A 72,089-nucleotide genomic window follows, 5' to 3' on the forward strand; every position below is an offset into this window, starting at 1 on the left:
CCCACTTAGTCTGCTGTAATACTGTACAGTTTATGTTAACAGGTTAAGTAGTTGTTAATCACACTATGTGTGGTTCTACGCCACCCCACACCCTCTAAAGTGGAGGGCTGTGCCACCCACACCAGCACACCTTTGTTTACCAATTCCAGGATTGCACTACATTGGGGAAGAGGACATATACCCTGCCAGTACCATTGTCAATGACATTAAACTAGCAGACTGTTTATTTACTGATGTGATGTTTTGCCTATTTTGTCTTGATGGAATTACATAGGCCAAAATGAGTTCACTGAAAAATTAAGTACATCCATGTGTACAGTATTCTCTGTGTATTGCATCAACACCAACACCTCTGTTTCTGTGTGTTATTCACAAACATTTGGTGTGTGCCACCCCAGTACACTTACCATTGTCCACTGTAAAAGAGCTGCTGACATCAGCCACCATGCACTCACCTGTATACACCCCTCAGACCTATCAGATATGTAGCACATGCAGTAACTGTTATACAGACCTGTTACTTGTGTTCAACTGTACCCAGGATATGGCATAGTCAATGTGTCACCACAGTGCCATACCCCTTGTAGGAAACAACAGCAGACCAACATCCTGCTGACACATAGACACCTTGAATACATTACGGAAACCACAATCAGTCAGTGTTAATAACAGCTATAATGCATCATGGCTGGACAGCTACACATCCTGACATGAAAGCATTAAACTTTCCAGCTGAAAACATGTTAAACAGCATTACATTGCTAAACCTCAGTACATTCACCCTGTGCATCAGAACTATATTAGCATGTCCCTGCATTGATGGTATGGATGACAGGGATGTGGCACAGGTATCATCATATGCAAAGGGTGTGTTGTGGGTTTGCCAGACACCTAGGCTGAGCCATTTGGTTGACATCATGTGTGTGTGTTAGGGGGTTCTTTATCAATTGGATTGTGCAGATGTGGTGTGTGTAGGTATGGAGGTGCCCTAGCTGTGTTGGTGATATATGTGTGTATGTATACACGCAGTTCTGCCATGTGGCTGCCCTATACACGGTTTTGTTGGACAGCTGCAGATCATACATGGCAGGGTGCACAGTTCACCATGTCCAGCCATGGACATGAGAACTGTGTTTGCCAGGGGTTCCATGGACACTACCAGGTAGAAGCCCAGATATGGTACTCACCCCTAATGATGACAAATGTCCACTGGCTCCGCATCCCTGTTGGGACTGGCCAGGATCATGTGCACGTGGCCTGCTGTGTTGTGGTGTAGACAGCATTCCCTGCAGTGCTGGCACAGGTACTGCCATTACAGGATCGGCTGTGACTTGTTGCATGTCCACGTAGACCTCCACCTGTTGGTGTTGCTGACCTACGTCCACATGGCTGTTGCCCTACTCCCACCATATACTCTAACACAGACACTGCACAGTCAAGGATTCCCACCATCTCACCCAACCATCTATCCAGCACCTCTGCAAAATACCGGTGGGTACCTGCAAGATCAAGGATGTTGTCAAATACAGCAGAATGAGTATCCCTCTGGAGCCTCAGACTCTGTCTGGTGTAACGTTCCATACATGCCTGTGCCTCCATGACAGACCAAAACATGCGTCTGGTGACACCTGCTGTTGCACTTCTGCCAGGGACATGATGGCCAGCAGCCCTCCTACGAGCACCCCTGTACATCTGCCTGTGTGGTACCTTGCTGGTCATCTGGCTATGGCTGCTGTGTACACACACACTTGCCATAGTCATGACACTGCCCTGTCCAATGCCACCACCCACCAACTGTCCCTTATCTATGGCCACTGGTGATGGGGTATGTATAGGCATTGTGACTGTGTGTGGGGATGTGGTGGATAAAAGTGGGATGTCAACCAATGGCACAGCTTCAGCCCCTAACAGCCCTGCTTGTAGCTCACCATACCTATCGTTATTGTTAGAGTCTGTATGGACACTAACATCAGTTTACCTGCAGGAGGGACCCTGACTCACCTCGCCACCTGTGAGGGGAAAACAAAAAATGTGATTTAAGACCTGTACATCATTGCTTACCTCTACACACACTCACACACTCACACACACACACACACACACACACACACACACACACACACACACACACACACACACACACACACACACTTACAGGTGAGGTGGCACAAAGGTATTAAACAGACCTCTCATAACCCAACAGTCAACATGCATGACATATGTCACTCAACAGCATGCACTGCAGCTATACTCAATCCGTGTTACCAACATTATATATCTCTGTGATGCACGAGTTGTGTTAGTAGGTGATGCCCCTTCCCCTGGAACACACTGCACCCATGTACATAATATTGCTGTGCACCTGTTCAGCACCCTGGCATGTTTTGTGCACCATACTTCATGAGCATACACACCATTGCTGAATGTGTATATGTGTGGCAGTTATGTTTGCTCTGTTGCTCACAGCCCTTATGTGTTTGTCTGACACATACCTGGGATGATATGAGGACAGATGTCAATAGTGAATGCCTGACCTCTGATTTGCAGATATCATCATCAGTAGTGCATGTATGTGCAATAAAATCTGATTACACTGATGACAACCTTCAAAGCTTACTGTGCCTATGAGGAGTGTACACACCCTTGTTGACATGCCAGCTTCTTCCATGATATGCAATGGGTCCACAATACTGCATATGTTAACATTACACACACCTGATATGCGACATATGACCTGTGCATTCAAATGCAATATCAAACAAATGTGTTAGTTGTACAGATGCTGATTGAGATGCATACAATATGTGGGTTGCATAAGTGTGCATACCTTTAACATGACGGTTTGTTGCAGCACCTGTTAAGTGAACTATAGCAGTCACTATTCCTGGAAGGGGTATACTAGCATGGGCCATTTTCACTTGCCATTATTTGGCCACTCCACCATACAAATGTCCCCCAACTCTGCCGGATTGCAAGGTCAGCTCATGTGCACAGCCCTTGGAGGTCACACAGTGCCTTCACTATTGCTGTGGAGTCAGGGTTATGTCTGGGACAATTCATGACCTTGACTGTGTTCAGATACAGCCATTCTTAGCAAGGTTTGGATGTATGCTTCAGTTCACTGTTGTATTTTAGGATGACACCCCTCCCCATCCTCAGCCTTATTGCAGATGCTTGACAACTATGGGCCACATGAGTGTCATTTTGCAGTGTTGCAAATTCAGAACACCATGTCTACCAGCCTAGTTCCTGCTAATGAACAGCAAACCTAAAGGTGTACACTGGCACCAGCAAGGTACAGATGGGTATGGTGGGCCTGAGGTGGAGTGAGGTGTTACCTGTGCACCACATTTATCTTTATTAATACTGTCTGTAGGTTTCAGCCTTGGTCTCAGTACACTATTACACATTGCCACACATGCCTTTGGGAGACTTGATGTTATGCATATGCTACCTGTAGAGAGCCCTGGATGATGTTTCCTGTGGAACAACTCTTCCATCTGAGTACCCTAACCCATAGGCCACACTTATGCAGATTCCAGGCAATTGTCGACACAGGTACTGCACAGGCAGTACTTGCTAGACATTCCTGCAAGTCCCTCAGTGTTGCTGCATATGCCTGGGCAGGTCTATATTAGAACTTTGAAATCTTGAAACTTCGAATGTTCTAATATCGACCTCTATTCAGCAAATGCTGAAAATAGCGAAGTTGCAGAACACCAAATTTTTTCCTAGGGAAAGAATTTGGTTGGCCATTTCTGTCGCTTCGCTATTTTCAGCACTGTGGTGGAAGGTTATGGGTCGGGTTCAGGTAAGTGTGCAATTGTGTGGATGTATGGGTTAGGGCATGGGTTAGGTGAGTTAGGATTAGGGTGCGAGTCAGGTAAGTGCGGATTGTGATGAACGTTAGGGTTAGGGTGGGGTAGGTGAGTTAAGGTTAGGGTGCGGGTGAGGTGAGTGTGTAATAGTGATGGACCTTAGGGTTAGGGTTTGGGTTAAGGTAAGTTAATAGTAGTGTATGTACAGTTTAGTGTAGGGTTAGATGTAGGATTTTAAGTGTATGTGTGTGGATTGCTGTTTTTTTTGGTGTGCTTGTGTTGTGTGTATGTGGTTCAGAACAGCAAATTTTTTCCCTGGGAAAAAATTCGCTGCTCTGCATGTTAGATATTTTAAGCATTCGCTGAATAGGGGTCGATATTAGAACATTTGAAGTTTTAAGACTTCGGTGTTAAAATATAGACCCTTCTGGGCAGCTTCCGTGCCCAGTTTGCAATGTGTGTTGTCATCTGTCTTGGATGGGCATCTGTTTATTTTTTACATTAATGTTGTCCCATACTTTATAGTCACATACATGACTGTCTGCACTGTTTGACATGGTATATGCAATGGTGAGGTAAGGCTACTTCTCCCAATCCTGAGTGCTTCCTTTCGGATATGGGATCCATTCCATGGTTTGTAAGATGTGTGCAAGCCACGGCTGCCTCTGTTGCAGGTGAGTGGGCAAATGTCATCGACATACTTCTTGGACAGCAGACCATTACTTGGTGTGACATTGAGGCCCTGTACTTGATGGAAGGTGTGTACTCAAGAAGAGTGAATGCTGTCAGTACCTCAAAAGCTGCTTCCACAATATGTTATTTGGAGTGTGTGCACACATATGCTTCCAGTGTTTGTTCAGGTATGTGTTCCCCATATTTTATGTCCTAACATAGGATTCTATATTACACATTCATTGCTCATGTTAGGATCACATTACAGGTTGTAAAAGGTGTGGAATGTGGTATTGTGATATGCCATTGTGTAGATCTGTAACAGTTGCCATTGTAATAGTGGTGTATACACTGTTGTAGCCACTGTGTAAGAATAATGTTTCAGGCACGTCCCTACTGTAGTCCATTTGTCTCACCATTATGTTCATTTCTGTCCACATATCTTGCACTGACAGGTTGTTAGGTATATTGCAGGACTGTTACATACCCTTCAGATATTCCACCATGGTGACCACTGTGATGCAGTACAGTTAACAGCAACAATAAGTGAACATGTACACCATGTATTATGGGTAGGTGTGTTAAATGTGTGCATGGCAAATACCATGGGCATAACATGGCCGGTGGATTGGCAAACCTGAACAAAACAACTCCATACTCACCAGCTGCAGGCTGCTGCCCCAGTTGTATACCAGAGGGACCTACATAGTTGTGTGAGAGATGTAATGTCAGTAGCCACACCTGTGGCATTGGTACAGGGTGGGAGCAGCATTTCAGTACATCAACAGTACAAACCCACAATACTAGAGATTATGCACATCTGTTCATTACTACGCTGCAGCAACAGACTTTATCTGACATATGCATGAAGATACTTTACAGATGAAGATGGATAAGCAACAGCAGTCTACTAATGTGCCCTGGGGTCTTACCTGCATGCTCCTCATCCATTGTGTGGGTAGCACCCACCTCCACAATGCTATCTTCAAGTTCCTGGCTTGGCTGGTGGGTGCCCCAAGGCTGTCAAGGAGCTCCTCAGCATGTGTCAGTGGGGGCTGGATGGCATGACCCCCACCTGTGGCTAGCTGGTTCCTCCTAACTGCAGCAGTATGCTGACAGGAGTGGCAGATGAAAACATTGCAATGATGTCACACCTGCTCATAACTGCAACTATGCAGGCTGACATCATTTACCCTGTGGACGAGCTCATTCCACAAGGCAGTCCTCTCCTGCAGATCATGGTCCCTGCATCCAAAAAGGGTTCTGTGATGTAGTACAATAACGTTTATGATAATATCATTGTCCTGGGGAGTATACTCAGGGAGACATTCATGGGACATTGTACCTGGAAGACATTATCAGAAAAAAATGTCAGAGGACCTCATACTGCAGGATATAATAGTTGCTAATTGACATCTCCCCCCCCCCCCACAATATCTGCAACAATAATCTAAACACACAAATCAATGGGTATGTTTACACCAAACCTACTGTTGGGACATATATCCTATTGTTCAACAAATACTGAAATGTGTTTCTATTCATGTTCCATGTTGAAACACTATCATTGGTGGCCTGTTGCTATCAATGTAACCTGCATGCCATTGTAATGGCCACTATGGTTCCATATATGCATGTGATCTGTTTGCTATGCCACTGTTCCAAATTTGGTGTTTTAGGTTAATGGGAATATCTATGCATGCTGTTATAACTAATCCTGGATTGTTTTGACTATTACTAACCCATATATGTTTTAAAACTGCAACACAATAGCATGTTTGGGAAGGCCGTTCCCAGTGGACCCACCTCTCCCACCTCATCTGGCTATGGCACCAGGCCACATCACTTCTGGAACTCACCCCGGGACCTCCTCATCTGCTGGTCCTGCACTATCTTCAGGTGGAACCACCTCAGGGGATGGGGCTCGTCCCCCCGGGAGTGGACACAGACAGGATCCTGTCACCTGAAGTCAGATCCAGGGTCTGGTACATAGGGAGCTCCACAGAGAATTGGGAGATCTGGTACACCATCTTGAGGGCCTCATGGTACAATTAGAGGGTCAACCTGCCCCTCAGCCCCCAGCACAGCCACCTTCAGGGCCGTGAAGGTGCAGTGGTGACTGCCCATGGGTGGGGACCTCAGTCTCACTGTTTCCATTTGGGGGCTCATGGGCTTCCAATTTCCAAACACACCTCCCCATCCAAGGTGTTTACCCCCACATGTGTCACATACTGACCCTGTATGCTGTCTTGTCTTGTCTTGTCTGTCTTCTGACCCAACCTACCTCCTAAATATACTATCACCTGATCATGAGCTACTACTATCCTTCCCCAACATCCCACTCTCACCTTAACAAAAAAAGGGCAACCTGTTCCCAGAAGGAATTTCACACCATACATAACTGTCCATTTTGTACTGTGGTGGTGGTGCTGCGGTAGCGCTGTCGCCTGACAATAAGACATTGTCCCGTTCGATTCTCAGCTAGAGCATCTTCTGTCTGGAGACATGCATAAATGGGCATACCTTCGTTGAAGGTTGTGCGTCAGGGCTGGCAACTCGGTACGTAGAAATCTACTGCCAATCATTAGCGGACCGGAGTTCTGCTTATTTTGCACCTACTTACAACTGATTAAAAGTGCCTTAATCACTCCTTATCCAACAGCCCTTGTTCTGGCCAGCAAAAAAATTATCAGCCCTTGTAAGTGTCTAACACAAGACCCTGCACACCATAGCCACAGCAATTTACTACTAAGCCATCTGAGCTTCAGATATGTGTGATGTTTTCTCAAACATATCATGCAGCATATATATATATATTTGTGTATATGTAGACATACATGTATCTCTCTCTCTCTCTCTCTCTCTCTCTCTCTATATATATATATATATATATATATAGTGCATTCAGACAGCAGATCCACACTCTGAGCCTCCTTACTCCACAGCTGAACTGTTCTGCCTTGCTACAAAACAGAGCATCACATGTGGATACAGCCTAACATTAGGGGGGATAAATAGGGACATATGGTAGATATGCCTATTACAAACCTATGAAGTTTGTACATGATACATTTCACATTACCACAACTGTTCTGAAGGTGGTGGGGTCTGAAACTCATGTGTCTATCATGATTTCATTACTTCCACCTTCAGCTATTAGCCAGACTAATATAGATGTTTGGAGGAACAGAACAAATACTATGATGGCTTAAATCTTGACATTCTGTGCAGATCTGCACATTTGACAGGTATGGCCCACTGCCCACAGGGCCAGATGCTATGTCCATAGCAGTTGTTCAGCAGGACATCATTACAGGAAGTCTTGATGCCACACATAAATCTTTCAACATCATCTATCCCATTATTACAGACCAAGAACTACATATGTTTCACATACCTGTTTTATTATTGTGGTCTCTTCTGTGTACCAGTTGGATGTCTTCCTTGTTTGGTTTGTTTGTTTTTTAGTAGTATTTTTGTTTTTTAGTATTATTTTTGATTTTGCTTTTTTTATTTCTCTATCTATCTATCTATCTATCTATCTATCTATCTATCTATCTATCTATCTATCTATCTAATCTATCTCTCCACTACAGGGATTGAGCTGGTTTGAATAGGTTGCATCATGGCCTTTATAGGTGATGCTCATGATCAGGTGATGGCTTCTGTACCAATTGGTGTTCCCCACTTGCTAATTGCATGCAGCCAGCTGTGTAGTACTTCCAATAGGCAGTGTTATAGCAACCCACTACTATAAATGACTACATCATGTGGGTGTTGTCCCTTTACCTTTCCTGTATGGAAGACACCGTTTCTGTGTGTGGGCAGTGGTGTTACAGCAGCAGGTAGCAATATCTCTTACAACAGGACTTGTGGACAGTGGCAAACTACATGTTTGTATAAGGTTCCAGACCTAGGGACAGTATGTGAGTATTGCTGTTATATGCATTGAATGCTGCTAGTTTTACAGGGTTTGTGTGTACATGCTAGTTTTGCATGGAATGCAGTCTGTCTGCATAGCTCTCAACTGTGGGCCTATCCACATGATGGCCAGAGGATTGGCTGTTATGTTTTGTCTGTTCCTCACACAGGTATTGTCCCTGACATATCAGTGCCATTCCCTCCGTTGATTGCTATCAGTACATGGCAACATCCATTTGTGTTTCTGACTTCATATTCCTAAAGGCATGTTGCAACCAATCCTGTAACACCAGCAACTTTTACAGTGTACAACAGCAATATTTCAAATATGGCCCTGTGTTTCAGCCTCTGTCCTCCACCTATATACCAGGCTTTGTCCAGATGTCATGCAGTAAGAGGTGTTTAGGTAAAGGCCTATTGTTATTTACTGCTGCCATTCCTGGAATTATTCCAGTGATGTTGTGGACTCCCACACAAATTGTGTGGTAGGGTCCATATATATGAGGGCTACAGCTGTTCAAAACATGTGTGACCCTGTACAGTCCGGATGTCAGTGTATGAAGAACACTGTTATATGCCCTTGTAAGACATTTTATAGGGGAGGGGTATTAAATGTTTTTAACCTAGGCTGTTACAACATGTGAGGGATATCAGTAATAAGAAACATTAAGTTATATGGCTGTACATTTTCAAACGTTTTACCATGGGAACAGTGGTGGGCTAGAGCTTAGTGCCTTACACACAGTTCTGTTTGTCAGTGTGATAGTGATGTTTTAAGTTAAGCATTGTTATGTAACAGATACATTTACATTGTGACAACTAATACTTTTCTCCATAGGGGTTGAGTACAGAGTGTAATTGGAGGCTACTGAACTACATCTATAACTAAGTTTTGATTGATTTGATGGATATCAGTAATAAGAAACATTAAGTTATATGGCTGTACATTTTCAAACGTTTTACCATGGGAACAGTGGTGGGCTAGAGCTTAGTGCCTTACACACAGTTCTGTTTGTCAGTGTGATAGTGATGTTTTAAGTTAAGCATTGTTATGTAACAGATACATTTACATTGTGACAACTAATACTTTTCTCCATAGGGGTTGAGTACAGAGTGTAATTGGAGGCTACTGAACTACATCTATAACTAAGTTTTGATTGATTCTTATCTTCAAGGCAAGTGTGTTTTTTACTGTTGTACTACTTGAAGGCATTAGCCTAGACAGCAGAGTATGTTATGTTTTGCAGATTACTGTATCATTTGTTTTGTTTGAGAGTTGCATCAGTCAGTTATTTTGCATTTCAAACACCTAACTGCTATAAGAAATAGCATAAGCAACTGAAATAGTACACAAATAAACATTGCTATGTATGCAAACTTGTGTGTGGTGTTCTGTCCTTTGCATTGTGTGTGGGTATATGTTTCATGCAATAATTCTCATTTGTAGGAAAGAATCAGACACTGGCCATTTGAAAAAGTGGCAACTGTAGGAATAATGGCTGTTTGATATGCTATGCACCCTCTATATACACTCTTTTTATATATATCTTTAAGTATTTCCAAGGTGGTGCAGCTGTTAGCGGTGTCGCCTCACAGCAAGAAGCTTTCCAGTTCAGTTCTCGGCTGGTGTGCCTTTTGTGCAGAGTCTGCATGTTCTCCCCGCGGTCAAGTGAATTTAAAGACATACAGGTAGGTGTTAGCATGTGTGGGTGTGCCTTTTTTGAAGGTTGGGCGCTGGGCTGGCAACTCGACTCTGTAAAAATTCACTGCCAATCATTAGTGGACCGGAGTTCTGCTGTGGCGACCCCTAACCAGGAAAAGCCAAAAGATAGTTTTTTATTTATATGTGTGTGTATATATATATATATATATATATATATATATATATATATATATATATATATTTATATGTGTGTGTGTGTGTGTGTGTGTGTTTGTATGTATCATTGGAATGTTTAGTGCTCCCACATTGTACGTTCCCTATGGTAGACTGACTGTTCTGCATGATATGTTAGAGAAATCATCCTGACACCTTACAGCTGAGGTGGCTTACTGTTAACTTGTTGTGGCTATGTTGTGTAGGGTCCTAGGATCAAGTCTTGCAAGTGCTGGCTATTGTAGTCTAAGGCAGATCAGTTCAGCTGTGGAGGAAGGGATAATGGCAATAACTAGAGGAGATCCCTATTTTGGGTCCCTTCACCCCCATTAACAGTACCTTTGGTTAGATATTTTGCAGTGAGAGGTTCAGAGTGTGGATCCAATGTGCGAATGCAATACACCCACACACACACACACACACACACACACACACACACACACACATATATATATATATATATATTTATATATATATATATATATATATACACATATACATATATATATATATATATATATATATATATATATATGCATATATAGACGTATATTATATAATATATATATATATATATATATATATATATATATATATATATATATACAGATATATATATATCTATAGACATGTACACATACATACATACATCTACATATATAAATACATTTTCCCTACCGTTGAATGCCTATGCTGCATGATATGTTTGAGAAAACATCACACACAGCTCAAATGGCTTAGTGGTAAATTGCTGAATTGCTGTGGCTATGGTGTGCAAGACTTGCAAGGGCTGATTATTTTGTTGCTGGACAGAACAAGGGCTTTTGGATACAGAGTGATTAAGGCACTTTTAAGCAGTTGTAAGTGGGTTTGCATGGGTTTGTGTGGCAGTAAGCAATGCTAACATCTGGTTAAATAAGCTTACAGACAGCTTGACAGTCCTTAATCCCTTAATCTGTGTAACCATTGCTTGCTGCCACAGAAACAGGCTTAAACCGGCTTACTACTGCTTAAAAATGCTTACTCCCGCTTACCCTCACGCTAATTTCTTTAAAAGAAAAGAAAAAAAGGGGTGATAGGAAAGTGGTGAAAAAGGGGGCATGCAGAGGGAAAAACAATAGTGAAAGTAGGTGGTGATGTGCAGGACGGGTGTAGGGAAGGTCCATAGCTGTCCATTTCTTCTACAGCAACAGCTATGCATATATGCTGAATTTGGAGGTAGATTTGGACACTCAAACCCCTGAGAGAGGGGTGAGGACAACAATAATATGTTGTGAAGCCAATTATCCCAGATTACATGTGTCCAGTGGACACGTGTGCAAAATGGACAGCTATGTTTGTTTGTCTTTTTCGGCTTTTCCCGGTTAGGGGTCGCCACAGCGGAACTCCCATCCACTAATGATTGGCAGTCGATTTTTATGATGCTGAGTTGCCAGCCCAACGCCCAACCTTCAGCGAAGGCACGCCCATCCACGCATGTCATTCGGAGGCCACTCGACCGCAGGGAGGACATGCAGACTCCTATGTATGGAGTGAAATTTTTTTTGGGGAACAGATTGCCCTCTTTTTAAGGTGAAAGTGGGATGTTGGGGAAAGATGGTTGGTATATTTGGGGAAGCAGGTTGGGCCAGAAGACAGACAAAGACCAGACAGCATACAGGAGAAGTATATGACACATGTGTGGGGTAAACATCTTGGATAGGGAGGGGTGTTTGGAAATCGGAAGCCCATGAGCCCCCAAATATAAACGGTGGGACTGAGATTCCCATTCATGGGCAGTCACCACTTCCCCTTCACTGCCCCGAAGGTGGCTATGCTGGAGGCTGAGCAGGAGGGGAAGGCTGACCCTCTAAATGTACCACGCGGCCCTCAAGCTGGCATAGCAGATCTCTAAACTCCCTTCAGAGCTCGCTATGCACCAATCCCCAGATCTAACTTCGGGTGACATGATCCTGTCTGTGCCTGCTGTCAGTGGGGGACAAGCCCCATCCCCAGAGGCAGTTTCACATGAAGGTGATGCAGGACCAGTGGATGAGGAGGTCCCGGGGTGAGTCCCAGACATGCTGGGGTCTGGTGCCACAGCCAAATGAGGTAGGAGAGGTGGGTCCATTGGGACCGGCCTTCCCAAATGTGCTATGGTGTTGCAGTTTTAAAACATGTGGGGTAGTAATAGTCAACAGAATCCCGGATTAGTTATAACAGCATGCATAGATATTCCCATTATCCCAAAACACCAGATTTGGAACAGATGCATAGTAAACAGAACACATGCATATATGGAACCACAGTGGCCATTATGGCTGTGTCTGCTAAAAATACAACAATTTTAAGTTTCAGCAGAGTGTGCTATTTGGATATTTTTGTCTATGCCTTCAGTGTTTTCTGTCTAAGTCTCTCTTGGCTGTACAATCTGATCTTGTACTTACAACAGTCTTATACAGACATTCCTAGACATATTTTTATGTAGTACAGTGTGGGTAACAGTGGTTAACACAACGTTACTATTCAGATAATGTAACAATAAATGCCATACAATACTAGAGTAAACACAACCAGTCCAAGATTTAGAGCTTTATTGCCAGACAGTTACAGTTTTATTTAAATATGACCTATATGGGACCATTACTGTCATATTGTCTGGTTTATTCAGTACAACCCATACACAGTTTTTATACTGCCAGGTGACTTTCTAAAACTTTATATTTATTTGGTATGACTACTACTAGCAGGATTGTTACCCACCAGCCTCGTGACACAACCTTTGCAGCCTACTAGCATGGGCTTCCTGATTCACAGCCCACTCAGCTGCAGCTGTAAGGGAAATGGAGAAATATTTAGGCATACCTATCCATCATGTACACAGGCTGGACGTTATTAAACAGTTATTGGTATGAGTACTTACATACTGCTGGGACATCACCCCTCTGCCTTGCTTCTTGGACCCACTCATCCAAGAGCTTCCTTTTTCTCTGCTTCAAGTCGGCATAGTGATGCTGGACCTACTCACCAGTCCGAGGGATACCAGTGGCACTGGTGAGATCACGGGTGAGATGGTCCCAGGTTTCTGCTTTATATTGGGAGCCTTGGTACTGGCCCTGTAGCAGTCTCTCATCATGATTTTGTACCAGGAGTCCTACCATGACTTTGGACTCCTGTATGCTCCAGTGCCTCGCATGGAAGCGCATGCCCTCACCAACTCCTGCCATACTGCCTACAGTGGGAAGCTGCAACTAGTTATGAGCTGTATTCCCACCTGTGGGATTTAAATATGGCCGATTTCCCACTCTTTCCCGTGATTGGACGGTTTTTGGACGGCTAACACAAATTATTTGCTTCCATAAAGATTAATGCACATGTTTGCAGAAGAAACTAGGAAAAATCCCTCAAGTAACACTTTTTTCCTTGTAGATATTATCATCAATACACCATTAGGAAAGCCAAGTGTACATATAACCTTAGGAGGATTATTTTTGTGTTTTAGGAACCAATGTGTAAAATTGGAGCAATGGTCACTGAGACTATTTGGTATTATTGATATCTCATGTAGTTATTCAGGTGTATTGATAATAATAATATCTACAAGGAAGAATGTGTTAAATGAGGGATTTTTCCTAGTTTCTTCTGCAAACATGTGCATTAATCTTTATGGAAGCAAATAATTTGTGTTAGCCTTTAAACAGAAAAAGACATGCTACCAATAACCAATCACAAATGCTCATTTAGTCCGAGTAAAAATAAACCCATCAACCTAGTAATCCAGGATTTTTCTTTGTAATTTAAAATATTATGCCAACCCATTTGGGATAGTTCTCCAACGCCCTGTATAACATGTCCAAAACATTCTTCAACCAAATTCACTTTTGTGTGATTAATAGAATCATGTATAATAAACATAACAAAATGGCTTGGCATAATATTTTGTTTACAATGAAGAAAACATTTTTGCTGAAACTAGTCTGTTTTCAGTCATCCTTTTTATAGAATGATTTGTTTTTGCTGGAAATAAAATTATAGCAATAATTGCTGCAGACTATAGAGTGCTGGTGTTTTTGCTTTGACTTGCTGTTTATTTTGACAATGCATTACACTGTACTTGCATGGCACTGGGTGTTTGATATTGGACATTAACCACCCTATTGGTTTGGTCGGCAGCTTAGATACAGCTTTCATGGTGATTTGTTGACCCTGTTTCCAGCAGTTGGCTTTTATTTTCAGCTACTGAGAAGTGTGGAGGTGTATTTTTTGGTTTTGGGATTCCTTCAAAGAGATTTGGATGTATCAGTTGTACGAATTATATGGGTAATCCCGTATATTGGTTGAACACTTGTTGGGATACTTTTGATTGCTGGTAAATCCATGAGTTAACTACACTATCACTGGTCAGATTATAATCGTCAGTTTCAACTTTTTAACATTGTGATAGATCTGATGAATCTTTTGAGGGGTTTGGCAGCAAGGAAAACATATGCGTTTTTTAAGAAATGCTGGCCCTGTTGGGTTTGCAATCAGGTACTGTTAACAATGTTTCACTTTCTCGTGTGGATGCTTTTAGGCAGTTGTTTGGGGCCATGAAAGATCTTAGAGCAACTGTGTGGCATTTAAAGTTATTTAAAGCTTATAGTTGGAAGGAATTTGTGCCATGGGGCCTTAGGGTCCATCTACAACCTCATGTTAAAAATATAGATGACAAACTACTTCAGGATTGGCATGATGCTCAACAATTGGCATCAATGTTCTTTGTTAGGATATTAACATAATTTTATGAAAGAATTGTTGCAAAATCTGTTGTGGAAGTCACTGAACTATGTGAGACTGTTAAATCCTTTGAGCAGTAAGATATTTTTCATGAGCAATTTACTTCCATCACTAAGGACTTAATGTTGGTGGAAAAGGAGTTGCAGGAACACAACATTAAGAAATGTTGGAGGGATATGAGGGATTATGCCAGTGGTCAACCTCTTAGTATTTGGTTAACAGTGAACTTTAACACTGGTGAGTAACTTCCAGGTTTGGAGAAATGCAAAAGAAAAAGTCCATCCTTAGAAAAACAGACAGTACATCTGATATATCCGTCGAGGAGTCTCCATCAGCTGTTGATAAGGATATTGATGTTATGCCAAATTATGTCATAGCTAAAAAGAGAAACATGTTAACCCCTTTGGAAGACATAGAAGAGCTGGGTGAACACAACAAATGACGTGGCAACTCTGGAGACATTGTTACACCTATTGATTCCCAAATAATTGGGCAAAATGTGCATCATATTTCTGCCACCAATCTTACTGTAGACCAGACTGAAATATTGAATAAAGGCTTAGGGTTTGTATCCAGTTATCATGTTTCTGAAGACGTTTTTGTGCATGATTTGTTTTCTTTTTTCTTGTAGATTATTGAATCTTAAGTTATATTTTCATGGAAAGCAGCATTCTCTGGATGGGTTTAACAGGGAGTTCACCTTTAAACTGTCTACTTTTGTTCCACCTGCTAATAAATATGCTACTTTTTTTCAACAGCAAGTGTTAAAAGATTGGCATTTTTACACTGGATCCACTTACAGTTGCTATACTGACAAGAACAACCTTTCCAGGAATCAACAACACGCTTTCAGAGATCTTAAAAATAATAAACAACTGGTGATCAATACAGCTGATAAGGGGGTGCTGTAGTGTTTTGGAATTGGATAATGTACTTGGATGAAGCTTGGAAACAACTTTCTGAGCATCATTTTTATCAGCGAATGTATATAGACCCAAGTTCAAAGTTTAAGACTGACTTAAATAACTTTTTACAGTTAGCCATGGAGGAAGGTATAATAACAAAGAAAGTTGTTTTTCACTTAACGGTACAGGATTCTGTTCCACAATATTTTTATTTGTTACCAAAAATCCACAAGGATTTTACCCATCTCCCTGGAAGACCAACTGTTTCTGGGTGTGGGTCATTAATGGAACCTTTATCCGTTTATCTAACCCAATATCGGAAACCATTATTGAAAGAGGTACATTCTCAGATCCAAGATACTGTTGAATTTTTAAATATTACAGGACATGCAGATAAATAAAGGGTGGTATTTATGGACTTTGGATGTGAGTTTATTATAATATTCTCCAATGGGTAGGCCTTATGGCTCTAAAATACTGGCTTGACCGACAATCTTTGTAAAGCCCAGGTTTTAATACTTTTCTTCTTTGTCTTGCAGAACATGTTTTAACTAAAAATGTCTTTTATTTTTGTGATGAACGTTATTTACAATGTTAGGGAACCATGATAGGGGCATCTTTTGCCCCAATATATGCAGATTTATTATGGGGTATATTGAAGAGAAAATTATATATGATGATTCCCATAATATTTTCCTTGATGCAATGGACTGAGGTCAGATCTGGTGTATTTGTAAGAGTTTGTTGACTACTTAAATGAAAATAAATGGGAAATTAATTTTACAATTAAGTCTGATCTCAAATTACTTTTTTGGATGTGAAGTTAATGGTAAATGATGATGGTAGTTTAAAAAGTAACATTTACATGAACTATCCACAGTTCAATATGCTGTTACATGCTGCCAGCTGCCATCCTCATCATATTATCAAAAACATTCTAAAATCTCAGTTTTTGGGGCTTAAATGTATTTGTTCCTCTAGTACTGATTTAGTTCAACAAAATGCTGATATGGTCAACAGATTCTATAACAGGGCTTATGATCATCACAGTATATCACAAATTTTGCAGAAAGTGAACAAAGTAGAGAGGACTGAACTGTTGTTATATAAACATAAAACTGCAGATAGTAAAATCAGATTGGTTACCAGTTATGGTAATAATACAAAAATTTTTGTGGACATAGTGCAAAAACATTGGATTACATTATTGACTGATGATAGGTTAAGTGAATTAATTCCCTCAAGATGTCTTTTTTATTATCAGAAAGGTAAAACCTTGGCCAATTGTTATAATCACTATAAAAAATCTTTTTGTTAGATTAGCTCACAACAAACAATCATTGAAAGAGATTTTTTTAAAAGGGTGTCAGCCATGTGGGCATTGTTCTCTATGTAAATATGTTTGTAAAGCTAAGCAATTTACATCAAAGAACGCTCCCAAGATATATGATATTTATGTCTTTGGTAATTTCAGTTCAGACTGAGTCATTTATTTGGCCACTTGCACATGTTCAGCCTTTTATATTGGACAGACTTTTCTCCCTTTCAGGGCATGGATTTTGGAACATCTAAGTGATATTAAGATGTGGACGGTTATCCAATACCCTGTATAACATGTCCAAAAACATTCTTCAGCCAAATTCACTTTTTGTGTGATTGATAGAGTCATGTATAATAAACATAACAAAATGGGTTGGCATAATATTTTGTTTACACTGAAGAAGGCATTTTTGCTGAAACCAGTCTGATATCAGTTATCCTTTTTTATAGGATGATTTGTTTTTGCTGGAAATAAAATAATAACAATAATTGCTAGGGACTATAAATTGCTGGTCTTTGTGCTTTGACTTACTATTTATTTATATCCCTATTGTCCTGCATGACACAGGACACCTTGCTACATAGTCTGAATGAGTGTTTAGGCTTCCATAGTCCTGAATGTGCACCTTCTGCGCTAGGATGTGTTTATGCATATATGCCTATATATTCATGTCTTACATATTATACATTTAATGACATCTTGTGGCAATGCTTGCTAACAAGGAGTGAATGTCCTGTCGGATGATATGATGCCTAGCCTACATACTGTTCACTGACCAAGGTGGCCACCATGATCTCTTAAGGGGCCTTTCTAGTGCATCACTATAGAGTTTGCTTATTCTGAGGCATCACATACCAGGGACATACATCTGCCACATGTCATGCTCCTAATATGTTCACCAAGCATTTCCTAGACACCACAGACTGGCAAACAAATTCTGTTGAGTGACATGTGGTTTATACTGATCAGTGCCATCTGCTTTATCCTGGCTGGGTCTGTCCTAACTTAGGGTGGAAGGTGCTATTTATTTATTTAATTTTATTTTACATTTGTTTATCAGGAAAGTCTGACTGGACACACGTTCATTTTCAGCGGAGGCCCGTGGAGAAAAGCTCCAGATACAAGAATATTGTTAAAATATATTAGCATACATAAAGTACAAGTTGGAGAACAATTCAGTCATTTAACAAACATACAGGATACCATTATGATGGCAAAAAAGTATAGAAAGTTGAAGACATACATTTCATTACATGGAAAAAAGTCTCGATAAAGATCATAATGCTACAGTTGCAGATGAAATGATTGAGAGGGTTATACACAATCATACAGATATAGTTGCTACAAATGCAATTGAAATTATAAAAGGGTTAAAGTCTTAACAGATGACGTTACTACTTTGTTGTTATATAAGATAAAAAGGGTAATAGATTGTTTGGGAAATCAGGAGGCCCTAACCAGGGGACTAAGAAGAGCAAAGCCAGGTGTCCACTAGGTTTAATTTGAGGAGCTTTTTTGAATTGTGAGTTAAGCATGTTAGAAGTTTTTGGGGTTGGCAGTTTATTCCAAATTTTAAGAATATAGTTAGAGAAAAGAGATTTCCCAGCAGAGTTGCTGGCTTTGGTGGTATCTAGAAGGTGTTGGTTACTGGAGTGAAGAGATCAAGTTGTGGTGTATGGTTGAATGAGTTTGTGGAGACAAGAGATTTTATCAGGTTGGTGGAGAAGTTTGTAGGCAAATGTTAGTTGATTAAGTGTAAAAGCTGTGGGAATTCAAGCCAATTAAGCTGTTTTAGTGATATACAGTGATGTGATCTGTGTAAAGTTCCAGTGGCAAATCTTGCTATTTTATTATAGCAAGATTCCAGTTGGTTTAGGTCCTTTTTGTGGAGATTAGTTAATACTGGGGAGGCACAGAGGAGGGTTGATAAGAGGTGTGTGCAGGCTGTAGTAGCTTTTGTGTTATTTGTAAGAAATTGTTTATTTCTATATAGGGCACCTATTTTCTTGTGAACCTTTTTGATGGTTTGGGCTATATGATCATCACATTTCAAGTTGTTGTCAGTTTCAAGTTGTTGTCAAATTCAACCTCAAGCAGTTTAGTGTGATCATAGCTTTGTTCCAGGAGAAGATAGTAAAGGACTGGGAAGATGAGGGGAATTTAGTTGGCCTAAAAAAGAAGCTTAGTTTTGTTGGGAGTCAGAAATAGCTGGGAGTTAGTGAGCCAGGTCTCTACTAACAGAAAGGAATGTTGTATTTTGGTGTGGAGGTCTTCTAATGTGGGGGCAGCACATATTAGGGTGGAATCAGCGTATTGTACTACAGAGGCTTGTGGTATAGAGGTGCAGAGGTGGTTGGTGAAAAGAGAGAACAGTAGTGGTCCAAGAATTGAGCCTTGTGGAACCCCTAAGAAGACTGGAAGAAGAGGGGACAGTTGGTGTTGCCATTGGATGGCTTGAAGTTGTCCTGTTAGGTAGCTTTCAAACCATGTGGTAGTGGAATTGCTGAGGTTTAGAGTGGAGAGAATGTAGATGGGTTTATTGTGATTGATCATGTCAAAGGCCTTGGATAAGTCTAAAAATATGGCTGATGCAAATTCTATGTTTGCCAGATGAACAGTTGCCCATCAACTGCCAGTGCCATATTATATAGCATGATTCAGGCAAGGAACACTTAACTGACTTTGCCTGATCTGACTTGCAAGTACATTTTAGTGGTATCTAGGCACCCACATGTCCTTTAACAAGGTGGAACACTCTCTGAATTTTATCCAATAGTTGGCTGAGAGGCCTGTAACTTCTGTTCAGTATATCTATACTGAACTTGAGTCTTCATTCCCAGCTGATGCAGGTAACCAGAATCACCTATAGAAAGTAACGTAGATTTGCTGCACACTTGCATTTACATCCTAGTCAATAACATGATATACAGACTCCTATCCACCTGATATTGCATCTGTAGAAGCACTGCTATTCAATTCTATGTGTCTTTGTTGTTTAGCATCTTCTAACAATACAGTGTGTTAGGGGATTATACTTACTAACAGAAAGTTTGTCTGGTATAATCTCTTCAGAAAACGATTTTCACATGTGACTCATTTGCTAAATGTGGTCACTGTTGGCATTGTCACAATCTGTGCCACAGACACTCATGAAAATTCTTTCAACATTACAAATGAGCTGGCAGTTCATAGAATGGCTTGATAATATAGGCCATCCCATACTGGCCTGGTGAAATCAAGGTGCATGTGAGGGTGCGGACTATAGTACCTAACAAGACAGACAGACAGATCTGCAGCCCTGCAGACAGTATGTATGCACTCCTAATTGTACTGCATCACACAGATGAAGAGTGCATTCAGATGCTTGTGTGCATCTGAAACATCAAATGCATAGCAATCCTGGAAATTCTGGACATTAACAGCAAAGAAACTATGTCTTGTACAGAAGTGTTTTCTGCACCATGACTTGCCAGGGTATACATTAACAGCAATCACCAGAATGTCTGTCCAAACATGTTAATATCATGTATTCATTTCTGCACCTTTGGTCCATTCAGTTCTATAACTGATACAGAATATGCAACTTGGGTGCCATTAAATTTGTGCAATTATACTATTTGTAAACTGGGTACAGACTTATGACATGCTGCCTTTCATATAGCATATGTTGGTTTAGAATCTGCTATGTACTTATCATTACATTGTCTTATATAATGCAGCACAATGTCTCATAGAGTGATAACACCTGTATGCGATCATAATACAGAATAGTTAGGATCTCATTAAAAAAATGCAAGATCAGATTCAAAGATGGCTGCCATTCTGTAAACACTGCTAATCTACAGCTCTCCAAATACACAGAGGAAAAATAACCCAGAGGATATATCAAGACTTATTTAACAATAATTTGTGAAATAACAACTTTATTTATTGTCCAGACTTGCAGAAGGGGTGAGTGAACCAGAAAATCAACTAATCTAGCTGGATTACAAGTGATTACCTGAAACTAAAGGAAGTCTCAAACAAAGAAGCCGTGTGCTCAGAACAGTCGGTTCTGTTATATCTGAAAATATAGTAAGAATCTGTGTTTCTACAAATGTCAAAAGAAGATAAAAATATGGACACAACTACAACAAAAACTAAACTGTCACAGCTCTTATCACTGGAGAAAGATTTAAATTCGAAAAGACAGAAAATCACAAAACAACAAGAGTCTTTGAAATCAGGGAATAAAAGTAAACCAGAGCAATTGGCAAATATGGATGACATTAAAGCAGCTTTACTACCTATTCAAGACGCTATAAAAGAATTATCTAATCAAGTACAATCCTTTGGTACTGCCTTTACTCAAATCTTGACAAGAATGGATAAATCGGAAGCCAAAATCACAGAGAATGAAGACAAAATAGCCTTGCTTGCCAAAAAAGCTGACTCACATGAAGCAGACATTCAATCTATGCAAACTAAAATCATTGATCTGGAGGCAAGATCCAGAAGAAATAATATAATCATCAGAGGAATGCCGGAAAGTATACAATATAATGACCTAATTCCATCCATCATACAAATATTTACAACATTATTCAATGACCCCAAAGTTGCACATCAAATAACAATTGAGAGAGCCCACAGAGCTTTAAGGGAATCTCAAGCATCAAGTGTTCCAAGACCTGTTTATGCAAAAATTCTCAACTTCTAAGATATTAATAAAATACTACTAACTGTAAAGAAAAATGGGGGTCTATTCATGTGGAATAACAATAGAATTTCCCTGGCACAAGACTTACCCCTTCAAATCAGGCAAGCCAGACAACTTCTATCTCCTTATTGCAAGTTTTTGATCGAAAAACAGATAAAATTCCAGATGAAGTATCCAAATTCATTAATGTTTGCAGATGATGGGGTTAAATATTCAGTTTCAACAAAAAAAGAAGCAAAATCCACCTTTATGGCGATTTTTAAATCCATACCTGCTTCAGAGAATTAGTGCAAAGTTCCGATCCGCTCGGTGAGACCGCCGGATACTGTTTCATATCCTACTATCAGTCGAGGACTTGTTTTCATTGTTTTTGTATTGTTCTTCCTCTAGGCCCTGTTTTAGGGCTGGTGTGACTTTTTTTTTTTTTTTTTATGATCTTCAAGCCGTGAGACCCACAACCGGAAGTCCGCAACCTCCGTGCATCCGTTTTTCCCACGAGAGGAACAGAAAGGTTTTAGGAGGTATATTTATGATGTGGCGCATCTGGAAGTCTGGCTGGAATACGGGTCCCCCATCGCAAAGCTAAGCAATCGGCTTAGCTGGTTGGAAAGCCGAAGGAGACTCTACTGGATCTCTTCTAGGGGGAAAAAAAAAAGTTGATAAAAGTATTTGAACTCACACACAGATACCTAATACATGCTCTGCAATGCCAAATACAAAATCAATGTTCTAATAATATTACCTAATATGCTTAAACTGATAATTGCATGACAATATTTTCAGTCATTATTTAGCTTATGTGAGATACTGATTGACAGCAAACTAGGTTATACTAAGTTATAAGTTGCTTATGCATACATAACTGGAACATATATTAATTACAGCTAAATATGTTTGCTTTTACCCATATATATTATAATTTATCATCTAATTTTTTATTTCCAAAATCTTCCATGTAAATTTTTAAGCTTAATTCAAACAAAAATGTTTATTTAACTACAGGCTTACTATTACCAACATTCTGAGCTCCAATCAATGTATACAATTTAGGCACAACTTGATACTCATTCTAATCCATAAATAATTTGTGAGGAAAGCAATATAATAATGCTTAGTGATAGACCCTGCTTAGGATTTTAGTATAAGTCAATGCATAAATTCTACTATGTAGTTTTTGCTATTGTATGGGCAAACGTTATGCATTTGACTTTTACAAGTTAGGTGGTAATTAGTATACATAGATTAGATAGTTTATATAGTTTAAGCTGACATACTTGAATACTAAAAATTTTTAAAATACGGGTAGTTATATATAATATTTGGTTTAATCTAAGTCAACATTGGGAATAGATTAGGATTATTTATAATTTTATGGGAACATACACTAAAATATTTAATAATCCTGTACAGGTTTGCTTAAAATGAGGTATCTTATTAAGAATATATTTTACAGGTTCACTTCGGTGGAAGTTCATGAATCTAAAATCTAAAGAAAACTCTTATGTTACTTGTTTGTTTATTTTCTATCAGATTTAATTGAGTGTGTTGATAAACTTGAATATGTCCTTTACATTATAATCCAAAGTTTTCCTAACTAACATGTCTTTAATCATCATAGACTTGTTTTAAGTAGAAATACCTAACTACCTATGTTTAAGTTGCTTTGTTTTTTTTGAAACTCAACTGAGAAATATTTACACTGTTTTCTCCAGGATTCTATGACCCATTACATAATTTAGTAGATGTTGTATATTATATTTTACTTCGAAGACATTGCCCCAAACCTATCTCAAGGTGTGGTATCTAAGCTTTGTAATCACTAGGTGAAAGGGCTAAAGTTGGTATAAGTTTGAGACTGGTATCTCATAAACAGTAAGATAAGCTCTGAACCTAGAAGTAAAGATACAAACAAACACTTTTGATGGTTACATTAGGTGGACAAATATTTTATGTATCTTGTGTTATCACTAAGTTGAGAATATAGACTTAGTAATGTCTTAAATTATCACTACTGATAAAGTCTGTAAACTGAAGTTTATTATGTTGAATCACATAAACAAATACAATTAAAAGAGAAGTAGGTAGTAAGCAGTGTTGCTAGGGAATGAGTGGGATAGGCTTTGTTTATATAATTATACATTATTCAGGGCCTATATGTTGCATTTATCTTTCATATGCTAACTTACATGACATATACTTACCAATGACACAAATTAATACATTTCCCAATTATGTTAAGGTCCTGGATACTTCCTGGTCCAGGGGTTTAGTGGGTAGGCACTGGGAAGGGATGGGAATTCAAGAATGCTTTCATAACTTACATTTTGAAATAAATCAAAGTATTTTTCTTATTTTTTTCAGATTTCTAGATTACTTACATAATACAAAACTTGAGGAATGTGGGAAATAGATTCATGGAATATTAAAGGGCTCCAGAACACTAAAAAGAGGAAACTGTTTCTTCATTTATTTCTGCAGGTTAAGGCATCTTTTATACTACTCCAGGAAACACATTTAACTAATGAACAATGGGCAGAAATTAAGAAGAAAAAATGGATAAGAGAAATAATAGCCTCTGAAGGCAAAACTAATAGTGCGGGCATTGCAATAATTATTAAGGATCGATTTCAAGATAAAATCCTAGAATCCAAAATAGACAAAGAAGGTTGATGGTGCTTAGTGATTCTTTCTTCTACTGAATTTGATAAACCTATTATAATCTTTAATATATATGCACCTTGTTATAATCAGCATTCCTTTTTTGCCTCATAATATTCTATTTTAAATCAATACAATAATCACTACATAATTATAGGAGGTGACTGGAATGCATATCAAAATCCTAAACTGGATAAATCAAGTCCACAAAGATCATATAATACTCAAGCAGTGTTATCATTAACCAAACTTAAATATGATTTTAATCTATATGATCCCTTTAAATATATGGTAATAAATCTCATAATTCAAATATCTTTACATTTTACTCAAACTGCCATAAAATGTGGTCAAGAATTGACTTTTTCTTAATTTCAGAACCACTAATCAATTTTGATCCCTTAGTATCTATCCAGGCCCGCTACCTTTCAGACCATTCTAAAATTACATTAAGTTTTAACAATTACTCTGGAAAAAATCTACTCCATAAAGGTTATAACTGGTCCTTAAACCCCAATTTATTAAATAAAAAGGAAATAACACAGGAAATCCAGAATATTCTCAAATCCTTATTATCTAAGTTACCTAAACACCAACAGCCACCTGATATTGAATGGGCAGCAGCTAAGTTGCAGATAAGGGGTATATTTCTCCAAAAAGCTTCTTATCATAAAAAAATTCAATTCAGAGAAGAACAAATGTTAGAAGAGAAAATTAAAAAAAACTAGATCAAGAATTAATGGTAAATCATAACATACAAACTGAAACAGAATTGTTGAAATGTCAGAAAGACCTTTTCATGATCCAAAATAATAGATTGTCATTTCATGAAACTAAAATACTTGCAAAATATGCTAACCATATTCAAACTCCATCTAGGCACTAGCAAGAATTATTAGTCGATCTAAATCTCCCTCTCAAATTCTGGAATTATACTATAAAAATAAAATGTATACAAAATCTGATGATATTATTAACACTTTTGAAGTCATATACTCTCAAATCTATGAAGAACAAGAAAATTCACCTACAACTGAAAATGGTAATGATCTCCTTCAAAAAATTAAATTCCCAAAAATAGACGACAATTTGCAGAAAGATTTAATAAAACCTATATCCATTGAAGAAATAACAGCAACAATTAAAAAACAGAAATCATACAAAGCCCCAGGCCCAGATGGCCTTACAGCAGAGTTTTATAAAACCTTCTATAGTATTATTGTCAAAAATTTGTCATACATATTAAATTATATAATCAATAATAAAATTAATGATCTACACTTGAATGCCTCCAAAACAATTTTTATACTTAAAGAGAACTTGGATCCCCAGAACCCAGGCAGCTATAGACCTATATCACTTTTAAATATTGACACTAAAATTTTGACATCCATTCTAGCTAATAGACTGAAGAAAATAACAAACCTAATTATTTCCAATGAGCAAGCTGGATTTTTAACATCTAGACAGACCAGTGATAATACTTTAACACTTCACACATTAATCTCATATGCCAATCAAAGAAATTTAAATATGTACGCACTCATCATAGATGCTCAAAAGGCTTTTGATAGAGTTAACATAAAATTTTTATTTAAAATTTTACACTACTTTAACTTACCCCAAGAATTCATTCTAACTTTACAAATACCATATAATAACCCTTATACAACCTTATATATACATAAAATGTGTTCTCAAAGGATCCAAATCAGAAATGGAACCAGACAAGGATGTCCTTTATCCCCCCTACTATTTAACCTATATTTAGAACCCTTATTTTTACACATTAAACAAAATATATATCATAATGCCCCAGTAATGTATGGTACTAAGATCTTTCTGGCAGATTTTGCTGATGACCTTAATATATATTCTACAACACTGTTTTCAGATACCAAAAAAATACTATCTGCTATCGATGATTTTACATTAATATCAAACTATAAAATAAACCTTAAAAAAAAACAATATATTTCCTTTAAAAACTCCAAAACCCTTCTCACTTTTACCATTGATAGGTCAAGTAAAATCTGAAGAAAAGATTAAATATTTAGGTATTACATGTTCGACAGATAACAAGGACTTTTATCCTAATAATGTTAAACAAACTTGGGAACACATTCTGTCTGATCTAAAAAGATGGGAAAATTTGAAACTACCACCACTAGCAAAGGTCTCTATTATTAAAATGAATGTTTTGTCCAGATTATTATATATCTTCAGGTCAGCAAACTTGATAATACCTAAAAAGTTCTTTAAACAAATTCACACCGAATTTGCAAAATTTATATGGAAACCAAAGAAAACTAGAATATCATATGACAATCTGATGATCCCGAAAGATAGAGGTGGTTTAGAGTTACCCAATTTTGAAATCTACTTTTTAATTATAAATGCCAACAAAATTTTAAGAATTGCAAACTATGATTCATGTAGCAATAATTGGTCTCCAAACTGGGTAAGACTAAGTTATAAACATACTGAGAGTTTGAATATAAATCCCAAATCATTACCTTTTTTAAACAAGAATAATATTAAACTTTATGATCTAATGTATTATATCAAAAACTATATTGCATTATTACAAGATCTATTTAGATCATTAAATCTCTTTCATTGTATGATGATCTTACAACCCTTCCATAAAAATCCTAACCTGAAAATTAATAATCAGTTAATAGATCTGAAAAGCTTTCCACTTATAATTAACTTAACCCTTCATGACATATATCCATATTTGAATTACTCTGCTCATGAACTAAGACAAGAAATGGGTTTACCTAAATCATATTTATCGATCTTGAGACAGATAAAAGATTTGTCCATAAGTTACTTTGAAAATTTAACCATTAGTAAAGATGACTTAACGATATGTATCTCATTATGGCAAGCCCTTCTACAAAGTACTAAATTTATATCATGCACATATAAATTGATAAAAAACTTTAAATATCAAGGCCGCCTTCTCTTATCTAAATATTGGAAAGAAAAACTTCCATCTGTTGAAGAAAAGAAAATAATTAAAGCAATCAGTTTAACCACAAAAGCCATCTCCCTTCAAAAGTTAACATTTACTCAACTCATGATAAATAATAATGCCTACTATACACGTCTTAGATTGCACAAATTTAACATTGATAATTCTCCTAAATGCCCATATTGTAAAGATGTAATGGCTGACCTCTTACATATGTTCTGGAGCTGTAAATGCATATCTAAACTTTGGAATTCCTTAAAACTACAATTACAAAAGATGGGTTATCAAAACTCAATGCTTTCCTGGGAATGTATGATATTACACATCCCTCCAAATAACCTATCTAGATCCCAAATAATCATACTCATCAATATTTTTCTTTTAATGAAACTCTACATAGCTACTAACTGGTTGACCCCATCTCAAACCTCATGGGAGAACTTTAGGACCTTAGCGATAAAACACATTTTAGCCCACAAATATGTAATTAATAACAAAAACAAAACCCCCCGTAATTTGAAAATCTGGGAACAAATTTTCAATATTATATTGGCTTAAAACTTGAAGTCTGAAGTATTCTTTTATTATACCTATTTTATAATACAATAATATCTGGAACTTTATTATCACAAATACTATACCTGGAGGAAATAATCTTAATTTTTTACAATTGTGAAAAAGCATGGAAGCATTCATGTAAATAATGTATATATGTTGTTAGAATGTTATTAGAAATTTTGTTTAGTAATCATTGGTTTATTTCTATGTTATATGTTTTGTATGAATAACGTGAAAAATAATAAAGAATTATTATTGAAAAAAATGCAAGATCAAATCCTACAATTCCCAATATTTTGAACATCAAAATGTAATTTAGGCAAATAAAAACAGAACAGCAAATTACAAATCTTTCTTTTGTAATTTTAAAGCATCTCCCCTACATCTCACAGCAAGAGGTGTACACTCCCACATCCTCAGTACCTATATTTACAAACTCTGAGACTGCTGTCCCTCAGCATAGATGGAATATTCTGCGATACCACAATCTTGAATTAGTTTGCATTCCCACCCCATCACCATTTAAGCAATAATCCACACCTGTGTTTGGGTATATCAGGATTTACCCATAGCTGGAGTGGTTTGATCATGAAGGCAAAGCCCAAGTGATCAAGCAAAGACAGCTGTGGGTAAATCCTAGTATACCCACACCCAATTGTGGATTATTGCTATTATAAAATGATGTTATTTAAGAACAAAATTGTTTACCTTTCTTAAATAATGTGTCTGTATAATGGTGCAGTAGTGTTACACTGCATTTTTCCTTGTTTACTGATGCACTGTGCATGCATATGAGACTTACATTGCCACAATTGCACAGTACAGTGCAGGAGAAGCAATGGACAAGACAGAATCTCCATTGTTTTTTTTTTTGTATGTTTTTTAACTGCTGAAATTTTCCGAGGGACAGTGCAGAAATATAAGGAAAATCAGGTATGTTTCTAATTGCTTAGTTTTGCAGCATGTACCTGATTTTTCTCATACTTTGTCCCTCAGTATATACCAATAAAATATGGTCACTCAATGGTACTTCAGCAGTCAGACTTTTTTCTATTAGTATATGCGCAACTTACAATGGGCAGAATGGTTGGGCTGTCCAGTCAATGTGCTCATTTTAGAATATAATGAACACTCATTGGATAATTGCAATTAAATTACTACTGTTCTGAGGATAATAGTTAAATTCCTTGTACTGCCAGTGGACATCAGCACATACGGACCTTATGCATTATGCATTTTGTTTACAAATCTTAGTCTCAGTCAATATATGTACTTACTCCCAACAATCTCAGATCATATTAACTCTTGTTAGAAGTATGCATAGGTTCATAGGTTCATAGTTACGTACTAGGCTATCAGCCCAAGGGCCTAAGTAAGCCTAGCCAACAAGGTTCCCTGGCTTACGCCACCCAAGAAAGCTATTTTCCTGTGCCCCTGTCGAGCAGTGCCATGGAAGTGATCACTGTGGTGTATTTCCTATTTCCCATCCACTCATCAAGATTTTTCTTGAAGAGTGCTAATGAGGAACTTTGCTTGACATAAACGGGTAGCTTGTTCCAGATTATGGGAAGTCTCTGGGACAGGAATCTATCCCTCTGGCATGTCCTGTTTATTGTGGTGATAAGGTTTAGGTCCCTAGAGCATGTAGCTCAGAGGGATTGGGATTTCTTTAGGTGTAGCACGTCCAACAGCTTTGGGTTTGACATAGCTTTATATGTTAGGCAGATATCACCTTGGAGTAGACGATATGCTATGGAGTAAAGCTGGAGTTTTTTGAGACGGTCAGTGTAGGGCATCTGTTTGAGGCCAGTAATCCTCTTTGTGAGGTACATCTGTGGCCTTTCCAGCTGCTGCAGATGTCTTGTGAGGTACATTTCAAAAGGGGTGTTGTACTCTATAATGGGTCTAATAAGTGTCGAGTAGAGGGGTACAATGACCTCTTTTTTCCTGGATAAGAACACTTTTGTAATGAGGTGTGCCACATAGAAGGATTTCCTGACTACTGTGGCGATGCGATTATCAAAGGAGAGACTACTATTCACCTGGGTCTCAAGGTCTCTTATCACACATTCGGTATTAAGTAGACTACTATTTGGTAGTTCATGGGTACAGAGTTTTTACCAAAGGGGATGACAATGCACTTTTTGGCATTGAGCTTGAGGCCATGGCTCTGACACTAGGCATCTGTCTCATTGCGGCCCTTCTGTAGGATGTCCACATTATTTGGGGACTCAACTATGGCTCCTAGTTTGCAGTCATCTGCAAACTTTGTTAGCCAAAGGCCTTCTGTGTTAGCCTGTACTTCAGAGAAGTAGATACCAAACAGGACAGGTCCCAGAACTGAACCCTGTGGTACTCCACTTGTCATTGGATTGAAGTCAGACTTGGAGTCTGCAACTTTTACAGTGTGGGTTCTGTCAGTGAGCCAGTTGGCAACCCATCTTGTGATGTAGGGATTTATACCTAGTTTAGTGAGTTTAGCTATAATTCCAGAATGGGGGATGGTGTCGAAAGCCTTGGTGAGATCAAGATAGGCTGTTTGAATCATCTTACCCTCGTCTATGGCTTTGGTGACTGCCTCAAAGAAGTCGATCAGTTTCAGGAGGCATGATCTGCCTTTTAAAAACCCAAACTGGGTGGGGTAAAGAGTTTGGAGGTTACCAGTGTCTTTGTTTATGAGTTCCAAGATGATACGTTCCATGGCCTTACAGACCAGGCTCATCAGGCTAATAGGGTGATAGTTCCCAGGGTCAGTGGTGGCTCCCACTTTGTGGAGTGGGATAACTGTTGCTGTGTGCCATTCAGTGGGCACACAGCCTGATGTGAGACTATGATTGAACATTGTGCTTAGGTGGGGAGCCAGTTCGTTCTGACGTTAGTGTAAAATGCAGCCTGGGATGTTGTCCAGTCTCATGGATGCTGTGTTTTTGGCTTTAGAGAGTACAGCTTTTACCTGCGTAGTTGTGATTATAGAGACTCTGCATTCTTTCTGTATAGATATGGGCCATTCAGGTGGTGAGAAGGGGGTAAAGTTAGCACTGAACCTATCTGCCAGGATGTTGGCAATATCAGTTGGTTCTGTAATTTTTGTGCTGTTGTGCTGTAACTCAGAGCAGATCTGGGTGCCATTGAGTTTCTTGACATAGCTATAAAATGCTTTGTGGTTGTCCCTAGAATCAGTGGCAATTTTGTTTTCATGGCTAACTTTGGAGGATCTTATAAGGGATCTCAGCTTCTTACTGAGTCTGACCAGGGAACTCCTCCATTCATGGGATTTTACTCTCTTTTGCAACAGTTTCTTCCTTCTGTTGTAGAGTTTGTTTATGGCAGGGGACCACCAGATTGGCTTCCTTTTTATGGAGGATAGCGTCTTGGTTCTGTTTGGGATAGCATGATCCATGCACTCGTGTAAGTGCTTAGAGTGCATCTGTGTGGGATTCAGCAGTCGTAACTGTATTGTCCATCTGCATGGGTGTCATGAAGTTCACCACTTCTGTCTTAAGAAGCATGAAGTTGGCTTTGGAGAAATGTTTTACTGTGGTTTCCTTAATGGGGGGATGGGGCAGGATGTGGATCTCTCGGGTGATTAGCTTATGGTCAGATCTGACCAACGAGGAGTTGACTTCAGGTGTGGAAGACCGATCACTCATGTTGGTAATGACTAGGTCTAGGTCGGGATATTGTTGCCCTGGTGGGGGTGTGGATAAGTTGATCCAGGGCATTGGAATTTATGAATTCCAGAAAGCGTTGAGCGAAGGAGTTGGTACATGAGTAGTTTTCCCAGTTAATGGTGGGGTAGTTGAAATCGCCCATTATTAGGGTGTTTGGTTGAACCCTAATATTTTCCAGTATATCAAGAAAAGACGAGTGGGAATCCTGGGGCATGGTGGGGGATCTGTAGCAAGCTACAATTTGGATTGCAGTTTTGCCCAGAGTTAGTTGCACTTGGATAACCTTGGATGCATTATGCTGAGCAACTAGCTTGGAGGTGTGGATATCCTTAATTAATACTGACACACCTCCACCTTTAGTGTTCCAGTCCAGGTTAGGTGGCCGAAAAGTGTGGTATGAGTTATAGCCTAGTAATGCAGGGGTGCTCTCTGAAGCCTTGAACTAGGTCTCAGTCACTGCACAGATATCAATGTTCTCCATTTTAAGGAATGCCTCGAGGGAGTGCATTTTGAGATTTAGACTTCCAGCATTGAGTAGCATTACCCTCAGTTTATGCATGCCTGTTCCTGTTACAGTGGTGAATTTGTCATTTGAACCTTGCCTAAAAAAGGCACCATAGGGGCAGCAAGAGCCTTAGCCAGTATCTGGAATCCCAGGGGTGACAGTTGCAGGCCATCTCTGGCAAAGCATCATGGTCTGTCGACCATGTCATCCCAGGCAGACAGATACTGGATCCCTTTAGAATGACACTAGAAGCTTAGCCAATTGTTGAAGTCAATCATTTTGTCCTTGTACTGTGGTATCATTCTGGGCGATGGCAGGATGCTACTCAGGGCTAGAGTCATACCTGCCTGGATTACAAGATGGGAGAGCTCTTCCATGTCTCTTTTCATGTAGTTCAGAGAGGTACATCTCAGGTCATTCACACCAACATGGACAATGACAGAGTCATATTTGTACTTGTTGTGGAGTGACCTGAGTGTGTGGGTTATGTGGCAGATCCTGGCACCCGACAGGCAGCTGACAGTAACCTTCTCCTTGTTTAGCCTGGTGAGTGGGACATCAGTGTGCTTGACTATAGAGTCACCTGTGACTAGTCTGCTGGGTACATTGTTTTGCCTTATGGGCTGTGGTTGAGTGGCACACTGAGTCTGTGGGCTATGTGTCATTTGGGTTGCGTTGGGGATGGAGGTTGCTTGCGTTTCTGCTTTGAAGGTCTCTGTTGCTTGAGCAGATTATTATTGAGAGCCTCCGTGAATGTTTTTGTGTTTCTATGTGTGGATTTTGGTGGTGTAGATTTAGTGGGACTATGTGATGAGTGTGGTGTGGTGTAAATGTTTACCTTCTCCTCTTGACTGTCAAGTTCAGTCTTGGTTGGAGAGAGCTTTACCTCTACTTTGGCTAGATAAGTGCATCTCTCACAGGTTGTAGTGTTGGGTGGTAGGAGGAGAGGGTTGTCTGTGTACATGAGACAATTACTACATTGTCCCAAGATGCCCAGATTCATCAGATAGACAGGAGAGAACACTGGGAGCTGACCCTTGGACATCCCTGAATAAAAAAATATTTTCCTCTAGACAAGTGAGGAAAGTGAGTACAAGAGCTTTTTTTTCTCTAAGCAAATGAGGAAAGTAAGTACAAAAACTGTTTTCCTCTAGGTAACAAGGAAGGTTGAGTGCTGTAGTAATGTGTAGCTTATTTAATGCTTACAAGTTCTGAACAAGTGCTGAGCACGAATAAGCAAATTCAAGTGCTAACATTAAGAATCTGTATCTGAACTAGACTAGTTATAGGAAAGAAACAAGTGCAAATGCAGGCTTTTAAATCAGAAATTTGAAAGAGATGGAAAAATTGCCCAAACGGCCAATAACTACAATTTCTGGGCCAGAAACCACTCCTTATGTGGTAGATAGGCTACCTAGTGCTTACAACTTCCAGTGATAAGCTAGCAGGCTTCCCTCCAACACAGAAAGGCTTTGGGGCCTCAGGAGCTTACAAACAGTCCTGGATACAGCAAATCTGTATCTCGACTAGACTAGTTACAGAAAAGGGAGAAACAAGTGCAAATGCGGGCTTTTAAATCAGGAAGTTGAGAGAGATGGAAAAACTGCCCAAACAGCCATTAACTACAATTTCTGGGCCAGAAACCACTCCTTATGTGGTAGATAGGTTACCTACTGCTTACACTCCCACTGATAAGCTAGCAGGCTTCTCTCAAATGCAGACAGGCTTGGGGGTCTCAGAAGCTTACAAGCAGTCCTGGATATAGCAAATTTGTATCCGGACTAGACTAGTTACAGGAAAGGAAGGAAACAAGTGTAATTTTTTTTGTTACAGTTAAGCAGAACACAGGGAGAGTCTAGGAAAGTTTTTTTTATGTAAAGGAAAGGGAGAGAGGAGAAGCAGACTATAACTCAAGGTTAGGAAACTAAGTGGGTTGGCCTTCTCAAATGTTCTCTCTGTATTAGTTAGAATGAGCTAATGACACTAGACTGGGAGGAATGTCCCAGATGAAATTTACAGTAGGGGCGGGCAATTGCAAAGCCACCAAGTATAACAGCAAGACACCAACAGGGTGGGCAACTGCAAAGCCAAGTATAACAGCAAGACACCAACAGAGAGGGAGGGTGGGGAACAATACTAAAGCTACTAGCCTAAATTCTTTTAGACAGTAGACACTGCAGAAATGTTTATCACAGCAGAACAACAGTGAGCTACAAAATGAAAGTTTTAAACAGATAAAGGAGCCAGGAGATTCTACAGAATGCTTTTAACTGCAAACAAGTCAGTTATATGATACACTCCTTGGCAGGAAATCAGAACAAACAAATAGGTGCTTAACAAGTACAGAGAAGTTTCCGTTAATACCTTTCACACAGTGAAACTAACTAAAAAGCTTTACAAACAGTGTGGCAGTAAGAAACTTATTTATCAGACCCTGTAAGGCAGACAATTTTAGTTTAAACATGCAGATTAGTTAATAGCAATAAAATACAGTAAAAAGTATGCAGCAGGCAATAAAAACTGCTATATATAAATTGCTAGAAGCAATAACCTGTAAAAATAAGCAAAAAAAAAACAGGATACTTATTGTTATATATCTCAGATCAGAGTTGTAGTCACTGCCCCTCCTCCACTCGGCTCAGTGTGTATAGACTTCAAAATGTATATCTTCAAAATGTATGAACTCATGCTGCTCAGTTTATAAACTATTGTTTTCTCCAAACATCTTTATTAAATTTTCAAATATGACAAAAAAGGCAATCCTACATTTATAAAAATGAAAAACATATGAAATGATACCACTTTAGTTGCAAACAGTTTACATCACAGGCAGCATTGAAACAACTGTAGTTGGAAGCATTATACATCACTTATAAACCATCCAGTCAGTGTCAGTTAAGCATTATATGGCTCATTCAAATCCTGCCTCATAAACCCCATTCCTGCTCTGCTACTCTTCCCATTTTTCCTATGTAGTTAATTTAGTTTTATCCAAAAAAAAACAAAACATTTTTTGCAGGGAGGCAAACTCCCTGATACACCTCAAAGATATTCAAACTTATTGTCACTCTGAGGTCACTACACATCAGAGAAAAATTGATCAGTGAAATGTAATGTAAAGTCTGTCTTACTCTTTGTTCAAAGGTGCACTGACATCAGATTACCCAAAATTACTGTTATGAATGTCAAAAATCTCACTCTAAACAGAAGTGAGCAAAACAAAATAGGCATATGACAATTTGAGCAAGTATACACGAGCAACTGTGAATTAACCTTGGGTGTTCCAAGAAAGTTTGTTTAAGCTGTATCAAACAGTAAACAGAGGTTCACAATGCTGATTCATAATTGTAGCTTCCCACTAGGATTTTCTGACAGGAAACAAGCTGTAACACAGAACTTTTTTTTTTTTTTTTTTATGAAGTTAGTTCTGCTCATACCTCTCAAGTGTCCTTGATTTTGGCAGAGTATCCCCGATTTTTTGCCATGCTTTTGTGTTGTCCTCCATAAAACCTTTGATTTTTTTGATAAATCAGTGAGGATTAAAGTCATAATTCTAAAACCAGAGATTACAGTTTCATATTTCTCGTTGTTCAGAAAATGCATCCTGATGCACAACCTGTTGTGTAATATTTAAAAATTGCTCCTGATTTAGGGCATTTGTCTCCCCATTATTTTTGGATATGTTCATAATTCTTGTGCAAAGAAGTTGAGAGGTATGAGTCTGTTAGTTTTAAGGACATAATTTCTACTCATCCGACTGTGTTGGAGGTGGGGCCGACACTCATTGTCACAATAACTCTTATTTACTATTTCTACCAAAAGGAAACAGAAATTAGGTTTGTGCATACAAGAATATCATTCTTGGATGTTAAATAATATTTCATATTTGCACAGCGCTATTAATAAATGTGCTTCCTTTTTTTCCCTGCACTTTGCATACCGTCTAGATGACCATAAGTTGCTCAGTGTTTTTACCAATCACTCCTAACTTAGGGTCTCCTGTACCACATCCTATGGATGGGACTACCTCGGCTCTCATTTGGGAAACAAAGTGGAAATACAGAGCATCTGACAGCACTGGCTATTCTGTTCTGTACACCAGGACTTTTGTTTTGTACCCTAAATGGGCAGAGCTTGTGATGCCAGCATGTAGTGTCAATTAGCTCCAGACCTCTGCTTTAGATGAATTTAGTGGCAATCTGTGAATACATCACTGCCCCAACACCAGGAAAGTGCCAGATAACAGGCAGAAGCCTTGCCCTTTGTCCTGGGATAGATGAGCTGACAAATGCTGCACCTTTTGACTCGTCCTAATGTAGCTACTTCAGCATCTGAGCCATTAATCAAACTCCGCTCATCTACGTCACACACAAGACTCCATCCCCTTACTCCACGGAGACAGGGGGAATCCGTGACCTTCTGATAAACTGTTAACATCCAATCAGACTAAAGGATTTCATTCATTCATTTAGTTAGTAACTTTAATGTATGACATTATTCACCAATTGCAGTTCTCCTTGATCTGTCATATGCAGAAAGAAAGTTTCCAAGTATAAAACTATTTAGTCTCCTTTCCACCCATTCCTATTACCTTCAACTCTCCTCCATCTCATTAACTACCCAGCTTAAGCTTCTTTTTCTTGCAGCACACTTCGGTCTTCTTGCACTCAACATATTCTTCTAGCCTTTGCAGGCCAGCACTCTACATTTCACATTTTCAGGGCACACACGAGCCTGCGAAATAACCTGCTTCACATTTTACTTAACACCAGTTTTACCATCCTTACAATGAATATGTATAAATGAAGATGGCAGTAAATATGTTAAAACAAACGATATTAACCAAGTTGCTATATTTTCCTGGCTACAGCACAAAGTGTATTGACCTACCACATTTACTTTGCTTGTTTAAATTGTGTGATTCAGTTAATATGTTATAATATACTCAGTTCATTGTTTTGCTTGTTATATTGTTAAATGAGCAATATGCACAGGTTAAATTTTAGCTATGTGCTTCCATTGCATATGGGCCTCAGACAAATGAACATTTCCAGTTTAAAAATATTAATAAGTAAATAAAACCTCCTTGAAACTAAAGGGAGTACTGAAAGAAAACGGGGACATCTAAAGTAAAAGCTAATCATCCAGTTTGTAGTAAAAGATAATCCTCCACTATTATGCTAGTTTTAACAGTACTTTATTTTCACAGACACACTTTACAGTGGATTATATAAGCATACGGCATTACTGGCAGTCAAGCGACTTTCATTCACTGGAGGTATAAAACTCAGTGCCAAGGAAAAGAGGTCAGATAAATTGCTGACTCATTTGAGACACTTGTCTGCTCTTCGGCAGCCAGAAAAATGTGCATTAGCCTATTCTAAGGTTGGATTGATATGCAGATCAGGCAGGAAAGAATGATGCTTCCTCTTTCAAAACGCAATAAAAAGCCTGTCTCACCTGTTTACTGAGAATGATTGCCTGATTCAGTCTACACATTACAGACCTTCATTACAACATTTAGGTTCTTAGATGGCAATAAATCAACATTCAACACAAATCTGAGCAACTAATATTAATAAAGTCTTCAGAACATGGTATATTTCTGATTCTTGAGTTTATTTATTTGTTGGGATATGAACTGACCTATTGAAAAAAGTGGAAATCTGCATCCTGTGTGTAGTTTGTAGGACATTTTTATTTTTAAGAAAAGTTATGGAAATGACTCAGCTGCCCAGCTTGAGCCTTGGCTTCTGTTCTAGAACAAGGAAGGCTTTTCTCTGAGTATGGTGGCTGTTTAATTGCAGCTGAAGGTTTATCTTCCTACCTAATATATATATAGACAGAAAGGAAGAGAGATTTTGCTATAGATATATATGGATCTACTGATGTTAGCTGAAACTTCAGTAGACTGACAATAGAAGACTGACAAAATAAATGCAAAAAAAAATATCAAGACATACCCTGCAGGATGCAAATAAAAGAAAATATTTTATGGGGAGGGGGGCAAGCACTCATGCACCCTCTATGGGGTGGGGACTGCATCCCCCATATCTCCTGTTACTTAAATATAGCAACTCCAAGGTCATACAATAGCAATCTTGCACACATGTTGACAGCTTTTCGGTCAATCAAATGAAGCTGGCAAAAATCTGTTGACTCAAAACCAGTCAACTAATTTAAGTGGAACCATATATACATTTACACAAACACACACATATATGAGTGTGTGTGTGTGTGTGTGTGTGTGTGTGTGTGTGTGTGTGTGTGTGTCTGTGTGTGTCTGTGTGTGTGTGTGTTTGTGTCTGTCTGTCTATTTACATGCAGCCATCATGAAATAAGGTCACCGATGGCTCTAAATCATGCAATGCAGATTTCAGTATAGACAATGGTCTGTCCAGCTATCATTAAGTTTGAAATAGGCCCTGCATTTACTTAGTTCCATGGAAAACAATGAGATAACACCTGCAGTGTTATTCTACTGGATTCCACCAAAAAGGATGATAATCTGACAATCAGTGATTAGCAGGCGAGGGAGCAGTAGTGTATCACCTGTCACTTTGATGGCAATACAGACACAAGTCATCTTGTGGATTATGTAGAATTGGTAGTACTCATTTATTGAAAGGGAGATCCAAATCCTTTCCTGTAAATGATCTGTTACCCTTCTCCCAACTTCCCATACCTTTATTTATGCTTGCTGCTCCTTACTGTGCTTGCCTACCTTTATAAATCAGAGCCTGCTTTTCTCTGTTTATTTCCACACCTAATTAGAGCTGCTATGTGAAACTCCATTGTTATCCCTCCATTGGTCTTATGGTCTTCCTCTCCTGTGACATATTATTTATGATCCTCTGCTGCTCACGCTGTGACTGGTATCTTCACTCTGCACTTCTCAATGCCCTCTCTTACTATGTTGACAACTGATTTTTTTTAATGCCATCTACTGCTTGTCAGTCTATCTTTCCTTCTAACCCATGTATGAATGTGACCTTACCCACTAGTTATTTGCCTTTTACTTGTCTTTCATCTCCAATATACCATGGTGGTGCAGCGGTAGCATTGTTGCCTCACAGCAAGAGGTTCTCCCATTCGATTCTCGGCTGGAGTGCGGGGAGTGCCTTCTGTGTGGAGTCTGCATGTCCTCCCCACGGTTGGGTGGGCTTTCAAAACACATGCGTAAATGAGCGTGCCTTTGTTGAAGGTTGAACGTCAAGCTGGCACCTTGGCGTTCGTCAAAATCTACTGCCAATCATTAGCGGACAGGAGTTCTGCTGTGGCGACCCCTAACCAGGAAAAGCCGAAAGACAACAACAACTTGTCTTTCATCTCCCTTACATCTTTGATGTGCTCTGTCTTAGTTCTTAGTCTTTGTGACTTACCTGCATGTCATCTTTATTTTATTTTATTTTGCTAACTGGCTCAGCACACCAGGCATTGTTTATTTTTAGGGAAGCTCTGAGGCAGTATTTGCACTCACTATGAGTAATTTACACAGGACACCAGGGTAAATTTGCCTACTCATTTCATAGAAGGCACTGCCTTTTCTGGGGGGGGGGGGGTCATGTTGGATTAACAGAGAATGGGGGGAATTTATAGAAACAGTTTTGATCTGATGTCTATTTTCATCCGATTCAACACATTCGGATCCAACTTCTGCACCCTCTCTAAAGCACTACAGATCCAGGGTTCTGAATCCTCCCCTACCCAGAATTCCCTCCACTCCACCCTAGTACCGCAGATCTTGTTTGCCACCTGAAGCATCAGATGTGTTCTACAAGGGCTCTCTATCAAAAAACTGTTTCCTTTGCTGCTCTAGATATATTTTTTCTACAATCTCCTCTCCTACTGAGAGATTTGTCTCTCCAGCTTATTTTTCAGCTATAGTTTAAAAAAATATTTACATAGTTTACAGTTAGATAGTAGGCATAGTCATCCTTAGCAATAGCCATTAGATTTTGATAAGGTATCTACAGGATTTAGATTGTGTAATATTTTTGATTCGGTGTGCTTTAACTTTAAATTTTTTGATAGTATTTTGCTGGTTTTGAACAGAATGTCTGACAGTCAGGGGCTTTAAAAAGTGTGCTGAATAGGGGTACAACCCCCTTCAGTATCTGCGCTATTACATGAGTGTTGCCATTCTTGAGACAGACTGTGAAACCTGTGGCTCTTTTGGCATGAGGGCTCTCCAAATGTACAGGGAAAAGATAATTGTTAAAGGCCTTCTTACTCCACAGACAAGGTTTTCCCTTTCAGCTGCCTCCTCTTTATCCACTGCTGCTGCCTCCTGAGCCAAGAAACAGGACAGTCTTTCCCTGAAGTTACAGATTTGGATGAAGGTGAGTGCTCTCCTAGATCCCTCTCAGAAGATGTCACTTTCTGTGTGATCTTCAAATTGATGAAATAATGAGGGGAGTGGTCTACAGAAACCCTTCACCAGATAAGACCGTGTTCTTGTAGGCCTTTGGTTCCAACTCAGCTTTATCCAGGGTAGTACCACCCATTTATCCCCTTTTTGATCTTATGGCTAAGCAGGAATGGAGGAACCCTAATGTGGTGGAACCAATACCAAAGAATTCAGATAGGATCTTGGCAGCACCTAAGAAAAGGAAGCATTGAAGCAGAAGTCCCCCAGTAGATGCCATGGTGGTAGCAGCGGCCACCAACAAGGAATTATTGGAAGAAAGGTCTTCTGTCCATCCTCTTAACAGGTTGTCTAGGGCAATTTTCAGGTTTGGGAAATGTGGACATATGTTTCGGTGATCTTTGACCTATGAGAGCTGAACTATTTTGTGCATTTAACATGATTCTAGAGTGACTTGGGTAAAGAGCTCTCCAAGTCTCTCTCTAGTAATCTGCCTGTAGATGTTCAGAAGACTTTGGACTCCCAGCTCACTACCCTTCAGTCTATATTGAACGTTGCCAAGTGATTACTATCTAATGCAGCTGATGGTACACCTAGGACAGCGGACACTGGCAATGGCATTGCTATGCGCCAACATGCTGGGATGTGCCATTCTGACTTCATGGAAGGTTTTAAGATGTCCTTCATTAATTCCCCATCTGATGGTTCCACATTTTTTGGGCCAAAGGTATAGAACACACCAACCAGGAGTCAACAAGATGCTAAAACTCTCCCTGCAGTGGGAATCCATTTTTCCACCCAACAAAGGACCTCTAGGAATCAGAAAGGCCTGAAAAAGATGTGGCTCTGCAAATCAAGAGGTTCTTATCAGGACACTCTTGGGGACAGACCTTCTCATGACAGAGGAGAAGGAGGAGGTAACTCTAATGGACATCACCCAAGAGGCAGAGGTGGACCACACAATCAAGGCTTTCATGGTCCCTTCACCAAGAAACCTTGCCAGTGCTCCTGAAAGGCTGTCCAGCTGCTTCATTCTGGAAGCAGTTGGGGGTGCTGATCCAAGCAGTCACAAGCCTGCCAAAACATAAGAACAGATTCTTGAGTGCTAAACATAATTACCAGAGGCTATTCAATTCCCTTTTTCATTTCCCCCAGTGAAAAAGAATAAAGTTCCCAATGTGCCACCCAGTAAATGGGAACCTGCATCAGCAGGAATTGCCAAGCTGCTAAAAAAAAGAGTTATCCAACCAGTACCCATAGAACAATTGGTTTGAAGCCTATTCAGGTTTCTTTTTAGTATCCAAGAAGACAGGGGACCTCAGACCTATTATGTATCTGAGCCATCTAAATCATTATGTAAAACAGACAAAATTCCAAATAGTCACAATTCAATCCATAATGCTCCATACATCTCCAGGATGCACACCACCATATAAACATAGAGAAGTGTTTCAGGAGATTTCCCCATTTTCAGCTGGGAACCAATCATTGCCAATTCAGAGAGCTGCCCTTTGGTCTAAGACCTCAGGGTGTTTACCAAGATAATGGCAGTGGTTGCATCACATCTATATATGCTAGGGATCTAAGTTTTCCCATATCCTCACAATTAGCTCCTCCCTACTACCTCAAGCATCTGTTGTTACGTCATCTTAAGAATCATCTTAGAAATCATGATAAATTTAACCAAGAGTCACCTGGTCCCGACACAACAAATATAATTCATTGGGTACCAGTAGGACTCAGCATTACACATTGCCAAATTACCTTACTCCAGAGTGTTCTACCTGAGTCTGACAGCTACAGAGGTACTTCAGCATTCTTCATCTTCAGCAAAGTTACAACTTTTAGTCTAATGGTCACCATAATTTTACTGGTTCCACTAGCATTTCTGTGCAATGATCTCAAAACATTCACTCATTACATACTGAAATTTGCATTGCTCAAATATACAAACACTATATCAGCCCGTGGATAAAGTCTCTGTCGGTGATGGAAGGTCGTCTCTTTCACATGGATCCACCATTGGTTGTCATAACCAAAGATGCCTCCTTTCTAGGGTGGGGCATTCTGAAAGGAGAATGAGTCAAGGTTCTTGGTCACATCTTGAGGCCAATCTTCACATTAGTGTCTTGGAGATGAGAGCAGTCCTCCCAGTGTTGCAGACATTTCAGGATATTCTCCTCGATGGTATGATTTCCATACAGATTGACAACATGGCAGTAGTCTGGTATATCAGCAAACAGGGAAGAATCCTCTCATATCCTCTTTATTGGGAATCCAGGACAGTGTGGCAATGGATGATGTCCTCATACCAGTTTCTGATAGCAATGCACATCCTAGGGATGTCCAATGTGTTAGCAAACAAATTGAGCAGAACTATCTTAATGCCTCATGAGTGGTCTCTTAATCTAACAGTGATTAAAAGTGAATATATTTTGTATATGTTGGATGTTCAGCCCAGCTCTGGTTTTACCTTCATAGAATAATCTAACTGATTTTTCTGTTGCTGGGTCTAACCTTGCTGCATCCAATTTGCTTCCAACCTGAACAATGAGTGCAGCAGTTACTTTGCCCTGATCTCTCCACAGGGGCAGTCATTGAGGGGAAACTCTGGTCCATAATTGACCCTCAGGTCTCCTTTATTTATTTCTCTCATTGCCCCAATGAACAATTTCATCCTGAAAGCAAAAAAGGTACGAGACCAGAGTGATGCTCATTGCTCCTTTCTGGCACTGACAAACATGGATCCCTTTCCTGTGGCCTGTACTAGTACATCCCCCATAGATGTTGAATCAGTGAACAAATCTCTTGACTCACCTGGCTGGATTGCCTCCGCCAGACCAAAAATCCATGAAACTAACTACTTGGTTCCTCCAGTTCTGACTTTAGCCAGAGATGCCAGACTTCCAGCATCAATTTCCCAGATTATTTCAGCCTTCCAAAAACAATCCGCAAGAAAAGGTTTATCATAGCAAATAAAAACAATTTTACATCTGGTCTACATCTAAAGTAATAGATGGATCCATCTTCTGCTCCCATCCCTTCCATACTGGAGTTTCTGTCTGAGCTTTTCCATAGTGCTCCAGTTTCAACACTATTAAAACTCAAATGGATGCAATTTTAAACTTCCACATAGGTCAGAATGACAAGTCCATAGCATCACTAACAGTCTCTAAAGCCTTTTTGAAGGGAGTGTTCCTCTTAGGACTGCCAATAAGAAACCCAGTCCCTTTCATGGGATATTACTGTTTTATTGCAAATATTAACTCAACATTCCTTTGAACCAGCAGCATCAGCAGATTTGAAGTTCCTCTCTTGGAAGACATTTGTTTCTTGCAGTTGCTATATTAGCCAGATGAATTTCAGAGTTACAGGCCCTTTCTTTCGACCCCCGTAACGTGATTGTAATGCATCTTTTCTTCATAAGGTGGCATCAAACCAAATTTAAACCAATCAATCAACCTACCAATGTTTTTCCCAGATTCTCAAACAAAAGTGAATATATTTTGTATATGTTGGATGTTCAGCCCAGCTCTGGTTTTACCTTCATAGAATAAAACAAATCTTATCAATTGTTCATTGCCTTTTCTTGACTTAAACTGGGCAAAGCAGTTTCTAAGGTTATTCTTTCAAGATGGTCATCAGCTTGTATTTCCAGTGTATACACTAAAAATTCCCATTGATGATATTTGTTCTGTTGCAACCGGGTCAACAGTTCACATCTTTGTGTCTCATTATAAATTGGATGTACAGACTAGATTGTGTTCCTCTCTTGGTTCCACCATTCTCAGGAATGTCCTTCCTTCATACCACCCAAATAAAAACAGCTTGAGAATCTGTCCCATGTGTTGACTCAGATGAAAATAGACAACTTTGGATATGAAAGTTATATACTTACCATAACAATAGAGCCATTTTGTCTAATTTTCATCCAGTTAAACCTCCTTCCTTCCTGCCCCCTTCCAAATTATAACCTATTGGCTTCTGGTGACCAAATGAATCTCACTTGCATCCTGTCTGGGAACAGGCATATCAGACTGTGATCATCTCTAGATATTTCCTGTCAAGTTAGTAGTTAGCTTTGAAAGGGACATTATTTATATAAATTTTCAATTTGTTATGGCAAACTCGACCTGGGGTACTAAGGTGGAGTGAAGGGAATTATGTGTGGGGAAGGAGTCAGAGCCGTTGATCTGTGAAGTTTCAGAGATGGTGCCAAGGTCAGATCCAATCAGATCTGACAACCCATGTGTTGAACTGGATGAAGATCAGATGACATGGATCTATCTTTATGGTAAGTACATAACTTTTGTATATAATGCTGAGAATGAAGGTATGGAGACTGCAGAGTTAGGACTAACAAAAGAGCAACTCATAGTATTACTAAAACCACCACAATCTGAATCCAGCCAAGAAGAGGTCCTGTGAAGTTCATTTGTTGTGTGAGTGAGGCAGTGATAATCTTTAAAACAGAGTAAATACAGATCCAGTGCCCCTTTGTTGATCAGCAATCAACTCTACAGTAGTTTCATCAGATCATTAAACGTAGCATAGCTCTCAGCCTTTTATCCCAAGAATTATGGACAAAGCCAAAAATAATGGGGAAACAAAAGCCAAAAACCAGGAATGGATTTTTAAATATTGACCCTCTCAACTATTTTTGCTAGAATAACAGGTTTTGCATTAGCATTCATTTTCTGAAGGCTATAAAATTAAAAACTTAAATGTATTTCATTAATTAGTGACTGCAATCCTCAATAATTAATTAGAAAAACACACATTTTATGAGAAATAGACCAAAAAAAATGATTAAAAAATCTGGACATTCTGCAAAATTCTGGGCAATTGAGAGGTATGCATAACAAATATGAAAGAAGAATAGTGGAATAGGAAGGGGCAGACACTGCATAATTCCTTTTCACAGCAAAGTGTTGAAACAATTTCTTTGATGTGTTCTCCATTGTAGCACTGTAGTTTCCTCTGGGCAGTGGTAAGATATCAGAGGAAATTACTTTTATGATTTGTAAAGTTATTAGAGTTTATGTTTTAAACTATCATCTAACATAGACTTTTTCACTGCTTATGATAAAAAAGGAAGGGTTTAAAAAATATTCTTCATATAGTTATCCAGTTTCCATCACAGCACATAGGTCTGCATCATGTTGGAAGTGTTGTTTAGACAAACAACGTAGGAAGTAAGGGCTGCTGAAGGGAACATTCTTCCAATAAATACCAGTTTCACTTCATGTGTTTGTCAAGTTTATTTACATTTGAACACAAAACATCCTGGTTGCAGCAGCAGTTGATTATGTTGGAGTTTCTGCCAGAGCTCCAGTGAACTGGTACTAACTTGGTGTGACAAGGCCCAGAAGCATAGCTAGGGTAGGGCAAAGGGCATGTATGCCCAGGGCACAAGGTGTTAGGTGGTGTGATCAGCAAATCTGATCGATTGGTGGTGCTGTACCTGTCCTCATTTCCAAACCAAAATTGAAATGCCACTACATAAATTAATTCCTATACTGCTTCTGTGGTCAGTATTGAAGTGTTTCTTTCAGAAATTTGAATGTGGTCAAAAAAAGTTGTAGCAAGTAGTTTGGCAGTTTTCTACAGTTTTTTTTTTAATTTTTGTTTTTTTGCTTCTCACAATATGATGTAAGGAAGGTGGGACAGAGAGGAGACAAGGGACAAGGGATGAGTACCAGATTGGAGAACAGCTCTTCAGCTTAGTGTTGAGGGGTACCAGATTGGGGAGTGGCACCAGGTGCCAGATGAGACAATTACAGCTATAACAAGACCCCTTAGCTGCTTTGTGGTCCTGGAAAGCAGGTACAGACTGATGACAGCAATTTGTTAAGGCAAAATACAAAAAGCAGAAATCTGAATAATTAGGACCACTGGGTCTTTGGGATATATGACTACAGTAGTAAGACCAACTATCTAACATTTGTGACAGGTTCACCTGGGAATATTATTTTATCAGTCACTAGACAGCTTACAAGAGGCTGCTGGAGTTGCCTAGAGTAGATTACTCATCTTCCTATAAGCTGCAGTGCTAACTTTGTTGATTCATTTACTGGCATCAGCAGCAATGCTGTGGAGACAAATGTAGTCACGAGTGAAAAAACATTTCATTTACATGAAAGGGACCAGAGCTTGCATGATACCATCTCATCTGGGCAACTTTGTATGAAGATATAAATATGGACCTGGCTTCAATACCTTGTTTATATCAGTCCTGAACTAAATAAGAGAATTGCCCGTGTAACAGCTAACATGGAGGTAGAAGTCACAGATACCAATAAGGACAATTTGGACCCCAGCTGTGATCTTTAGACACACACTTCCAGTAGTCATGTCCTAGTCAACTTTTTTCCCCCATTGAAGAGGTCACAGTTGTGTGACAGTGGAGTTAGAAAATATACAGATAGGTAAGGGGAAGTGGAAGGCTTTGCATGGTGGTTTGCCAACTGCAGAAATTAATTTGTTTTCATTCAGTTAATATTTTGAGTTGTTTGCTTCATCCAGGGGAAGCTCTGGCTGATTGCTTCTTAATGAGATGTACTGGAGACACTTTTGATGTATTACAGCAGGTCGAGAAAAACAAAACAGGGAATGCATAATTGACTGATGTAAAAGGGACTGAGACTAGCATTCACAGACAAACACTGTCTGCCTGTGCAGCACTAATTTTCAAGAGGATTGCTATGCAATGAGCCATATAGCTAATCAGATGTGTATTTGGCAATATTAAGCATTGAATAGCACCATCAGACTGAATGAAAATCTATGTATATAAAGAAAATTATAGTGCAAACAGTGGAAGCAGTTCTAGGTTACCTAATGGTTGGAGCAGTGCAACAGTAAGAATCTTGATTGATATGACGTATACTGCAAAGATGGTAGGCTAACACAGACAAGTCAATGCATGCTCATGTACACAATGTTGCATAGCATAACTGCACCTCACACTCATCTGTCACAAGGAGGGCAGTGTAATGGATATCACATAGACCACTGTGGGTGTGCACATCCAAGCACCAACCTTCTTCATCATATAAATGGAAAGAAAATAGCATACGTAGGAAAACAAGAAAAAGGAGAATGGCAAACCAAGGGAAAACACAAAGATAGCCATAAGGTATCAAAGATGTACTGTAGTGCTACTTTATGTTTCTATCCCTGCACTATGGCACTAAACCATATGCATGGACATACTGGTCACATGTCTCATGATCACAGTGACATACATGGCTACTGGCAGCATACCTGGGCATTGCAGTTCAAAAACAAAGGCTCTAAGTAGCTTACTAGTATAACCACCATTCTAATTGACCCTTCACAGTGTGATATAAATTGCTGACACTGCCTTGCATAAATGAGAGGAATAATTAAAGAGATGTACTTGGACCCTGCATGATCTGTGTGCATGAAATAGCAAACTGCTCAGCACCAAAATTTTGAATGTATAAAAACAATCACTTTAATTTAATTTTATTTAAAATGAGCTTTCTTTGCATCCAATAGTAAATGTAACAGTATTATGAGTATTTTAGGTGCTCCTGACTACTGTACTTTATGTTTTTTGGATGTAGTGGAAGCTTGTGTTCTGTACAAAATGACCACACAGTAAGAATAATATTAACAGTTCACTCATCATGAATACACTAGCAACTGACACTAGACTCAGTGCATTATGGGATACCATATTTATTAAAATGGCGATGCTATATGTTTGTCTTAAAGTGGCAATACTATAAAGTATATTCACAGTATATACACATACTCAAAGTAACTCTTCCCAAAGAAAGAGAGATACCTCATTATGAAGTATGGATATGTGTCCGGCTGATGAACATTTTTACCATTCTGGAATGTTCCTGTCAAGGTACATATTTAACACTGACTATTGTTTGTCTTTTTGGCTTTTCCCGGTTAGGAGTCGCCACAGTGGAACTCCGGTCCGCTAATGATTGGCAGTAGATTTTTATGGTGCCGAGTTGCCAGCCCGATGCCCAACCTTCAGCGAAGGCACTCCCATTCACGCATGTCTTTCGGAGGCCACTCGACCGGGGACGACATGCAGACTCCACACAGAAGGCACTCCAGCCGAGAATCTATTTAACACTGACTGTGAAGTGTTCTAAACATTTTTACATATGCCATGCTATCATTATTTATGAAACTGCAACATATGAGGTTAATATTACTTAAAAAGAATATTTCTCAAAAATAATAAAATTCAGAATAGTCACTTATCTGTCCATATTACTCAATTACAACCTTTATAACAAATTGGCATTTTGACTTCTTTTTCACTAAATGTCACTTGAACAGAACTGGAACCTGTAGAAGGAAAATAGTTAGACAAACAGTTATGGCAATCAGCATCATCCTTAGAGTCACTCTGCAAAACAGCCTCAACAGGATCAGGAAGTTACACCTGGCTGGGCAGCACACTGTACATGTTGTGCATTTCAAACTTCCATGCTTGCCTTAGACACTGGGTTGTGGTAGTGCTTTTGAGGACACATGAACACATTGAGCAGATGTGGACCTGGTTATTCTCAGCTCAAACATAATCAGGTTTGCCAACAGGAACCCAGCATTCAACTCAAGGCCTATCAGAAAGTATTTGAATATGCCTCAGCTGTGTCCAGCTATACAGACATTCTCTGCACTATGCATGACTTTAGTTCATTGTTTTTTTCCACACTGCAAAAGCTGTTGCATCCTACTTTCTCTCTCCATCTAACATTAGGTGCATAACTAAGCTTGTGTAAACGAAAGGTAGTGGTTGTACAAAATAGTGTCTGCTATAAAAGATTTTATAGGACATTTTAGCTCTTTGGTAATTTTGTTTGACTTAATAGTATGGAAGTGATTTTTGCTCAAGTTTGCATTGTGACTCTGGCATGTTAGTTATTATTTATCCTCAAAGCATTAGCTGAAATAAGCCTAACTCTGTGTCACTATGTGGAGTAGTTGTTTATATGACAAGTGCTCTGTGAGGATTAGGGTGTCTCAAGATCTTTTTAGATGTCTGAACTGAACTCTCCATATCTCCATTTAATTGAGGATGGTGAGGAATTAATGTAGTAAGTAGCACTATAGTCTTCAGCAAACTGATGGAGTTCAGTCTATAGGAATTGCATACCATTGTCTGTAAACAGACTGATGGGTATTCCTTATCTTGTGACTATCATCTTGAACCTTGCTATTATCTGTTGGCTAGCTGTAGTCAGTACATGTATTACATCACTGTTACAAGACTAATAGTATCCTACTATAAAATGGTCTTTGCCCCCAGACTCACACAAGTCATCAGATGTCTTTTGCCACAGTTTTGTGGAAGGGCGTTGGTATTAAACTTGACTATCACTCTAATCTTGCTTATATGTGTTTTTCTTACACTAGAACTTATGCTGTGATGAAAATACCTAGCCTGTCTTCTTTAAGATGGTTTATGGACAATATGGAATTTGGCACTTTGATACAAGCTGTCACTTTCTAATTATTTAGTCACCAGACTGACATTTTGGCTCTTTCATGACATTTCTTGAGACCTTGGTGTCATTTGTGTATGTACCTCATCACTTCAGCACATTGTGATGCGAATACTACTCTTCTATCTTGGTACAGTAGTAAACGCTCATCTTCTAGCTGTTGTGCTCTGACGATTTCGTACTTAAACACAAGTTGTCTTATCTCTATCCATCAGCAGGGCCATCTGTCTCAAACATATTTGATAGCAATCTGTAACTCGCGTTCATTTTTGGTAGCTTGTTTTGACTTCTATAGTCTCTTGGGTAGTAAAAACTTCTTTGATATCTGATAGCAGATGATCATGTATAGAAATTCTGTATAACTCCTGATACATTTAACTGTTTTCCAAGCACGTATGGATTGCTTTTACATTAAATCTTCTCAGTCTCATTACAAGTCTTTTGACATCTGAGTGGTACTTTGTCTAAACCATAGAGGCTGATTAGTGCAACCAGTGCCATGTGATCAGTCTGGAGTTGGAAAGTCTCTATCCCTGATAGGTGTATGGAGAATCTCTTAAGTGCCCACACACACTTACAAGGCAATATTTCTCAACTTGTGAGTATCTTTGTCCAGCATAGTTTACTACTCTGGAGCAATAGGCGGCAAGAACATATATAACAAATCAAGAATATAGACTATAGTATTGCATTATATAAAATAGTAACAAGACAACAAAATATAACAACAACAAGGGATAACACATTAAATGCAAGAGCAGCATAGGACAATACATATGCAATGATTACATGGAGATTATTAACATGGTTTCTTATTCCACACTTGTAAGACAGGGAAGACAGCATTGTGTAGTAAGCAGTTTAAGGCATTAACTTTTATGCATCATCTCCAAAGCAGCTATACTCATATTCTTTGAAAAGAAAATATTTTAGTTTATTTTGAAAGGATCTGAGAGTTTGTTACTGTGTAACTTCTGTAGGAAGACTGTTTTGGAAGACTGGACCTTTATTTAGAGAAAGGCTTTTCTACAATTATTGTGCTGAAATTGAGTCTTTTGAATGTAAAGGAGAACATTTCTGTAGATGACTTAATTTGGAAAGGAAAGTAGCAAGTTGTGCTGTCCTGCTTATAACTGGTCACCAGTTTGTATTCCGTAAAAGTAGACAGTGGTAGGTTCTAAGCTCATCTAAATACAAACGTGTTACTTAAAATGGAGTATGATGGTGTCTACAGAGGAATTTTAAAGAGATAATATATCACATCAATTCAAAGCACACACCCTTCAATAAATAAGCCACAATGAATAAAAAAATAAGCAGTAAGTTGCTTTACTTGGAATAAGTAAAATTAAGCAATGCACTTTGCAGAATTAAATATGTAAACAACTTTACATTTACACACAAAAAATATAGAATCAGAGATTTTAAAGAGATGCATGGTATAGAGAAAAATTTTAATTAATAGTGTATATAGACCTGACACTACTAGCAGCTAACAATATAATTGATTGCCTGTCTGCATCTAAATCATAAGTCCAAACATCAGTTGTACAGTTTTCGAGACAACAGGTCTTTCTGCATGAGTTCAATCAGAAATGCAGTCCACTTTTGCACACTTTAGAAGTAAGGCAGAAATACTGCCTATTTGAAAGATTCTCAGGCAGTATTTCCTAATTTAATTTTAATCTGAAAACAAGGTTTTCTGTCTCCACAGTCATATGCCTTGGAGGGAGCCCTATATAACATCTTGTGTTCTCCTGACGTTATGAAGCATTTCAAGGCACACTAAACTTTAAGCCACACAAATGCAGGAATAATTGAAAAGTCAGTTTAACTCTTTAAAAGCTCTGCTGAATTTTCACCGTAAGCAAAACTCACAATTTTATTTATAATGTTTTTGATTAATACCTCATAGTGATATAACTCTGCATTTTTACTGAAAGACAAGTGAAAATGTCACTCAGCCTGCCACATTATCGCAATAAAAATACTTAGATTTGTTATAGCTCAATATCACTTTTCTTTCCTTATGCCAAGGACTTTCAGAAAATAGTCTGTGAGGGCTTATAATCAGTTGTGATCGACTCCTGTCTTCCATGTATGTAGTCCTGAAACTTTTCCCATCTATACGCAATTGCCAACATTTCTTCTCAGTCTGGGCATATCTGGTCCCTTTGTAAGAAAATGCTCATAATCCACAGGCTACTGTCTTATTCACTTGCATATTACTGATCCTGTTCCACACTGACTGCCATTTAATGTACTTGAACACAAACATTGTGTTACTAGAAGGCCGATGCCTCAGTAACAAGCCTATTTAATAGTTCAAATCTGTTCCAGTGACTATTTCCACTCTGCATTGTATTCTAAAAATGTTCTCCATAATATCATTATTTTGATGTACGTGGAGAGCTTTGCTATGTAATGTAGTGCTCCCATAATTATTAGAGCTAGCTTATTATCTAGTTTTGAAAATTATTACGTCTCTTATTTTTTCAGTACCATAATGCAACATTCCCATAATTATTAGAGCTTACTTATTATGTAGTTTTGATAATTGTCACGTCTTACTTTTTCAGTATCTGGCTTCAGATCTTCTGAATTTAGTATGTGCCTCTTTACTTCAGACTTGTAACACAAATCTGACACTTTCTATTATTAAACTTCAGCAAAATACCTCAAGCTACCTATTAGTTTCATCATTCTTAAGTTATATCCTTATATGGTTTGATTCTAGCCCAGAAAATCAAAAGAAATTTTAGCTACACCATCCAAATTGGCTACATCATTCAACCTTCAGCAATTTGTACAATTGCTCATTGAAACATTTCAGACACTGACAAAAAACAAGGGGCAGCCAGAGAAATCTTATCTTACCAGCTATGCATTAAATGTACAGAGTGCTGAGCTGTCTTCAGGGATAAAGTTATTTTCTGATTGACTTACTCAAATTGTGTGAGTATGCCCATATTCTCTGCTTGTTCTGTTTCACTTTGTTGATTACAGTGTTAACCTTCTCAGTAGGTTCTGACTATTTTGCAATCACTTCCAACTTCTCAGTTGGACTACAGGTACTGCATCTAGAGATAGCTTAGAACAGTACTTTCCTGGCAAGCAAACTAGCTCAGTAAACAAATCTGCATACTTCTGTAAAATATAACTTCTTGAGTAGAAATTGCATTTTTCAGAGTAATTGCTTCAGTTTTCTACAGCATGTTCTGTTTCCAGTATTTCGAACATTTAAATATAATTGTGTACTATTCTAATTTTAATTCAACTTTTAGTGAAACACTGATGCTGAAGACTCTGTTAAGCACACATGTCTTTGGGCTTCTGTACTGGGTATTCATTTTACCCCATCCGACGTTTCACGTTAAGTGAGCCAATATATCTGTTTAACACGTGGATTAATCTAAAGACCACGGCTTGAAATAAAAGCACGTGTTTCTCCCTCTTATATTCAACCACTAATAATAATTGACCCAGAGGCTTCACTTTGTGCCATGAATATAATTACAAGGTAATTGACATACTTCTCAATCCTGTAGAGCATGAATTCTGGACAACACCAGAAATAATGATGGGTGATTCTAAATATTGCTTTTATAAACTTAGAAAATTGTAAGAATAACAGGTTTTGCATTAGCATGCATTTTCTGAAAGATGTGAAGTCTGATTTTCAAGCATCTGTCATTAGGTGTCGCTCCTCACTTATCTGCCAGAAAACCATAAATTCTAAGAGGACCTGACCAAAACTTTGAGACAAAAATCTTGACATTCTGAAAAAATTATGGACAGTTGAGAGATATAGTAAATGCTAATTTACTCATAATGACTTTTAACTTCAAAGTTTAAGTGCAGATTCTGTCAAAACATTACACCCATTCCCAACAGCCCCATGTTGCAGTGGGATAAGGCCTTTACTGCAGCTCAGACAACCTGAGATCAGCTAGTGGCACAGGCACTGGAGGGGTCATGCAGTAGGGGGGGGTGAGACTAAGCAGCCAACATCGGCTCTTCCATCCTGAGGGGACAGACAGCCTAGACTCACTGTAATAGCTCAGCATTAAGACCCTGACAAGTTCCATGCTGCAAGTGGGAATACCACTTAGTCAGAGGTTATGCATGCAAGAATTTCAAGACTGATACAGGGGTTGATGTTACTGTGATATCACATGCTACCTACAGAAATACATCAAGGTGTCCTTAATTGCATGATGACTGTACCTTACCCATCTCTCTGGCTAATAGGGGTATGATAATATCTGATGCATGGTACAGCCAGATAATGCACTGTAGTGCATGGCCAAGGTGTGTAAATTCATGCATCACCCTGTGTTTGTCTTATCATGGTCCATAACTGTGGGCTAGATGCCACCTCTTGTGCCAGTACCACAGAGACAAAGATGCACAGCTGCAACCCTGCAGGCAAACTCAAGTGAACTGGCAGGTTTCTCACCATATCTCAGTGGAAAGGACATTAGTCTGAGCTCTGGGTTTATGTGCTGAATGGTTCATATATAAATAAACTGTTCAGAAGACCTGTGATACGTGAAGTGGGACTAATTGCCAGAATAGATTAAGTCAGTGGAGAAGTGTCTGGTAATGCTGGACTGCTTAACAGTGAAGCAGTAAAGGTAAAATTAAAACCAAATGCTGTTCCATATGCTTTTACCACACCCAGGAAAGTAAAGGTAGAGCTTAAAAAAATGCAAAGAGTTGGTGTAAAAGAAAATGTTATTTAACCAACTGTATTGTGCACTCTGGTGATTCCAGTAGTAAAGAAAAAGTTCAGTATATAAATATGTATTGCAGTCATGAGAGAAAGATTCATTCTACCTACAACTAAAGACAAAGCATCTGATCTGTTCAGTGCTAATGTGTTTTCTACCTTAGGTGATTCAAGTTGGTTTTGGTAAATATGCCTAGAAGAAAATAACCAAAAGCTGGCAACCTTCATTACTGCTATGGCAAAATTCTGTTTTAAGATACAGCCATCTAGTACAATCTCAGTATCAAAAATTCTTCAACGTAAAAATGTAAAATAACTGAATTGCTAAAAGAACATGAAGGTGTTTTTTTTTTTGTTATAGACTAGTGTTTGCTCCAGGCCGTACTCCAAACCATTTGAGATTGTGGGTTATTCAAGACTGGAGGCAGCAGTCCAAACTTTTCAAGAGTATGGGTTAATTTTAAATCAAGGTAAATACTGCTTTTCATTGACAACTGAACCTCTGCATTTTTATCATGATATAAGTTCTAGTGGAATCAAACCAGATGCAAGCAAGATCCGAGTGATAGTCAAGCTACTGAGTCCATATTGTAAGACTGAGTTAAGACAATTCCTAGTCATGATTAACTTTTCAGGCAAATTTGTGCCAGATCTGTCAGTTGTGCTACATCCATGATGGACATGTTAAAGAAAGGCATACCTTGCTCATGGGGAGATGTTCAAGCCCAATATTTTAGAAGAGTAAAAGAAATAATAAACAACAGTTCCAGTGATAGCATACTATGATGTTACCAAACCAACACTTATGTGTGCTGATGCAAGTAGCTATGACCTGGGTGCAGCATTAGTCCAAATGAATGTTATACATGTATATATGTAATCCTTTGTAGCCCCAATACTGTTTAGTTGATAGCATTCCAGTAGTGTGCTTGAAATGGGTCCTTCATTAACCCCTGAATCACCCATGCATATATTGCGAGTACCATACAGTACCTAGATACAAGTGGTAGCTTTCACTCACAAAGAACCCTGTGCTTGCACATCTATTAAGGAAAAGGGCAGAATTATATTACAAAACCCTCTTAAATTAGAAGACTGCAGTGTATGTTTAGTTTTATGGGTTTACTATCCTCCTGTTATTTTATAACTTGCTGGCTTGTCTATTTACACGGCACAGCTCACTACTGGAACCCCCTTTCTTTAATGGCTTTCTCTCTAACCTGTTAAGCTTAATCCACTATTTTGACTGCTATCCAGGACCTTGCTTTCACAGTCACAGCCCAGTTTCTTATTTTCTTCCCTTACACTTTTGTTTTTCTACAAAATACTCTGTTCAGGACTGTAGTATTCTACTAAAGTATACTAGCAAAAAATTCTTCACATACCTGACCTTATAAGTGAATGGTTGTTTCTGGGACACTATTGTCCATGGCTCATCCTGCTCCTTTCTGCCCTCACTTCACTCAGGCTCCACTCTGCTCCTCTATTATACCCCATTCCTACCCACCCCTGACTCATATATTTATCTCCATCTGGACCACACCTACTCCAAACAGCCAACCAATATAATTCTCAGCCTAATCTTTACCCGGACAATAGTTTCAATATACTCTAACACACATTTACACTTCCTACTACATTTATTTCTGACTCAAGTAGTACTACTACTCATAACTCTAACTCTATTTATACCATTCTTATTAACAGGTATTCCAAAATAAATCCTTAATTCCCCCTACAAATTCAGATATAATACTGGCCATTTCTACTTTAACTTTAACCATGACACCTACTTTAATATACAGTTTTGCCCTTTCCATACTAACCATAACTGCTCTTCTAACATCCTACCATAATTACACATTCCCCCCCTTACCAACCACAAAGGTACATCTACTCTATCAATACCATCCAAGTTCATTCACTTTCCAATCTCATCATCTATCACAAATATTACAAAAGCCTACTTATCCACCTATAAAGCAACCTACTTAACACCAAACTCCAAAGCATCTCTTTTTAAACAACATAAATACATATCCAACTTACTACATACTCTAGTTACTGTTGCTTCTAGACTCTTAATAAGTGGTGATATACATCCCAATCCTGGACCAAGCATGACCCATATAGCACCCCGACAACTACAACATCTATTCAATCTATACCACAAAGGCTCAAACATATTATTCCTCAATCTAAACCTTAGAAGCATAGTAAACAAAGTCCAAGAACATCATGCTACATTCTCCCACTACTCACCTGACATAGCTGCCTTCACTGAGACTTGGCTTAAGCCACATATATCTGACAGTGAAATAACCCCAACTGGACATAGCTTGTTTAGGGTGGATAGGACAGAAAGAAAAGGTAGAGGAGTAGCTATAATGTATGAGTAGCCTCTCACTAATACCAGTGAATGTGGACATACCCAACCTAGGAAGTATTGATATCTTATCAACCAAGCACCTACTTAACCAAAATAAATTCATTACCATTATAGCTATCTACATACCACCTGGGAATAATGTTCCAATTATTCAGCATATTCTACAAACCACATCCAACACCATAAGACATGAAGCTATCATTATGGGAGACTTTAATATTGACTGGTCCTCCTGTAATTCACCCACACCTAAAAATTTCCTTAACATATTTGGTTTCACCCAACTTATTCAGGGACCCACCAGGATTGATAAAAAATCAAACTGCACTTGATTGGATGTTAACCAATAAACCTGATCTCTGCTAACACTGCAGTTGTCTGCCTGATAGTCTTAGTGATCATATGCCTACTTACCTACTATGGCAACATTCTACTCTCATTAAACACAACATGCTTCACCAGATACATAGCAAGAAAAACTTTACCCTCAAGACTTTATACTGACTCTAAAAAAGTGTAATTGGACCATCCTGAAATATATACCCCTTGATACAGCTGTAGAATATATCAATAATACCTTTCTCAACATTCTTAACAGACTAGCACCCCAAAGAACAATTTGCTGTAGATTTAACTATACACCATGGCTATCCAATGACACTAGGACCCTACTAAAGGAAAGAGATAAGATGTGGCACTTACAGTATTCCAACATCATATTAACCTAGACAAGAAGAACCACTGCAATAACTTACAGGTAAAGTAACACATAAAACCCCCAAACCTTTGGAGGACAATTAAATCCATTCTTCACCCAGTCTGAACACCAAATCTCCCCCAATATTTCAAATCCCTGTAATACCATTGCAGATGAATTCAACAAGTTATTCACAGAAAGTATACTGTCTCTGATTAACAACAAACGTCCCAACTTACCTACCTATCTCAATCTCCCTAATCCAAATAGTTCATTATTCTCCTTTCAATCTATACCTAGAAAAAATATTTAAAAGCTACTAAAGAAACTCAAACCCACCACCATTACAGCTGATAACCTACCTGCAGAATACATAAAATAACAGCAGAAGCCATATCCTACCCTGTATCAGTTTTAATCAACAACTCTATCAAAGAACAATATGTCCAAAAACTGTAGAAAATAGCCCATATTATCCCTACTCACAAGGGTATCAGTTCAACAGAGCTCACTAATTACAGATTTATGGCCATTTTATCCCCTCTGTCTAAAATCCTTGAAAGATGTATTCATGCTCAACTCCTTCACCACCTCATCTCCAAGAACCTTGCCAACTCCCAACATGGTTTCAGAACCTATCATAGCACTACCACTGCTCTCCTTAGTTTTTTTCAGTGCCATCAACACACTCTGTAATGAGGGTAAATTTGTCTCTACAGTCTTCCTTGACATGTCCAAGGCCTTTGATATGGTCTCACAACACAAACTATTAAGTGCTCTCTCTAACCTGAACCTACATCCTTCTGCTGTCATGTGGTTCCAAAGTTACCTAAAACAACGTCAATAAGCAGTATTATGGCAGCATAATCTCTCCACCATTCTCCCAGTCACACTAGGGGTACCACAAGGATCAGTTCTTGGCCCACTTCTACTCAGCATTTTCACTAATGATCTTAACACTGCCAGTCCACTATCTACTATCATCCAGTATGCAGATGCCTCTACCATTATATGTCATGCTCCAACACACCAACAGCTCCAGCAAATCGCACAAAAGTCCTTCTGTGAAATAGAATCTTGGTTATCAGAATAACAGCTCATAACCAACCCAAACAAAACCAAACTTATGGTCTTCCGACCCTCCAGAGCCTCCCCTATTACCAGTTTCTTCATCACTGCCTGTAATAGTGCTATAATCACTCCTGGCACACAAAGCAAGCTGATAGGTATAATCCTTGACAACAACCTAAGATTTGACCTTCATATCTCACAAACTATAAAGAAAGTTCACAAAAATGGAATGGGTACTTTATACAGAAACAAAAGATTTCTAACCAGCACATCTAGGATAGCTATTGCCAGAACTCATTGTATAAGATATAAGCACTCCTATATGCTTCTCCAATCCTTACTAATCTAAAAAAAACAGATCTAAAGAAACTAGAGCAATGTTGCAATAAAATAGCTAAGTTTGCTTCTAACTCTCAAAATCATATTCATCACTGTGACATATTAAGAAAAATGTCCTTGCTTGAACTCCCACATCTTCTTTTGTACAAACAACTAACCATGACTCACAATATAATTTATCAGGCTGAGAAAATGTCTGCATTGCAAAACATTCTCTAACACTATTCAACCAGCAGTTCCCTAAGATCATCTAATTCATGTTGACTACAAGTAATCAAATCAAAAAAACACTGCTGGTGACTCCCAATTTTTCCCACCATGTAGCAAGAAGTTGGAACTCTCTTCCATTAAACATCAGAACAACTACTAATTGCAAAGTGTTCAAAAGATTGCTTAGAAACTTATTTGCTGATTCTTGGCTTTGTACATGTACTACTCCTGGCTAGTGCAGCTAAAAACCTTCTCAAGTATAAATCTCTCTGTAATATGTACTATACATTTATCAGCTTGTCATGTCTAATTATCTTAAGTATCCTGTAGGTTTATTGTTAAAATCAAGTACGTCTTTTGTGCTTGTTACTATTGACGTGTATTATATTAGATTGTATTTTATTTATGTAGCAACCGTAATTTCTCTGTATTGTTTTTTGTATTTTTATATGTGGAGCTTTTCTCCTCGACCTCCCCTGAAAATGGGTTCCTTAATCCAGTCGGACTTTCCCAGTAAGCCAAATGAAACAAACAAACAAACAAACAAATAAATAAATAAATAAATAAATATGCTTTCATCTTGTTGCACTTGAAAGATTCCAAGTTGTAGCTGAAAGGGGCATTGTGACCAGCCCACCTACACAGATAGCAAGTCTTTAAATATAAATAAATAAATAAATAAATAAATAAATAAATAAATAAAACATCAACTGTTGACTCCTGTCTTTCAAAGAAGAGTGATTATTTTAGCCATAGAGCCCAAGCATCTATACTGCAGCGGGCTTGTTTTAAGGGTAAACAATACAAAGTAGAATAATGGTTAAGGTCTTCACCTTTCATGCAGAAGTTACAAGTTTCTTTTCTGACTTCCAGCTAATGCTTGTATTCAGTTTATGTAGTTCTCCCTGTTCTCTGTGGAGTTCATCCCACCTCCCAAAAGCATGCTGAGTGTTACCACCACAGAGTCACCCAAGAATGGAGTTGTGGCCAGAAGCACAGACTGTAGATGGTGCCTAATGTGGAAGAGTTGTACAGACTAACTGCTTTGGGCATCAGCTGTGATGCACAGTGTCCTCCTGATAGGAAAACGTGGATCACAGACTGAGCACCATATCAGGGCTTGTCACTCAACAGTGTAAAAATTGTCTCTGGGTGATTTGGTCATGTGGACTAATGTCACCAAAAACTGGGCATGGGTATTTACAGGTGATAATTGGGTTGGAGACTCAGTCTATTCTGACCTAAGCCAAAGACCCATGCTAAGGGTGGGAGGGATCTATGTGCCCCTTTTGATCAGTGTCTACCTGCCATAAAGGCCAGAAGGCTGGGTCAGTAAGCTACTGGCTAGCCAGTGTCCAGTTGTCCAGCTTGAGCTACCTGGGAGCTCTGTTGAGTGAATGCTGGACTTAAAACAAATCAACCTGCCAAACGTGAACTAAGGATTGCTATACTCAATGTAGGTTCATTGACAGAACAGAGCTTGGAAGTGGAAGACATGCTTATGAGGAGGAGGATGAACATTCTCTATATCCAGGAGACAAACTGGAAGGGCAGTACAGCAAAGCCTCTTGTCTTGGGATCCACAGTCTACTGCTCAGGAGGGGGACAGACTAGAACTGGGTTAGTAATCGTGGTGTGGGAGAGGCTTCAGAAGACAGTAAGGACTGTCATAAAAATATTGCTAGACTCATGGCAATCAGACTCCAGTGTAAGAATATGGCAGTAGTCATAACCTCAGCCTATGCCTGCAGCAGGGGCATGATAGCAATTAAAAGAGTGCATCAGGCACCAGTTGTAGGATCTACTAGATAAAGTAGGACAACATGAGTTGATGTTGGAAATGGAGGACTCAAATGCACATATCAGGACAGACAGACTGACAGAACAAGCTATGAGGACTACCTAGGTTCACATGGGTGGGTCATCAGGAAAAAAGATGGAGAGGCCATTCTAGATATCTGCCTTGCAACTGGCTTGATGGTGGCCAGCCTATGTTTCAGCAAGAAAGACAGTTAAAAGACCACATGCAGAAGTGGCCAACATGCAACTCAGGTAGACTTTCTCCTAGTAATTAAATGGTACTGGGGTAGAACCAATGATTGCAAAGTAATCTGCAGTGAAACAGTTGGCCTACAGCATAAGCCACTGGTTGCCACTATCAGTTGGAAACAGTGGTCAGTGAAAGCTCTAAGGTCAACAGAGACTAGGTTTGAAGACCTGTAAGTTGACTGGGGAGAGAAAGCACAATTTCAGTGAAATGCACAAGACTCTAGCATCTCAGGAAGAAGAGGAAACAGATGGAATTGAAGAAGAATGGCAGCACCTCAAAACAGAATGTGTGAGGACTAAAGAACATTTACATAGTTGAGCCAGGTACGGAAATAAGGTATATAAGGAAAGCTGGTGGTGGAATGCAGAAGTCCAAGAAGTCATCTAAAGAAAGTAGGAGTGCAGCAAAAAAGTGGGAAATAGAAAAGATGGACCATGCTAAGGAAGAATGCTTGCTGGCTAATGAAGAGGCTAAGAGAACAGTTGCAATAGTGAAGACCAAGGCATCTGAAGCACTCTACCTCCTGCTGGAAAATTACTGTAGATGGTACAAAAATACTCTATCAGGTTGCAAGGCAAAGACAGAAAGATAAAGACTAATAAAACTATCCATGTTGAGTTAACAGCTGAAAAAAGAGTGGTTACTTATAACTAATACTGTTACAGAGGGATTTTACCTCTAGCTAGATTTGTAACATCACTAAGAAAATCTTATCTTTGGTGACTCCACATATGCTTAGAAAACAGGAAGAATCAAAAGGCTGAAAAAAACTTAAATATTGATTTTGAAATATTTGCTTTAATCATTGTGTGTACCAGTACATTGTTAGTACAGTATAATGTAGTACAGTACAGTGTAGGATAGTTTAATATATTATATGACAGCATTTCTGAAATTTTGTAGATGATAGCTATCTCATGTTACTTAGTGTATATGGCAGCATACAAATTAGGATGGAGAGTATGGCAAAAATTATGTTTCTTCTATGAGTGTATATATATATATATATATATATATATATATATATATATATATATATATATGTGTGTGTGTGTGTGTGTGTGTGTGTAACTGACTGCAAACACTCATAAGAGTGAACACAGACAAAGAGATCATTTTACATCATACTGTAAAATGATTGAACATCAAAAAAACAAAAACTATTTTTGCACCCCCCCGGCCCACACCCCCTGCTGTTTATATATATTAACTCAAGATTGCACAATAGTGGGGTAAGGGAAAATTCCCTTAACCTGCTGCAATATGACCCAATGCAAAAGGCTGCAGGCAGAAAACTTAATTTAACAGAATGTTCACTCACATGAGCGTTCCCTTTTCTACAGCAGTAAATAAGTGTTCACTTGTGAGTGTTCTCTATTATCAACTACAACCATATCTCTTTCTCTCTCTCTCTCTCTCTCTATATATATATATATATACATACATACATATATTTATATATATATATATATATATAAAATATATTTTATACACACACACACACACACATATATATATATATATATATATCTATATATAAAGAGATACATCACACACACACACACACACACACACACACACACACACACACACACACACACACACACACACACACACACACACACACATGTACTGTAACTTTAAGAAATTTAAGAAGTAGGTGTAATTTTATGAGGATGCATGTTATGTGGTCTTGCCTGTCACTCATACTAGCAGTAATAAAGCTTTTTGAGATGTGAACATCATAGTAATGGTTAAAGTCTTTACACCACAGACACAAGTACAGGATTTGATTCTGACCCTTGGTTATTGGCTAGGCTTTGTAATAGCCGGCAGTCTGATAGCCTAGGTTTTATCTATGAACCTAGTAAATTACTCTATCATTTTGGCCTCTGTTGTGTGACTCAGTCATCACGACGATTTCATTAACCAAGTAATCACAATGACCCTGGCTAATATGTTGCATGCTATACATCCATACTCTAGGGGTGTCAGCACTGTAATGACCAAACTACTTCCTTTTAGTGGTCACTCATTCCCACTGCCCACTGCTGTCTCCTCCAGTGCTCAGGCCAGTGGCTGGTCCTGGGTCATCTAACTTTAGGTGCTATACAATCAGTAGTATTATCTTTAATTTAATGTGTGGCATTTTGCTGATCCAGACTTAAAGCATTAAATAAAATGATTTACAAATTAGGGATTTAGAGAACCTCATTCTAGTGTTGTTTTAATTGAGATCAGTGGATTCACATCCATAAATATGCACTAAAAAGGAGACAGAGCAGACTATTAAGAATGAAAGTTTAGAAGTGCTAATGCATAGCTTGACTTTTGGTGGGGATATAAATAACTTCAGGTTAACTTACATAAAAAGAGATTAAAAGGTCAAGCAGGTCCTATTGCTATTTCTGGTTTGATCAGAGGCTGACCTGGGCTGGGACTCATAACTGTAAAAAAGACTTCTACACTTCAGAAAACTGTAACTGTAAAACTGTAACTTTTGCTAATTAGATATTGGTGGTATTTAGAAAGTAATCTGTTAGGAGAAATAGCATAGTGAGTGGTGATGCACCAGTTGGGGGTGGTTAAGAGACATGTGTGGTGTGCCTGCACTAGTATGAAAAATATCATGGTATGCATTGCATTCAAATGACCACATAATGATATACAAGTGTCAACATGCTAATGATAGCAATTGCACATGCAAATAATGACAAAATTAAACAGGACTACATGAGTCAGAAACATAAAATTTGCACAATGCACTGTGACAATCTATTTATCAGAACACCATCATTTCTCAGTGAATAGTTACATTACACATCCTAGGATGTTAATAGTAGCACCTGCTTTAGATGGTCAGCATGTGTTAGTTGACACTTTGGAAGCTAATGTCTGCAGTGTTGCATGCCACTGCCCTCTGCATTTCAGTAGAGCCCTCCAGTGGCTATCACATCCATGACCAGGCCATACTTGACCACTGCTGTCTGGACAGAAATATTATATGGGAGACAGTAGACATGTGCCATTCTCACATAGGATCAAGGGAGAATGCTTGGACTGCCTATCTCAGTGAACATAAATGTGCATGTAGCATTATCAGTTCTTTCCAGGGACTTTTCAGAATCTGACTGGCATCATGCTAGGAGTGTTGCAGTCCTTGACCTCTTGAGTACTACACAATTTCCTAGACATGGTGCTGACACAGGTAGAGGAACATATTTGATTTCTACAGGTAGCAAAGGACAGAACTACCACTATGCTGATATTCTAAAACATAGCCCATTTCCCTGAGGTCTTGGCAGCCATTGACTATAGCAACATTGGGGTCTATATTAGAACACCATAACGTTCAAAATTTTGAGTGTTCTAATATCGACCCATTTTCAGCGAATGCTGAAAATATCGAAGAAACAGAAAACCAATTTTTTTCCTAGGGAATGAATTTGGTTGTCCATTTCTGTTGCTTCGGTATTTTCAGCGCTGTGGTGGAAAGTTATGGGTCGGGTTCAGGTAAGTGTGCAATTGTGTGGACATGAGGGTTAGGGTGGGTTAGGTGAGTTAGGGTTAGGGCGCGGGTCAGGTAAGTGTGCGATTGTGTGGACGTGAGGGTTAGGGCAGGGTAGGTGAGTTAGGGTTAGGGCGCAGTTGAGGTGACTGTGCAATAGTGACGGACCTTAGGGTTAGGGTTTGGGTTAAGGTAAGTGGATAGTTAGTGGTGTATGTATAGTTTAGTGTAGGGTTAGGTATAAGAGTTTAGGTGTATGTGTGTTGTGGATTGCTGTTTGTTTGGTGTGCTTGTGTTGTGTGTGTATGTGTTTTGGAACAGCAATTTTTTTTCCTTAGGAAAACATTCACTGTTCTGTATGTTCGATGTTTTAAATTTTCTATTCATAGGGTTCAATATTAGAACACTCGAAATTTTGAACATTCAGTGTTCTAATATAGACCCCAACATTGCTATCAAGGCCCCAACTGCTCCATGTAGTGCCCAGTTTATTAACTGGAAGTGCTTCCACTTCAGATCTGAGAGAACGTGTGCAATGTATATGATAATTATACTGTGTGTCTATGTGCCATCCAGGCAATATACATAATTCCAGCATCTGACATGAAACCCATTTGATCAACAGACCATTTGACTGACAACCAGTAATTCAGTACACTTCAAGACAAATAACAGGGATTGGTCCCCCTCCTCAATGTCGTGCGACCCTGGAGTTGGTATATATAGTTAGAGGGGTGTGGAGCATGCAGCCACCCCACTGGGGGGTGTGGAGAGCAAAGCCCGCCACCTATATTCATTCAAAATCTGTACTTTTTGTGTTATTTTCTTCTTTTGATGGAAACTAGGTGGGGGGCTTCACCCCCACACCCCCTAATGTGGGGGGTTGCACCCCCCCCACCCCCCTAACTATATATACCAACTCCAGGGTTGCACGACATTGGGGAGGGGGGCCAATCCCTGTTATTTGTCTTGAAGTGTACTGAATTACTGGTTGTCAGTCAAGATCAAATGGGTTTTAGTCAAATGGTATGTCGATCAAATGAAGTTAACCCATATATATATATATATATATATATATATATGGTTTACTATCAGATTGTCGATCCCGTTTTGTGCGACGCGCATTGCCCGAACGCGGAAATGCGAACGTCACAACACCGACACCCAGATGTGCGAACGGCAAAACCTCGCCCCCATCCGACCCATGGTAGCATGGGTGTGGAGGTGTTGCGTGGCCGGTAATGTTGATCGTCGGAGTTTCGCAGTTTCGGTTCGCTATCGAAATGGTTTCGGTGTTTCGGTTCGCGCAAACGCGTCGATGGGGTCGCCGTTCGCACGGAGTGCATTCGCACATTTAATAGTAAACCTATATATATATATATATATATATATATATATATATATATATATATATATATATATAAAACCTATATCAACTTTCATGTGGAGCAGCTTTCCACATGATCATCTAGTTTGCTGGTGCACACAGTACCAACCATAGAGGCTGTGATGTCCTTACTATGGGCCAGTAATCAAGGAGCCTGAATCCTCACCACTGCATTCCTGTCATATCAGACCTTTTTTCTGCTGTTGGGCTCCTGCCAGGTTCTCCTGGGCTAAATCCATGAGGGCCCTAAGCCTTGTCCTGAGGTTTAGGACATATGCCACAACAGACTCCTTGTGGTATTCACACTCATCCTCCCACTCATAAAGAATCAAATCTAATAGCCCCCTCACCCTATGCCCATACTGCAATACAAAGGATGAAAAACCTGTGGATTCCTGGGGTTTCTCTCTGTATGAAAACAGCAGATGTGGCAAATCTTTGTCTCATTCTCTCTTAAACTGGCCTGCAAATGCCCTTAGCATGGTCTTTAGTGTAGAGTTTAACTTCTCCACAAGACCATTAGTTTGGGGATGGTAGGAGATGGTTTTTAGGTGCTTCAACCCACAGCAGTTCCACAGACAAGTCAGTAGGTCTGACAAGAAATTGGCATCTCTGTCAGTCTGTATGTCTCTCGGGAAACCTACCCTGCTGAAAATCTCTAACAAAGCATTTTCCACCTTCTTTGCCTCGATGGATGACAGAGTCACTATCTCAGGGTATCTAGTAGCATAGTCTACTACCACCAGGATATACTTCTTCCCTGTGGAACTTGGGGTACTCAGAGGCCCCAAAATATCTATAGCTACCCTCTGAAATGGGTCCTCAATTGCTGGCAAAGGGATCAAAGGAGCTTTGACCTTGTCTCCTGCCTTGCCTTCTTTTTGGCACTGCTCACACATCCTGCAGTACCCTATTACATCCCTTGCAATTCCAGGCCAATAAAAGTTCTGCATAATATGTCTCTTGGTACTCTTTATGCCCATATGACCTGCAATAGGAATGTCATGGGCTATGGCTAGAAGTGCCAGATGGTAGGTTCTAGGCACTACCAACTGCTGTATTACCTCACCCTCTTGAACTCCCTCAGGGGTCCATGCTCTATAAAGTAACCCTTTGTTCTAGTATACAGACTCCCTTTTTCCTTGAGGATCAGGTGCCTCCCTAGCTACCTTCCTCAAGCCTCATAGTCTAGGGTCTGAGAGCTGAGTCTATCTCAACTATATCTTTGTGAAACTTCCCAGTTCCCTTACCACAGGAAGTATGGTATCCTCTGACAGCAGTGCCTCACTGTCAGCCTGGGTACTACCACTCACCTCTGCCATATCAGTAACTCTGTCCAAGGGAACATCAGTACCTACCAGCAGCTGTGGCTCACCTTCAGGCTCATTGCTACAGGGTAGCTCCCTCCCTGAAATAGCCACCTCCCAGGCCTGACTTCAGGTGTGGGGTCTGTCTGGGTCTTCCCTAGGCTACAAGACTTACATGCATGTTGCAAGCCTGACTGCATGTAACTGCATGCACACAAGGTACTGCATTATCAGAATCATTCCCTATCAAGGCATCTGCAAGGATATCCTCAAACACACCTATTTGCTCACTTCCTTTTCCACCTTCCCAGTTAAGATGAACCCTAGCCAAAGGCATTTGGAATGGGGTCCCTCCTAAAGCTCGGACTGGATTTAACTGCCCAAGCAAGTACTGCTACTCTTTAACCATGGCACGCTTCACAATGGTTATGTCAGGGGCTGTGTCTCTCTTAGCAGTGGCCTGTTTTCCATACATTAAGATAGGATATAACCTCTGGTGATAGTTTGGTACACCTGTTGTCTCCAAACAACTTACTATTGGCATACTGTTATTCCCACTTGCTGGCTCCCCCATCTTTTGTTCTCCACCTTGCCTAAGTGGACATCTATATAATACATGGCCCCACTGGTTAAATTTAAATGATTTAACTGTTGTTCCTGGACATGTACCTGAACTAGTGGCTTCCCCTGCTACTGGTGGACTCTGTTGGGGAGGTTGAGGCTGCCCACCATGGGTTCTTTTGTATCCATATGCAGCACTGGGAATTCCCTTCCTCTACAGTGATGCCCTGTTTGCTAAGTAGAGATCCCCCTTTTTCCCCAGCTCATCTGCAGAGTTACACTCTCGGTCTACCAATCAGATCCTCATGTCCTCAGGCATTGTTCCCTCAACAAAAGGTCTGCCAGCTCTTCAAAAGTGCTTAACTCAGCAATATAATCACATACACTTTCATCTGCCTTGCATCTACAAAACTTTTTTTTTCTGTAAGCTTCAGGTTTTAACTTAAAACATTCAAGTAAATATTTCTTTACTTTATCATAGTTTAAACAATCAATATCAGAGAATTTAGAAACAGAAGTTACAGCTTTACCATGGAGTAAGGGAGTCCAGAACCATACCCAGAGCCCTTGATCAACATTATACTGTTTACATACTCTTTCAAATATATGACTAAAACTATGAAAAGTATCACCCTCAGTAAACTGTGAAAGAAATTTACTGAACTTTATTGCTTCTGGGGTTCGGTTATTCCCTTCCTCATTACCTCCATGACCCTAGTGAAGAGTCAGCATCTCCTTCTCATGTTGACGCTGCTTCTCATTTTCTTCAGCCTCTAAATGCAGCAGTCTCTGCTGATTTAATTTCAACCTCCAAACCCCACAGTCCCTCTGCTGATTCCAATTCCAAACATTTGGCCTTCATTTCAAATTTCTTTAACTGCAGATGGATTTTTAAATGTTCTGAGGAAAAGATGAACTCTCCTGTTTCTGAGCGCTGCGCATCCCCATCACCAAACTGGTTTTCCTCCTGGTTGCTGGTCTGAGCTGCAACTAAGGCTGAAATCATTTCCTCTTTAGTCAGGTTGGCATACACCAGTCCTTTGGCTTCACACACCTTGGCCAACTGGTTCTTTGTCATCTTTCCATATCCTCTGCTAATATCTTTGCCTGCTTTCCCTGACTAAACTAAACTAACAAAAAAAAAAGAAATAAAACTGTTGTGAAAATGAAACTTTGTATGTTTACCTTGTGGCTGTTGAGAATACACACACCTTTAGTGACAACTGTTTACAGGGTACAGAAGTTCAATTAATATCCACACCACTGCTCATCAATATGTGATGTCTCCACTCTGGGCCAGTAATCAAGGAGGCTGAATCCTTACCACTGATACTGGAGAGGAATGTTCACTTAGAACAAAAATGATACACCCACTATTTCCAGATGCAGCTCCCTGCATCAAGCACAGTTTTTCTTAAGAGCACACAGGGAACACACTCAGTCTGGGGTCTGGGTTTCTATATCTGCCTCCCTTCAGATCCCCAGTAAGCTTCCCGACTGGCACAGCTATAGAGCTGAGACCCCAGCTGAGTGTCCAAGCCAAGTTCTGCAGCATCCTCACACACACACACACACACACACACACACACACACACACACACACACACACACACACACACACACACACACACACCATGGAAAGGGTGGTACAGATTTACTAGCTATGCCTCCTTCTGCCCAGACTATAAGGAAGTTACACAACCACCAGACACTCCAATGACAACTATTCTAAGGGTCTTGCAAGAGTACCCAATTATACTGAGTAAACTTACTATTAATACAAATGGTAGTTTGATTAACAGCAAGGCATTCAGGAGTGGCCAGAGCTGTCACCAAAGAAACAGAAGTACTCTCAGAGATTAAAATCTTTCTAAAAGACCAGCCATAATGAAAAGTTTTACATATGTTTAATAATAAATAAGAAAAGAACATGAAAGCACCAAATTTCTGTTTACAATAAACACCAGAGTTTCAATCACAGGAAATATTTAAATAACACAGACAAATAGATTCACACAATTAAAGGAAAACAGTACTTAACTAATCTCACTATACTTTCTTGACTGATCTAAAAAATTACTATTCTCTGGTTCATTTACTAGAGCAAGACAAGACGAAGTAGGTGAGGGTCCTTCTCTGTCAGGTTCCAAAAACAGACACAAAGAAATGTCAGTCTCATCTAGTATAAAAATATCATTTTTTAGTGAGAGATTACAGAATGGCATCACATATATCTGGTCATCAGACTTCTGGTTCCCATGCTACCCCCTCCTTGGCTATAAGCTGTCAGGATTTAGCAGATATTTGCCAATAATTCATACACACAGCCTTGCTAAGATCTGTTGCAGCTCCTGGAAGTCATACAACAATTTCAAACCTACACCCTTCCAGAGTAGCAGTTAGTTCACCCCAAAGACAATGCAGAAAGCTTCCTAGTACAGCCTTTTTATCTCTGGCTGCATTGAGAGCTGTAAGATACAATATTTATGGCCTAAAGCCAGGTAATTTAATTTCAAAGTATTTTCAAAGTTAGGTGGATTGAGATTAACCTCTTCTCTTCCAGTATCCTCTGTTAAAACATATACATTTAAACAGTTGCAATAATACATGCAAATTTATTTTTCTGTCCAGCAGGGCACCCTGTTGGTACATTTTTAAGACAAGCAACTTTACCAATACATTTTCAACAGAAACATCTGTACAAATCAGTTTGATATACAAATGACATACAATTCTTTACAAAATTCCAGCTACCTGTGCTAGCATATGTTACACATCCACTGCCCTACTTCTCCTGGCATAGCTGGCAATACTTCACATTGTCACACTTTATACATTTGGAGGATGAAGATTATTCATTGTGACAGTAGGTGTTTGCCTGGTCTATCTGAGTTGGGAAGCACATACAAGGGCTCTAAATGTAGATTTATTGGCCAGAGGGCTCAGTAGTCAGTTTTCTATAGTTCCAGTGATTGGTATAAATTCACCACATTTGCATGGAGCTGCTCACTGTGCCAGTTCCCTGTACAGATGCAAACATCTAGAAACATTGCTTATTTTCATTATACTGTGAACGTTTACTGTGCTATTTAATGTTTTTTGCACTTCTTTAAAGTTTACATTTGCATTTTCATACTGCTGTAAGGGCTGCTATTCTGCACTGAGGTACATTGTATCTAGTGTTTCTTAGTTATTTAGGCATCTGTTTGTAGTTCCTTAACACCTGGGCTCCAAACCAGTTACTTTACATTAAAAGGGTCAAAGTCTGCACTCTTGTGGCAGGAGAGGGCTGTTTTCACCTATCTGAGCTGGGAATTGCTGATGGATAGCTCATTGTGTGCTTACCTGATACGTCTTAGGGCATAGTTGTTGTAAAACTTTTTCTGATCATATATAAGCCTTGCACTGTTGTGAAGCTGCTCTTTGTGCAGCATTGGTTACTGATGGTTTTATACACCCAGCCATAAGAAGTTGAAATTTCCCTATAAAAACTACCTCAGAGCTTTACCTCAGTCTCACGTTACTCATGGGGCAACTAGTTTGTGAGGTGAGCAGCATTTACACATTTAGTTATGACTGTTTATGTCTACCTTATCTTATTATAGCACACAGGGCTATCACTGCTCAG

This window comes from Protopterus annectens, chromosome 3.part0 (assembly GCF_019279795.1).
Source record: "Protopterus annectens isolate FY-2018-M chromosome 3.part0, PAN1.0, whole genome shotgun sequence".
In the NCBI taxonomy this organism is placed as follows: Eukaryota; Metazoa; Chordata; order Ceratodontiformes; family Protopteridae; genus Protopterus; species Protopterus annectens.